General features: G+C 49.4%; 1 protein-coding gene and 1 non-coding gene across 2 annotated transcripts; one reads left to right on the forward strand and one right to left on the reverse strand.

The window, feature by feature from the left end:
- Positions 1-15,102: 15,102 nt before the first annotated feature.
- On the reverse strand, positions 15,103-49,838 carry FAIM2 (Fas apoptotic inhibitory molecule 2). The gene is made up of 12 exons (XM_027542802.1): positions 49,504-49,838; positions 45,981-46,176; positions 42,798-42,901; positions 42,319-42,383; positions 41,829-41,882; positions 35,804-35,854; positions 35,473-35,512; positions 34,946-34,983; positions 34,334-34,421; positions 33,972-34,067; positions 32,288-32,341; positions 15,103-18,733 (listed from the first exon to the last, which is right to left on the reverse strand). Exons 1-12 carry the CDS (start codon positions 49,516-49,518, stop codon positions 18,584-18,586), a joined length of 951 nt encoding a protein of 316 aa, XP_027398603.1. The 5' UTR covers positions 49,519-49,838; the 3' UTR covers positions 15,103-18,583.
- Positions 47,548-47,619, forward strand: TRNAC-GCA. Its single transcript has one exon. It is a non-coding gene; the product is annotated as a tRNA-Cys (tRNA).
- Positions 49,839-71,281: the final 21,443 nt, after the last annotated feature.

The following is a 71,281-nucleotide window of genomic DNA, read 5'->3' on the forward strand; positions in this document are numbered from 1 at the left end:
TTTTAAAAATCTGAAAAATACTACAAAGATCACAAAAATCCCCATAATAGTTGGATGAATCAAAATGCTAGTCATATTTGAATATTACTTTTTTTCTTACATTTTTGGGCTGTATATGCTTTGATTACTTCTTCATATGATAATTTGAAAAGGAAATGGTAATCCACTCCAGAATTCTTGCCTGGAAAATACCATGGAGAGAGGAATCTGGTGGTCTACAGTCCATGGGGTCACAAAGAGTTGGACATGACTGAGCGACCAACACTTTTATATGGTAATGATTTGATAACAGCATTTTACTAAGAGGAATAGAAAGATAATTTAGTCTTTTCTTAGCTTGGCAGAAAAAATTTGTCTTTATTGTTTGATCATTTAGAAAAATTTCTTTCAAGCTCATGATTCATGATTGGCAATGTCATGTAAATGTTTAGGTTTGTTATCAAATTGGGAAAAAAAACTTGATCAAGTTTCTTTCATCTAGGAGCTAGGAGCTATATGATTTCAGAGCTTTTCAAATTTTCTTGTGCAGGGATTAATTGTAGATACATTCTTCAAATTGACTACACTTACTGGCCAGTTCATCTTTGAAGACCTCGTTGCAAATGGTGTATTAGAGTTATTTTATTATCTGTATTGGTATTAGTAATTTGTGTCATCAAAAACTATAAAGATAGAAGTTTTGATAAATCATATTTTGAACAGTTCCTATGAAAGAGAGAAAAGAATCCATGGTACATTTGTAATACTGTGTGCTGTGTTATTGCATATACTGATGACAGAACAAAACTTGTTTTGACTGAAATCAATAAGGACAGAGTCTTCTGCTTGTATTTTTATATAGATGAGGAATAGAGTTTTCTACAGATCAGCTTCTGGCTTCTTCATACATTTTCTTTCTTTTTTTAATGTGTTTATTTTTCCAGTATATATTCTTTTAAATTAATTTTTATTGGAGTATAGTTGATTTATAATGTTGTGCTAGTTTCTGCTGAACAGCGAATTAAATCAGTTATACATATATCCTCTCTTTTTTAGATTCTTTTTCCATATAAGTCATTACAGAGTGTTGAATAGAGTTTCTTGTGCTATACAGTAGTTCTTATTAGTTATATATTTTATAGGTACTGGTGTGTATATGTCAACCCCAGTCTCCCAATTTATCCCTCCCCCCCTTTCCCTTGGTAACCACAGATTTGTTTTCTGTATCTGTGACTCACTGAGTCAGGAAGATCCCCTGGAGAAGGAAATGGCACCCCACTCCAGTACTCTTGCCTGGAAAATCCCATGGACGGAGGAGCCTGGTGGGCTACAAAGAGTAGCCCATGGGGTCGCAAAGAGTTGGACATGACTGAGCAACTTCACCTTCACCTTCTGTGACTCTATTTCTGTTTTCTAAATAGGTTCATTTGTACCATTTGTTTTAGATTCCAAATATAAGCAATATCAGAAAATATTTGTCTTTCTCTGTCTGACTTTGACATCATACGTTGTCAAAACTTGATTTTCTTCTACTCCCACACGCTTCTGGTACCAAGTGCAGTAGGTCATGTTTAGATCTTGATTTGACCTCTGGTCTTGCACCCTCAGGTCACAACTTCAGGTGAGTCAGAGTTGTGGATGGATAAGAGATTCCTGGAACTACTCCTTCATCTGGGCAGCAGGTAATAGCCATAATAGGTCAACTATAAATAGAAGTGACTGTAGATTATGTGAATAGATCCCAAATGGAGTGTATCCCTAGCTAAACTTCTCTTAGCTGGATTCCAGGAAAGCCTGTAGCCATTCCAATGTTGTCTAACACAAGAGGAAGTATGAAGGAGGGGAAGTCAAAGTGGAGATAGCTGTCTTAATCAATTGAAATTAATCAACTACAATAGTAACTGTTTCAAGTTTTATAAAATCAAATGATCTTGTGAATGTACAAGGGCCTTGGAAGGGTCCTGGGTCTGAGTGAGGACCCTGAAGGTTGAGTTTCATTAGTTCCATAGTAAATCCATCTTTGCCCTGCTCAGAATATGTATCCAAGCACATATTAACATCCAAGTTAAAACGAAGCAGTATATGTAGAACTGGAAATATCCAAGTTAGGAATCATTCGCATGTATAATGGCATCTACGGCCTCCCAAGGAAGCTTGTGCTCCTGACATCCTGGCCCATGGTCCAGCCCATCCTACCCAGCCATCCTATCCCTCTCTAATCATGCCCCAGAGCCTCTGCTCAGTCCCTGCTCTCCCACCTCATCACTCACTGCCTCAGAACTGAGGGTTAAGCGGGAATCTAGACATATTTTAAAATATTGAATCTGTTTTACCACAGAAACCATGTTCCAACAAGGGACTCATACTTGGACTTCTGGAACACAATCTATAAATGGAGAATTTGCTTTTATTATAGTTGAGAAATTCTGCAATTAATCCTTGTGGAGTTTTAAACCCCTTGGGAATAATGGCCATACAATTTATAAATGGAGTATTATAGCCAAAAGGCAACCGACAGAGTACTGAGTCTAAACCTCTCATTTCCAGGTGAGGAGATAAAGTCAATTTCTCTGAAGACAGAGATTAGTAAGGGTCAGTTAGGTGCTGTAACAAACAACCCCCAATCTTAGTGGCTTACCACAATAAAGACTTACTTCTCCCTCATGTCTCAATTCATGTGAGTCAAGAGTGGGATGGAGGGGGCCTCTGCTTCTCAGAGACTTCATGGACACATCTAGAAGCTCTAAAAAACATTTGGAAATGTTTCACTGAAGACAATAAACACATGAAAGAATGTTAAACATCGCTAGCCATTAAGGCAATGCAAACTAAGGCCACCAGCTATCCCTATACATCTATTAGAACAGAGAAAAATAAAAACATTGACACCAATCGCTTGAATTCTTGGATGCAGAGAAATTGGATCTGTCAAATATTTGTTGGTGAGAATGTGAAATGGCACATCCACTCTGGAAAAGAGTCAGGCACATTCTTAAAAACAACCAACCAACAACTGGAGTTAGGAAGAATGAAGACAGATATAGCTTTTCTTTCAGGGAGACAAAGTGTTCTAAAATTAGATTGTAGTGATGGTTTATTCACACCCTTTAAATATACAAAAAAGTGTTAAGTAGACAAATTGTGTGATAAGTGGATTATATCTCAATAAATCTCTTTAAAAAAAAAAATGAACATGTACTTACCATATGACCCCAGCAATCATACTCCTGGGCATTTATCCTAGAGAAATGAAAGCTTGTATCCATGCAAACCCTCTACATGAATGTTCATAGTGGCTTTATTTGTTGTAGCTAAAAATGGAAAACAACCAAACGCCCTTCAGTGAGTGAATGGTTAAACAATCTGTGGTACATCTACAGCGTGGACTATTACTCAGCAATAAAAAGGAACGAGCTGCTGATACGTGCAGCAATTTGGGTGGACGTTAAAGCTTTATGCTGGGTGGGAAAAAAATCTCAAAAAAGTAAAAACTGTACACTTCCATTTATATAACATTTTAAAAATGGAAAAAATATAGAAAATGCAAAACAGACCAGTAGGGGTTTGCTAGGGTTAGGGATGATAGCAGCGTGGATGTGAGTATCACATGGTAGCTTAATGGGGATGTTTATGATGGTGGAAGGGTTCTGTATCTTGATTATCGTGGTGGCCACACGAAGCTATGTGATAACACGCCACAGAAATATATACACACGATGCACCCATGTTGATTTCCCAGTTTGGGTAGCGTGTCACTATATAGGATGTTATCATGGGGGGAAACAATGAAGAGTAGGGGGGAACCTCACTGTCCCTTTTTGTGACTTTGGTACATCTATAAATGTTTCAAAATAAGTTTTTAAAATATGAGGAATTATTGCAGAATCAATATAATTTCCTGAAAGTCCTGTTGGGAGTATAATAGATAAAAATAGTTTCGCAATGATACATAACATGGTACATTTTCAAAACATTGAGGACAAAGAGGAAATCCTACATGTTTCCAGAAAGATTAAAAATAAAACAAAAGAAGCAGGCAAAGGGTCAAGGATCATAATAGCACTGGATTTCTCAACAGCCATTCTGGCAGCCTACAAGACAGTGAAACAATGCCTTAAATATTCTGAAGGAAAGGTTATTTCCAATCTTTCATTCTGTACTCAGTCTAGTGATTAATGAAGTGTGAAGACAGAATGAAGACATTTCCAGACTTGCAAGAAGCCAGAACTGTTACCTTCAATGAACTATTTCTCAGGACACTACTGGAAAATGTTTTCCACCAAAATGAGATAGGAAACCAAGTCATGGAATCTAGATTGCAAGTTTCTAACAGAGGAGAGTGATGACGGGAATCCCCAGATTGGGGATGAAGGAAGATTCCTGGATAATAGTTGTACAGCGGGTCTTTAGAGTAACCAATGCAAGTTAGAGGATTCAGGACATTACAGGAGAGAAGAGGGGCTCAATAAGGTGAAACTGATATTATATCTAGTGTATCTGAGCATACTGAGAGAATGTTTACCCACTTAGGGGAGAGTTAAGAAATAAGTTGTTAATGGGGACATAGAAACTTCCCTGGTAATCCAGTGGTTGTGAATCTGCCTTGCAATGTAGGGGAGCTGGGTTGGATCCCTGGTTGTGAAACTAAGATCCTACATGCTGTGGAGCAACTAATCACGTGAGATACAACAAAAGATCCTGCTTGGTGAAATGGAGATCCTGAATGCCACAACTGAGACATGTTGCAGCTAAAAAAAACTGTTAAAAAAACTAAGCAAATGAAGAACAACTAACAACAGTGATTAACCTCCAGAAAAACAAAATATGCAAGAAAGGAAAATAATCATTGTGTACTACATAGCTCAGTGGTCACCAGGGTTTTGAGTCTTAACGATGGAAACATTAAATATTGATCAATCCATAATTATCCAAATCAGAAGAACTTGGGGTGGGGTGGGGAGGAGGAAGACTGTGTCACAAGTACATGTACATAGGCACTTCATTTCCTTCTCTAATTCTTTCTGTTTCTTTCTCTGACTGCCCTTTTCTCTTTTCAAACTAATGTATTTCCCAAGCTTTCTATAATGAATATGTATTAATTTTGTAGTCATAAAAAATAAAGATTATTACAAAGAAAAAATTAGGAACTGTGTCTATAAGCAGCCTCAGATCTTCTTCTAATTCACCTGGACTTAGCATCTGTGATTTTTCTAAATGCTGTTTGAGCCTACTTACATTTTTAGTGTGTCCCACTGCTTGAATATAATGAGTTCCACAAGGGCACCCTGCTGTGAAAAGTGTTCTTTCATAAAATCTTGTATTTTCCTTTATCACCTTTCAAATCCAAGGGACTCCTTGCACTCAAGAATTTCCTAAGGTGTATTCAGAATAATGTGCCTGAGGCAAGATCTGTGAAGGGAAGCAGTGGGAGAAGATATTTGCCAATGATATATCCAGTAGGGGTTGATATCCAAAATATATAAAGAACTCATACAACTCAGCAACAAAAACCCAAATGACCTGATTAAAGAATGGACAGAGGAGCTAAATAGACATTTTTCCAAAGAAGACATACAGATGACCAATCGACACATAAAGAGATGTTCATTATCACTAACTATTAGGGACATGCAAATCAAAACCACAATGAGATATTACCTCATGCTTGTTAGAATCAATAGCAAGGGAAGACCTAAGTGTTGGCAAGGAGGAGAAAAGGAAGCCCTTGTGCAGTGTTGATGGGAATGTAAATTGGTGCAGCCAAATATACTGAACTCAGTGTGTTTTCAAAATATTAAAACTAGAAATGATCCAGAAATCCCAGTTCTGGGTATTTATCCAAAGAATATGGAAATGCTAACTTGAAAAGATATAAGCACTCTTATGTTCATCACAGCGTTATCTACAGTAGCCAAGATATTGAACCTAAGTGCCCATCAATGGATGGATGGATAAAGAAGATGACACAATGGAATAGTACTCAGCCATAAAAGGGATGAAGTCTTGCCGATTGTGACAACATGGATGAACCTGGAGTGTGTTACGCTGAGTGAAACAAATCAAATAAACAAAGAGAACTACCACATGATTTCATTCATATGTGTAATATAAAAACCAAATCAAGCAAAATAAATGAGCAAACCAAACAAAAACTTGTAGAGGAAAAAATAGTAGTTACTAGAGGGGAAGGGGTAGTTCAGTTCAGTTCGGTTCAGTCGCTCAGTCATGTCTGACTCTTTGCGACCCCGTGACTTCACATGACCTCTCAACTCTAGCCTTGACTAGATGGACCTTTGTTGGGGTAGTAGTGGGGGCCAATTCGGTAAAGAGGATCAACTGTATGGTGATGCATGGAAACTGAATTTTTGGTAGTGAGCATGCTGTGTGGTATACAGAAGCAAAAATGTGGGGATGTACATATGAAACTTATATGTACATGTGAAGCTTACAGTTTATAATGTTATAAACTGTTATCTCAAAAAATCTTTAAAAAAATAAAAGAGGGAAGTAATTTGTGTGGGGATCAGTTGAAACTATGTAAATATTCTGTCCTAATGAAACTTTCACCTAAAAGCATTTTCATTTGATGATTGTTTCCCGAATCAATTATTCAGTTCAGTTCAGTTTCTCAGTCATGTCTGACTCTTTGTGACCCCATGGACTGCAGCACACCAGGTTCCCCGTCCATCACCAACTCCCAGAGCTTGCTCAAACTCATGTCCGTTGAGTCGGTGATGCCCTCCAACCATCTCATCCTCTATTGTCCCCTTCTCCTCCCGCCTTCAATCTTTCCCAGCATCAGGGTCTTTCCAGTGAGTCAGTTCTTCACATCAGGTGGCCAAAGTGTTGGAACTTCAGCTTCAGCATCAGTCCTTCCAATGAATATTCAGGACGGATTTCCTTAAAGATTGACTGGTTTGATCTCCTTGCAGTCCAAGGGACTCTCAAGAGTCTTCTCCAACACCACAGTTCAAAAGCATCAGTTCTTTGGCACTCAGCTTTCTTTATGTCCTGCTCTCACATCCATACATGACTATGGGAAAAACTGTAGCTTTGACTAGATGGACATTTGTTGGCAAAGTAATGTCTCTGCTTTTTAATATGCTGTCTAGATTGGTCATAGCTTTTCTTCCAAGGAGCAAGCATCTTTTAATTTCATGACTGCAGTCACCATCTGCAGTGATTTTGGAGCCCAACTATGTCACTGAATCAATTACTACTTTATTACAAAATGTAAATTTTCTGATTATCTCATTCCATCTATATTTATTTGTGGGCAGTTTACCATAAGGAAAAGCCATAACATATATTTTAAAAAATAAAAATGGGGATTATTGCCGGGGTCCAGCCCTAGAAGGATCCAAGGGTACCCTCAGGATGGACGGCGTCGGTGAATGAATGACACGGGGAGGCCAAGTTTCGGTGAGCGAGGCCCGTAGCTTTATTTTCAAAAGGAGCTTTTATACCCTAACTTGTACGTAGAGGGAAATGAAAGATCAAGGTCATGCAGAGTCAGCCCAAACACTCCAGCAGTTTTGCCCTTATCGAAACCAGGATTTTTTTCTGTATGCCTTTCCATAAACAAGGGTCTTATGCTATGTACATTATCGTCTGGCCTGGAGGCCTGTTGACATTTTATGACCCTTTTTTGATAAAGGTTGATCAACCAGAAAACTTGTTTTCCCTTGAAGTGTTTTTTCTTTTTATTTCTAATCTGTGTCAGCCTCAGAAAGTACTAAACAGAGTTACATTCTCATGGAGCAAAGGTGCAGTGGATCACAACAAAGAAAGAACTTATTAGCTCAAAGGTCTGATGTGGTTAATACCGAGGCTACTACTTGTTTTTCTTACATTCAAACTACATTAACTAATGCACTCCCAGGTGCACAATGGATAAGGGATATGGGAACTTGGCAGCAAGCATTGGCCCAATCACGAAGCCCTTTACCAGTACTATTCTAATAATTTTTCACCCCTTAAGGGGCTCTATGCCCATTAGGACTTTTAGAATGTTTAGGCTTCCCGTGCCTTTCATGGTTGGGAAGTTGTGAACAATCATGTGGGTTAGTTGTAAGAGTAAGAAAAAACCTGTCAAGCAAGCTAGAATGCCAACAGAGGGGGTAGAATAGAAATATTCCTTTCATGCCCAGGAAACTTATCAACTTAGAGCCCTAAGTTGATTTTCTCCAGAGAAAGGTGGTTGGGGATAGCCCCCTGCTAATATCAGAAGAGTGGTTGAAAGGCATAATATAGTGAACAGTAGACAGACAGATTTTGGTTTCGGGGTAGGTGCTTGAGCAGGTCCAGGGAATCCCTCGAGTCCTGATATGCCTTTGCCTGTCAGGTCTTCTCCGCATGACCTTTGTCATGGGTGGGATCTCCTGTGGTGGCTCCTGGCAGATTATACTCAACATAATATTTTTCAATATTATTTTTCATTTAATTTTATGCAATATTGTGATTCTGTGTCAATATTTACCGATATTATCATTCTTAATGACTGCTTAGTAGTTCATAGAACAAGTGTGTCACAAATTGTTAGTCTCTTATTGTTTAATATTTATGTTTCCAAATTTTCACTCTTATGAACACTATCCCAATGGACATCATTTTATCCTTTTGGCATTTGTCCAGTTGTTTTCTTAGGATAAATATCTAAAAATATGATTCCTGGGACACAAGGCATACACTTCTAAAAGTCACTTGATAAAGATGGCTAAATTCTCTTCCAGACTTGTTTCCCAAACACAGATCTAATCTTGTCAGTTAATCTTGTCTAATCTTGTTAATTAATCTACTTAACTGTCTACAGTGTTCTCACTGTCTACAGAATCTAGGTTCATCTCCTGGGCAGAGTGTTGCTGGGTCCCTCATATCCCAATTCCTCTCCAAGTTTTAGCATCTTTTCTTTCTATGCTCTTCCAATCCCCTGTGTTCTAGTTATACCTGACAATTGCAATCCTCTACATATTGTAACATTCCATGCCACCAGGCGTTTGAGTCATTCCCTTAGTCTGAAATACCCTCTTATCTCTTGTCTTCTTGACCAAAGTGTGATCATTCTCTAAGTTCAAAGGTCTCTGAGAAGCCTTTTCTAGCTCCCTATATAACTATAACTATATAACTATATATATATATATAACTATATAACTATATATATATATATATATATATATATATAAAACTTTCAAATTGTGGTGCTGGAGAAGACCCTTGAGATTCCCTTGGACAGCAAGGAAATCAAACCAGTCAATCTTAAAGGAAATCAACTCTGAATATTCACTGGAAGGACTGATGCTGAAGCTGAAGCTCCAATACTTCGGCCACCTGATGCAAAGAGGCGACTCACTAGAAGAGACCCTGATGCTGGGAAAGATTGAAGGCAGGAAGAGAAGAGGGCGACAGAGGATGGCGTGGTTGGATAGCATCACCGACTCAATAGACATGAACTTGGGCAAGCTCTGGGAGATGGTGAGGGACAGGGAGGTCTGGCGTGCTATAGTCCATGGGGTTACAAAGACAGCAACTAAACAACAACAACAACATATAACTATAATAGAAGGGCACTTAATACATTAGTTACCTCCCTAACATTGCAACACCACTCTGCTGAGTCCCTTGAGGACAAGGTCTCTTTCCTCTGCTGGTGGATACTTGTTCTTTCTGCCTGCTAAGCATTCGACTTTCTCCTGGGAACCATACTCTGATTTTCCTTTGGGGAGCTATCCCTTACCTCCCTGATTCCCATCCATGAATGTGGCTCCAAGGATAAAGATATGACCTAGGTCCGTTCTGTCAGCATCCCACCCTAGTGCCGCAGTGATTGGTCCAGCAGAGAACTTCTGAACCGAGGACGACCAGTTAGAGTCAGGCAGGACTTCTGCTAGAATTCCTGGGCTAGAGAGCTCTGGGAACTCCCGCGGAAATAGTTTTATCAATTCTGTTGGCCAAAGAACTTGTGGTCTTTGTTTTAAACTGCTCCATTCTATCCTCAAGCCTCATGCATAATATACCCAACATTTCCCAAGACCCTGAAGTCTCATCCCATTACAGCATCAGGCTCAAGCCTGAGGTCCAGAATCACATCTAAACCAAGCCTATGTGCTCTTGAGGCTCTTAAGGTTTGGTCCCTGGGTAAGGCTGCTCTCAATCTGAAGAATTCAGAACAATAGAGACATCTCCCACCCCTCACTCCCCACTGACCTCCATAGCATACAATAGGGGAACAGGGATGGGACAACCACAATAGTTGCTCTGGTTCAAAAGCGAGGAAATGAGAGGTATACAGAAGACTCTGTTTATGAACTCCATCTGGGCACATACATGTTGCCCATTCCTTGACTAGGGCCCAATATATCCCTCTGGCAATGATTCTCTGTGGCTCTTCACTGCACCCTCAGTCTGGCTTCTTGGTTTTGCCTCTGAGTCACTTTATTTTCCATAGAAAGTAGTCCATATTGCCTCTGAATTGTTTTCTCAGCCTGCTTCCTGTCCACAGATGTTCGGGAGTTCAAAGTGTTCTCCATTTTGCACTGTTTCTGTCCCTTGGCAATTGAACTGGTGGTGCTACTACAAATACAGCTGTCTCAAAAACTGTGGTTTTTCTGACTTATTGAGGATCGGGCCAATAGGTGACAAGAATCACACTCATAAGTCTCTTTAAGACAAGGCTGTCTCTCTTTGTCTTGGGCCCCAGTGAGGCTGCTGAGGGATAATATTTCTAAGATCCTTCCGTGTTCAATCACTCTGTCATGTCCAACTTTTTGCAGTCCCATGGACTGCAACCAGCCAGGCTCTTCTGCCCACGGGATTTTCCAGGCAAGAATAGTGCAGTGGATTGCCACTTCCTTCTCCAGGGGATCCTCCCAACCCAGGGGTCTAATCGGCATCTCTTCATCTCTTTTGTCTCCTGCATTGACAGGAGGATTCTTTACCACTGTGCCACCTGGGAAGCCCATTTAAGATCCTTAGAGGCCCTGTTGTTTAGCAGAGTGGGTCCTTCCCCGACCCTGCTCCCTGGCTGCCAGGCAGCATGTGGGATCTTAGTTCCCTGACCAGGTATTGAAAAATATGCCCCGAGCATAAGAAGCATGAAATTTTAACTACTGGACCTCCAGGGAAGTCCCAACAGAGTGGGTTTGCAACAAATGCCTTTGAGATTCTTAGGAGAGCTTTTGTCTTTTGGAAAGATTCTATGAGGCACCAGCTTAGAATGTCCTAAGGTCTTAACAAACAGTTTTACACTCACACCTTTGGCTTCATCTTTGCTAGGAGATCATGTTTTCCTGACAGTACCCTGGATTTAATCTTTGAACTAAGGTCTTTAATAAAGTATTCTTTCCTGGCTGGATAGACTGTCCCAAGCTTTTTATATCTCCTCCAAATTTTGTTTAACAGAATAATTCCTTCTTTAGCTCTTCTCTCACTATCTGTTTCTTATGATACAAAGCCAAAACAAGCCAACTGACATTTCAGCATTTTGCCTGGAAATTGTCTTAGCAAGATCCATCAGTTCATCGGGTATTTTTTCTGGTTTTCACATTTAAAAGTTTTGACATAAAAAGGGTCTGTGTTCCTCTGGGTTTCAATTATATTTTCCTCAATTTTCCTTTGAACCTTTATATACAATCTCCTCGGAAAAGGCGATGGCACCCCACTCCAGTACTCTTGCCTGGAGAGTCCCATGGACGGAGGAGCCTGGTGAGCTGCAGTCCATGGGGTCGCTAAGAGTCAGACACGACTGAGCGACTTCATTTTCACTTTTCACTTTCGTGCATTGGAGAAGGAAATGGCGACCCACTCCAGTGTTCTTGCCTGGAGAATCCCAGGGACGGGGGAGCCTGGTGGGCTGCCATCTGTGGGGTCACACAGAGTCGGACACGACTAAAGCGACTTAGCAGCAGCAGCATGCAGTCTCCTAGTGGCCCTTCAAGTTTCCTTAACAGTCTCATTGAGACTTGTCAGGAATCTTCTACCACCTGGTCCCCAAACCAGTGCTGTACTTTTGAAGTTTTTTTTTACAGCAGTGTCTCACTTCCAAGGACCAGATTCTGTTCCAGTTACCTGTTGTTGTTCAGTCACTAAGTCAAGCCCAACTCTTTGCGACCCAAAGGACTGTGGCATGCCAGGCTTCCCAGTCCTTCGCTATCTCCTGGAGTTTGCTCAAACTCACCTCCATTGAGTCGATGAGCCATCCAACCATCTCATCCTTTGTCATCCCCTTTTCCTCCTGTCCTCAGTTTTTCCCTGGGGGCTCAGATGGTAAAGCGTCTGCCTACAATGTGGGAGACCTGGGTTCAATCCCTGGGTCGGGAAGAGAAATAGAAGGAGAAGGAAATGGCAACCCACTCCAGTACTCTTGCCTGGAAAATCCCATGGACGGAGGAGCCTGGTAGGCTACAGTCAGTCCGTGAGGTTGCAAAGAGTCGGACCCGACTGAGCGACTTCACTTTCACTTCAGTTTTTCCCAGCATCAGGGTCTTATCCGATGAGTCAGCTCTTTGCATCAGGTGGCCAAAGTATTGGAGCTTCAGCTTCAGCGTCAGTCCTTCCAATGAATATTCAGGGTTGATATACTTTAGGATTGACTGGTTTGATTTCCTTGCTGTCCAAGGGACTCTCAAAAGGCTTCTCCAGCACCACAATTCAAAAGCATCAATTCTTTGTCACTCAGCCTTCTTTATGGTCCAACTCTCATATCTGTACATGACTACTGGAAAAAAAACATAGCTTTGACTCAACAGACTTTGCAGTGGCCACAGGACTGGAAAAGGCCAATCCCAAGAAGGACAATGCCGACGAATGTTCAAACTACCGTACAATTGTGCTCATTTCATATGCTAGCAAGGGACTGCTCAAAATCCTTCAATCTAGGCTTCAACAGTGCGTGAACTGAGAACTTCCTAGATTTAAGGTGGGCCCTAAATCCAATGACAAGTATCCTTATAAGAGAAAAGAGAGAGAAATTCGAGACTCAAAGACACAGAGGAAAAGGCCAGGTGAAGACAGAGGCAAAGACTGGAGGGCAGCCACCAGCCAAGGAACACCAAGGATTGTCTGTAACCACCAGACACTGGGAGAGAGACATGGAGCGAATTCTCCCTCAGAGTGTCCACAAGGAACCAACCCTCCCGACACCTGGATTTCAGGCTTCAAGCCTCCGCAACTGTGGGAGAATAACTTAGTTCTGTTGTTTTAAGCTATCCAGTTTGCAGTAGTTTGTTATGGCAGCCCTAGCAACATGTATGGATATGAGAGTTGGACCATAAAGAAGGCTGAGCACTGAAGAATTGATGCTTTTGAACTGTGGTGTTGGAGAAGACTCTTGAGAATCCCTTGGACTGCAAGAAGATCAAACCAGTCAATCATAAAGGAAATTAGTCCTGAATATTCATTGGAAGGACTGATGCTGAAACTGAAACTCCAGTACTTTGGCCACCTGATGCGAAGAACTGACTCACTGGAGAAGACCCTGATGCTGGGAAAGATTGAAGGGAAGAAAAGGGGGCAACAGAGTATAAGATGGTTGGATGGCATCACCGACTTGATGGGATGAGTTTGAGCAAGCTCTGGGAGTTGGTGATGGACAGGGAAGCCTGGCATGCTGCAGTCCATGGGGTCACAAAGAGTCAGACATGACGGAGCGACTGAACAACATCAGCAACTAATGAAGATAGAATGGGTAAATAGAGACAGTGAGACTGAAGGGCTGGTTGGGGGCAGGAGGTGGTAAGGGAGCCCAGTGCTGCCAACTTGGGCTGCCATCCTTCTGGCTTTTGAAAATATTTATTATTTATTTGGCTCCCACGAGTCTTAGTTGCAGCACACAGGACCTTTGATCTTCCTTGAGGCATGCAAACTCTTAGTTGCAGCATATGGGATCTCGTTCCCCAACCAGGGATTGAACCCAGGCTCCCTGCATCGGGAGCACAGAGTCTTAGCCACTTGGACACTGGATGGCAGCCAGCCATCTATTTTTGCCAGTCCAGCCCTCTGAGCCTTCATTCACTTCCAGCCCCAATTCAGGCCTCCTTTTCCCACTGCTCCACATCTCCTCAGCGCTTGCTTTCCTGCCCGTGTTGCTTTAAGGCACACTTATTTGGAACTCTAAGCTAAATGGTCTGGAGCTGTTGGGTATGTTTTTCTCTCCTGCAGCACCAGTGGAGATTTCTCCTCCTACCTCCTGCCAGCTGTGGAAGTGCTTTGTATGCAGTAGGTGCTTAATAAAAGTTATTCTTCCTTCAGAGTCCTCCAAGTATTGCCCTGTTCCTTTCCCTGCTCCAGTTGAATCGATACCAAAACCTTGTCAGAGGTGAGATAAGGTCTCCCTTTGCTCCAGTGTGACGTGTCCCTCCCATATGCCACCCGTAGCCCCAAGTTCCACAAAGGAGTTTGGTAATGTCATCATCACCCCACGTGTCCTGTAAAACCACCCCCATCACTCACTTGTGTGTAAACTGGACAAGTCACTACAACCTCTGCTCTTCAGTTCCTTGTTAGGTACAATAGAAGCGTTGGAAGGGTTTCATTCATTCCTTTCTCCATTTATTTGAAAGCTATTTATTGACACCATTTGCCGTAAGACCTGTGAATTCAAGGGTGAACAAGACCTGGTTCACGCCTTCATGCATCTCAGATTTTATAGGAGGAGACAGAAGGAGTGGTTAAAATACACCTAGAGTGGTACAGGGTAGAGGGGCTCCGAGGAAGGAGCAGCCAGGGCACCTGGAGGGAGGAGGGAGAAAGGTGTCACAGGAGAGGTGACTCTTACTACATGGGCTTCTAGGGAAACAGATTTGGGGTCAAAATAAGGAAGATTCTTCTAACAGAATTGTGCACAAAAGAACAGGCTTTCATGGAAGGCCCCCTGTCGGGAGGAGCCTCTCACAGAGCTGTGACAGGTGCGAGGATCAAAGAGCCTCCACCGAGGGTCTATTATGTATCGACACAGGAGCCAATGTGGACCGTGGAGATTTCACTCTCACTTAGCTACGCTGGGGCCATCAGCTCTGGTGTGAATCCCTCCCACTGAAGCTGAGTTAAACCTTACACGCACATACACACACACACACCCCCCAAGCCAGAGCCATCTAAGGCGACAAGCAAAAGGTAAGAAAGGAGACGTTTCTGTATCATTATTACTTTTATTCTTATTTCCTGTCAGACACAGACCAAGAGGGTGAGGCCAGGGAAGGAAACAGCGCGGACCCCGGGAAACTTGAAGGAGCTGAGGCCTGAAAGACTTGTCTGGGAGTGTTCTCTGCCCTCAGACATTCGAGAGAGAGCTCTGGGGCTGGGGGGCACAGGGGCGGTTTCCAGCAGACAGGTAAACAGTGTCTGAGACGCGACAGTGATTGGACTAAAGGGGACAGCAGGAGGGTGGTCTGGGGTGATCTGAGAAGAGCCCGGCATGAAGGCCAAAGGCCAGCTCCTGCCTGCAAACCCCAGGCTCCGTCTGCTTCTCCTCCTCACAATCAGGCCCTGCTTTTCCTCAGGCAGCCACAGGGGGGCAGCAAAGTGCTTGTGTGCAATCCCAGGTGGGTCAGGCAGGGAGAGGTGGAGCCTTTTGTTTGGAATAAGAGTCTGGGTCATCCTGACTCCCCTGGGAGGAAAAGCTGAGGATGGGAGAGCCATGATTCCTGGGGCTTCCCCAGGTGATACAGGAGCCACACCTGAGCATGGGGATTGGTGCTGGAGGCCAGGGACTTGTGTATACCTCCCTAGCCTCCCCTCATCTACAATCCCCAAGAGAGGCTCCTTTGATTTGTCTTCCCCTTAGTGAGAGATCTCCCACCCACATCACAGATGGTCAGGTTCCTGGTTGCCTCCAGCTTTATCAAATCAACCTGTCGCTTCCCAGGCCCAGCCCCACCCTTGCCAAAAATGTGAGGGGCCAACAGGTTCCCCTTCTCTTCTGCAGCTTGTGGCACCTGCCCAGCTTGGGTTTCTCTGTTTCTCGTAATCCTGCATTCCTGTTCCCCGCCCTTCCTCCTTCCAAGATCCATTCAGGTGTCCCCAGGCTCCTCGTGCTTCAGTGTAAGTGGAACGGAGGGGCCTCAGCCCTGGCTCTGCTGCCAGCCCAGCAGGTCACCCTCTCAGGACCCAGAACAGGGGCCTCTGCAGCATACTCTGCTTTGAGGGGCCCTGACTGGCCCCCTCAACATCGTTTAAGGCTGAGTGGAGTGCTAGCCTCCCCCTCCCCATGCTTTCGGAACTTAGCCTCAGAAGAGCTTCTCAATCCCCAGTGTCTTCATGAACTGTCCTATGAAGAGGAGGGCTTGGATCGGTGGATTCTGAGAAGTATGACCAAGGCCCAGGCTGAAAATTACAGGGCAAGGGGTGGAGGAGATAACCCCTCCAGAACTCAAACTAGAAATCAAGAGGAATCAAGGGACCTCAGAGGAGAGGTGATTAAAAAAAAGTCTGTGCAAATATGTGTTCTGGTGCCTCCCTTTGTGGCACTCTGGCCACGGTCTTCCATTTTGCTCATAGAAAAACTGAATCATAGTTAGCAAGAATCATTTGCTTAATACCATGAGCCCCTTGGCAATGAGGCACCAGAATCCTTCTTCCCAGCTTGTGTCTAGAAGTTGGAAACTACAGAGTGCAAATCTGGTGGTGGTAGCGGGGGAGGGGGGAGATGGAAGGCCAGGGAGGGGTTACTCAGGACCACAAACTCCCCCGAGCTGTCAGGGCCTGACCACTCGGTCTCATTCCAGCCGCCATCCGGTCTGTTAGCTGTAGGATCTTGGATCAAGCCTCTCCATCACCTCAGCTCTCCTCTGTGCCATGGGCATGTGCAGAGTACTTCCTTTGCAGGATCGCTGTAACGGGTTAATTTAGACAGCACACAGGGAGCAACCCACCCGTGCTCTCAGTTATCTCCGTTTCACATACCAACACTACCACCATCCATTCTTGATTCCCTCTCTCCTCACATCCAAGATGGAAAAAAGCTTCACATGCTTCTGCAATATTTCTTACAAGTTGGAGATAGGAAGGATGGAGAGGGAGGCGTTGGGAATACGTAGATAACATACCTAGTTACCCTCCCCAGGGGCAAAGAGAGCCACTGGCATGTGGGAGGAGAGGCAACCCTGGAGGGAGCAGTCAAGGAAGGGTCCAGGTATCCACTCTGAACCTCCATGACTCCACCCAGTAACTTTCCACTGGCTGAGTTAGCCACTAGCCAAGGCAGCTTGCACACTTCCCCCAGGTGTGGCCTCCTGGTCCACTCTCCAGCAGACCTGCAGGGGGCTGGTGGCTGACGCACACAGTCTGCCTGAGATCTCAGCTGCCTGGAGGCTGATAAGGAGACCTGATCCCATCACATGAGACCAGCCAGAGGGACTTGCCCTGGTTGTTAGCATCAGCTGGACGGTTTCCAAATTGGAGAGATGAGGAGATAGGAGTGAAATGGCCTGGACCTCTGAACTGAGTGGTCAGAGAAGCTAGGAGTAGAGACACGGGCACTGCCAGTGGAGGCCTCAGGAGGCCTGGCTGGGGATAAGCCAGCAACTGGCAGTGGATGAGGGAGGTTTTGGAAGTAAGATGGGCAGAAAGGCCTTGGGGAAGGGCTGGAGGCAGGGCCCAATTTCCTCCTGGGTCAGGGGGTCGGGGTGGGTGCTGCTGGCTCAGCAGTCAGAATAAGTCTCCTTTTCCCAGAACACCCAGTCTTCCAGCGCTCAAGCCCTTACTCAGCCTCAGGCCTGTGAGAGCAGGCTGGGGATTTAAGAGAAGACAGTGAGAGGACGTCGGTCTCAGTCCTGCCACATCTCCCAGGAGGACGCAAGTCTGGGAGAGTCAGCAATGCTGCAGAGCCCAGTTGCTTGGCTGCTTGCTCCTTTGGAATCTCAGGACAGGTCTCCACTCAGGAGCAGGGCCCCCCTATACCCACCTCCTGCCCTGGTAGTGCTGTGTTGTGACCCAGAAGGGTAGACCAAGGCAAGCACAGATGGTACTGGTTTCCTGCCCCTCTCTTCTGCCCCAGGGCTCAAGTGCCTAAAACAAGCCCCTGGTCCCAGAGCTGAGGGAGGCTGGGCAGCCTGGGACAGCCATACTGTTTACCCAGTACCCTTGCCTCTCCGCAGAGCACACACATCTTGTCTCCCAGTTGTCCTCACCACCACTTCCTTACAGAACGTCAAAACCTAAACTGGAAGGAGGGCGAGGAGGCAGGGGTTGGGCACAGGACAGTGTGCCCCAGGGTCCCACACTGTGGGTGGCCCTAGGAGGAATCACAGTCAGGTTGCAGGCTTCAGCTGGGCTTCCTGGGGCCTTTTTCCCACATCTGAAATCCTGCTGGGCTTCTCCCACGCATCCCTTGGGTCCTCAAACCCAGAGGGGCCTCCAGCCTCGATGGTCCCAGTCTGGGAGAGGTAGCTGGGGGAAGGGTGGCACAGGGGACAGTAGGACCGGGTTCCGCAGGGCCCCTGGTGGCATGGGTACAAGCTGCAGAGGGTGGGGTTGAGGACAGTGAGTGGGTCGGCCGAAGGCTGGGCTGGCAGCTAGCTTTATATCTCGGCTTGCAGGAGCACAGGGAGGGTCAGAGGACCAGCAAGGGGGCATTCTCTGAAGGAAGGAAGGAAGGGGTGGGAAGGGCTCCTTATTCCCGGTTGGTGCCAAAAAGCTGCAGGAAGAAGGTGAAGATATAGATGATGTCTAGGTAAATGTTGAGGGCTCCAAAAATATACTCTTCGGGGCTCAGCGAGTGGCGTCGGCTACCCATCAGCAACTGGGTGTCAAAAGCCAGGAACTGAGGGAAAGAGGAAGAGAGAGAGAGAGGTCAGAAAGTCTGATCGCTGTGACACTGACCACTGACCCACCCAGGCCCACCCCCGATACTGTTATTACCTGCAGCCTGGCTGCCCAGTGATCCTCCTGAGAACTTTCCCAACACCTTCCATCCCTAATTCGACACCTATTTACTGAGCACCTACTATGTGCCAGGCACCGATGTGACAAAGAACAAGACAGACCAGATCCCCGACCTCACAGAGCCCAGAGTCTAGTGGGTAAGTAATTGTTAGTATGATGAGTAACCAAAGAGAAACCCAAAATGCCACCAGGGGCTGATGACAGGAACCTGACCTATGAGTGTGTCAGGTGTCAAGGAAGGCTTCCTGGAGGAGGGGACCTTCAAGCTGAAGCAGAGTCTTCTTGCCATTCCCCTCAGGGCCCTACTCTTAGAGGACAAATAAATCCTCTGTATAATAGTGAGCGGGGAACAAGCACTTGTTCTGTGCTTTACAGACATTCCCTACTTCATCCTAATAACATCAGTATCCAGTAAGGATTCTCCCTTTCCTAGAGGAAACCAAGGCCCAGAGATGTTCAGTACATAACCAAGGTTACACAGCTGGGAAGTGGCAAAGCCAGGATCCGAACCCAAGCAGGCTGACTCCAGAGCCCGCTCCTTGAACTGTTCTGCCCTGTGGTTTACGGGCAGTACCCAGGGTTACTGTGTCTTCTGCCAGGAATCAGGCTCCCCCGAGAGCCCCAGCAACCTGCTCAGAACTGCAGAGACCACGAGGAACACCATGCCATGCCTGCTTTCAGGGTCTCACCACTTAGTGGTGGGCACTTACGGATGATTACCGTATAACCTCGGAAATGCCATAATTAGGGCTGATTGGGCAGGAGGAAGGTGGCCCAGGAGAAGTGACTCTCTACCTGCGGCTTGCAGGATGAGTAGGGGTTTGCTAGATGAAGTGGGCCTGGGGAAGCCCTGGAGGTGAGGGTGGGGGTGTGAAGAATGAGGAATTCACCGTGGGGAGAAGTGGGGCAAAAGGACAGACTGAGAGAGGCCGGAGCCCAGGGGCCAAAGGCTCCAACAGGGAGCAGCTCCAGCCTGTGGGACATCAAAGCATGTCACCCTTGAGGGTGGGGAGGTGGGGGTGATTGCAAGTATGGGCTTGAAAGTCAGACCGGCTTGAATTCCAGTCTCAGTTTCGCCACTCACTCACTCTGGGACTCTGGGCTAGGCTATTCAGTCGCTCTGAGCCGTTGAGTCCAACTCGGCAGAAGGGAGATGAGTGTGCTCACCTCCCGAGGTGGTTGTGAGAGTGAGATAATGCTTGCGAGGTGCCTGGCCAGGTGCCCAACACCTGGTAAGCACTTAATGAATGGTGGCTATTAGTGTGGATTTACAGTTATTGTCTGCAGGAGAGGTGCCCTCTTGAGGACATGTGTACGCTGTGCTGAGACACAGGTGTCTCCTGCCACTCATCAAGGAGGCAGAACTGTCGCCAAGGGAAGCTGGGTGGCCTTCGCAGCAGGAAAACAGAACCACAGCCAGGGCTGAGGGGGCTGTGTTCAAGGCACAAGAACAGGACTGGAGTCGGAACACCTAGGTTTGGTCTTTAATACCTCGGAGCCATCCCCCACCTGACCTCAGTGTTCTCATCTGCAAAATGGGACGGTAATGATGACCACACCATGGTGTGATTTTGAGGGTTGATGTCTGACAGTGTATGTGGCATCAACTTCTTATTCTTTAGTGTCATTCCACTCCATTCTACTCTGCTTCTTCTCTTTTCGATTTGGATTCCCAGGTAAAGCTTTCTTGTGTAGGGAGAACAAGCAAGGAGAGGGGCTGACTCAAATGCTCCAGGCTGCTCAGTGGTCACGACTGCCAGCACAAGTTAATAAACTGCCGATCTGGCTTACCAATCATTGCTTGCTTGGTTGATTTCCCAGAGCCTGGTCACCCCTGGGTGAGCTAATGAAATCAAATCTCTCAACCTAGAAGGCTTGAACCTGACCCTGTTGGAGGGGTGATGGGGGGCTGCTCACCAAGGAGCCACCTAGAACAGCCAGCTGGCTTTTCTCTTGGAGAAAAGTATTAGTCACTCAGTCGTGCCCTACTCTTTGTGACCCCATAGACTGTAGGCCACCAGTCTCCTCTATCCCAGGGAGTAGGTTACCACTCCCTGCTCTGGGGATCTTCCTGACCCAGGGATCAAATATGGGTCTCCTGCATTGTGGGCAGATTCTTTACTGTCTGAGCCACCAGGCAAGCCCTTCTCTTAGAGAAAAGAGGGATGAAATGGATCCTGTCCCTGCCTTTTGCGCATGGCCACGGATGCTGATCTCCATGGGCTATGTGGGAGAGTTTGCTCCAAATTTCCACTCCACAGCCCAGTACCACCCACCACTGCAACTTCATGCCTATTGAGCCAGCTGAAGGGTTTCCATTCATTTATTCCCAACAATATTTAAAGTGAGCATCTACTATGCTACAGGGAATTGCCTTCAGAGCACTGACTGTCTAATGAGAGCAAAAAACATGATCAGAGATTACGCTATGAGCATGGACGCACATAGGGAAAAGTAACTTGATAATCTCCCTGGGTGATGAGCACTGTTAACTAATGTCTTGGCTGAGAGCAGGTATCTTGGTTATAGTTAGCACCTTAGCTGGCAGCCAAGATCTCAGTTGAGAGCTAACAACTCAGTTGCCCGCTAACACCTAAAATGACAGCAGGTGCTTGAGTTGCGAGCCAGCTGGATATGAGACCCTTCAGGAGGGACATGGCGGTCAGGGGTAGGAGCAGGATGGGGGTGCTATTAACTTACATCTGAGCAGTCTTCACACACTAGTGCTTTATCTCACTTGCCCAGTTCACCCTAGGAGGTAGATAGTATCATCACTATTTTACACAGGAGGAAGGGAGGCTCAGAGCAGGTGAGTGACTTGCTGATGGCCACTTATCCAGCTGGAACCAGATTACCTGTCTCCTACATCCCGAAAGAGACGGTGGGGGTGGGGTGGGCTTGCAGGGAGGGAGGAGGCACGTGCAGATGGCACAGAAGACAAAGGCAGACTTTCCTGGCTCACCCTACTGGTCAGGGCTGGACCTGGCCAGGCCCCCCGGGCCACGCAGTCGGCCTGATCCTGGGGCGCCCAGGCTTATGTCTGCCGCCCTCCCGGAGGTGAACTGGAGAGGCTCTGAGGGAGCCATGCCATGGAAAGGGCAGCTCAGAGCCACCAATGAACAGGCACTGGATACAAAAAGCTGGGGTTATAATGGGTTGAATCAGCATAAAAAATAATACGCGGACCGTGTCCATCCCACAGAAATGCCAGCAGCACACCCAAAGCTGTTCAAGGCAGCGTTGCTTCTAACAAAGAAACCCTGGAAACAACCCCAAACTCGATCAATTGTGCTGAGGCAGAAATATCTCTGATAACATCTATTATGAGAAATGAACAACGGACAGAAAAATCCATATCACATTAGCCCCTTTACCTAACAAAAAACCTATGACATAGAAGCTACCTAGCATATATCTATAAAATGCATATAGAAAGGTCTGGAAAGAGAGACAATTAACCACAGCAATTACCACTGGGAAGGCAGGGAAGGATATGGCATGACGACATTTGCTTTATGTTTATTATTTAAGGTTAAAAAATGAAATATATGAATAAACGTATTCAATTCCTGGGTTTGAAAAACCCCCTGGAGAAGGGCATGGCAACCCACTTAGTATTCTTGCCTGCAGAATCCCAGGGCCAGAGGAGCCTGGTGGGTTACGGTCCATGGGGTTGCAAGGAGTTGAACATGATTTAGTGACTAAGCATGCACGCACATACTATATATTAGAACATTTTAAAAGAAGGGTTAAAGTAACACAAAAGAAGAGTTCATGAACCCTTTCATTTAATTCTCACCACAAGCTCCTGGGGCAGATATTGCATAATCATCTCTACCATGGAACTGAGGAGACTGAGGCCCTGAGAATGTAAGTGCCTCACCCACTTCACACAGCTGAGAGGACAGTCAATTCCATTCTCTTTCCACCGTGTGACATCACTTTGGGGCATGGGGTGTGTGTGTGTGTGTGTGTGTGTGTGTGTGTGTGTGTGTGTGTGTATGTGTATGTGTGTTTGTGTATAAGGATGGAAGAAGTGGGGAGAAAAGTGTACCCAAAGTTCATGGCTAAGAGCCCAGCGGGCTACCTGAGGAGTGCAGGGAGCGCTGGGCCCACCTGCTCCTCACTTTCTGGGCTAAAGGGTGAGACTGGGCTCTGAGGATTCCAGAGAAAAGAGACTAACCGCCAGCTTTAAGCCCTTATGCCCTCGGTTGGGATGTAGGACAGGGAGAGGGCACCTGAGTGGAGACCTGCTTCAGTCCCATAGAAGATACTTCTCCTGTCTTCAGTGGCTTGGGTGTTAAAAGTTTAAACAGCACAGGGGACTTCCCTCATGGTGCAGTGGCTAAGACTCTGAGCTCCCAAGGCAGGGGCCCAGGTTCAATCCCTGGTCAGGAAACTAGATCCCACATGCTGCAACTAAGAGTTCATATGCCATACCTAAGACCCAGCGCAACCGAAGAAATGAATACATATTTAAATAAAAGAGCAGTTCTGGTTTTTTGTTTTTGTTTTTTTTTTTTAAGTTTAAACAGCACAGATGACCTCTGCATACTGCAGTCCTGGGGAGCACCTTCAGGTGGGCCACCACTACCAAAGGAACAGGGTCTGACAGGGTCTGGACAAGAGGGGAGCAATGTGAGAAGGCAAGTAAAAAAGGAAGGGTGTGAATGTAACAGAGCTCAAGAACATGGACTGGGGAGTCCCATAGACTTGGGTTCAAAGCTTGCCTCTGACCTTGGGCAACTGACAACTGCTGCTGCTGCTAAGTTGCTTCAGTCGTGTCCGACTCTTCGCGACCCCACGGACTGCAGCCTACCAGGTTCCTCCGCCCATGGGATTTTCCAGGCGAGAGTACTGGAGTGGGGTGCCATTGCCTTCTCCAACTGACAGCTACTAACAGGTAATATTATTGTTCACTGATGACATGCCAGGCACTTTCTCAGTGCTTTGTATATATACTGATTCACTTACAAGTCACAAGCTATGAGGTGGGAACTATTATCTGAATTTTATGGATAAGGAAACAGAAGTACAGAGAGTGACATAACTCAATCAATCCACCCAGCTTAAATGTTGCAGAGAACGGATCTGAACCCAGATACTCTGCTCCAAGGGTTTCCCAAGGAGCGATAGTGGTAGAGAGCCCGCCTGCCAACGTAGGAGACTTAAGAGACAAAGGTTCAATCCCTGAGTTGGAAAGATCCCCTGGAGGAGGGCATGGCAACCCACTCCAATATTCTAGCCTGGGAAATCCCAAGGACAGAGGATCCATGCGGTCGCAGAGTTGGACACGATGGAAGCAATTTAGTATGCACACACAGTGCTCCAAAATCTGGGCTCTGAACTACAGGGTTAACATGTACGACAAGAGCGAAAGCTCCCAGGGCAGCTGAGAAACTACCGCATTCCAGGTGCTCAGCTGTCTTCTTTTTTCCATTTATATATTATCTTATTAAGCATTACCACAGCCTTGTGAAGCAGTTAATATCAGCCCCATTTTAAAAACCAGGCACAGAGAGATCAAGTAACTTGCCCAAAGGTCACAGTGGCAAGAGGATGAGTGAGGCCTTGACTGTGGTTTGGGTGGGGTGCCCATGGTCACCTGGGGAGCTCCCCGGAAGGCCTCCTGCGAGCACCTCCCCCACTCAGGCCCATGTAGATGCGTCCTGTCCTGAGCCCTACTGGGACTCTTAATCACCCCTCCTTCAGTCCACAAGCCCTGGGGCAGGGGGTTTCCTTCACCTTCTCCGAGTTAGGGTGTTGGTTTGAAGGGCTTGGTTTGAGCAGGGCGTTGGTTTCTGAGGATTAGTGTCTGAGGAAGTGAGACTGAGGTGAGGCGCAGGAGCGGGGCACGAGCGTACTTTCCTCCTGAAGGAGCAATTACTGGTCAATCCACCCTCCCTCCTCCTGCCCTCTGAGGAATTCATTTGGACTCCAGGGTTCAGATGAGGCATCAGGTGGGGTATCAGGGCTGCTGTGGTGGCAGAGGGAGGGCTGCCGAACAGAGAAGGTTCTCTCACGGGATCCCTTAAGCTCATGGAAACCAGTGAGGCAAAGGAGTCGCCAAATTCTGAATGAAATAAAGTCTGAAAGAAAATCATATCCCTCCCTCAGGTCTGTGTAGCCATTTTTACTTTTCAAAGTGTTTCTCTAACTGTGAAGAAGGCAGGGCATCTACCATAGCCCCCACGAGAAAAGCAGGGCAAGTGGTGGGGTGGGGCAGACTGGGTCTCTTCCCTGAGCCCCTCAAAGACTGGGGAAGATTCCTAGGACACGCGGATTCCCGGGTGGACCTGGATGAAGAGACTGCCTGAAGCCCAGTCTCTGGATGACAAGGCTGAGAAGGCCTCTCTGGACCCTCCTGATGTGAGGGGACAGACCTCTCCAGGCCTCCATCTTTCCATCTGTGAAATGGAAAGGGAGACAGAATAGAAAGAGTGCTGAGCTGAGAATCAGAAAAAGGGGCGTTTCATCCAGTCTGGCAGCCAACACTGCATGCGTGTGGTGTGTCTGTGTGTCTGTGGTGTGTGTGTTATATGTCGTGTAAGTGATGTGTGGTGTGTATGTGTGACGTGTATATGGTATGCATGTGTATGTGGTGTGTGTATGTGATTGTGTGGTATGTGTATGTGTGTGGACTATATGTGGGGTGTGTGTGTGGTGTACATGTGGTATGTGTGGTGTGTGTATATGTGTGACGTGTGTAAAGTGTGCATGTGTGTGTGGTGTGTATGTGTGTGGTGTGTATGTGTGATGTGTGCAAGTGTGTATGTAGTACATGTGGTATAGGTATGTGGCGTATATATGGTGTGTATGTGTGTGTGGTTGTATATATGTGTGGTATGTATGTGTGATGTGTGCAGGTGTGTATATGTGTGACATGTATATAGTGTGATTGGTGTGGTGTGTGAAGTATGTAGGTGTGTATGTGGTATGTGTGGTGCATGTACGTGATGTGTGTATGGTGTGCATGTGTGTGGGTGTGTGCATGTGTGTATGTGTGTGGTGTATATATGTATGGTCTCTGTGATGTATGTAGGTATGCATGTGGTATGGGTGCTGTATGTGTGTGGTGTGTGTGTGCTGTGCATGTGTGTGTGGTGTGTATGTGTGTGGTGTGTGTGGTATATGTGGTGTATATATGTGATGTGTGTATGGTATGCATGTGTATATTTGTGAGTGTGTGGTGTGTGTATATGTGACTGGGGTGTGTAGGTCTGTATATGGCATATGTGGTGTGTATGTGACATGTGTATGGTGTGCATGTGTGTGTGTGTGAGTGTGGTGTGTGCATGTGTGTGTGTGATGTGTGTAGGTGTGTATGTGGTATATTTGGTGTATGTGTGTGACGTGTATGGTGTGAATGTGTGTTTGAGTGTGTGGTGTGTCTATATGTGAATGGTATGTGTGTGTGATGTGTGTAGGTGTGTATGTAGTATATGTGGTGTATGTGTGTGACGTGTATGGTGTGCGTGTGTGTGTGTGTGAGTGTGTGGTGTGTCTATATGTGAGTGGTGTGTGTGTGTGATGTGTGTAGGTGTGTATGTGGTATATGTGGTGTAGGTGTGTGACGTGCATATGGTATGGGTGTGTGTGTTTGTGAGTGTGTGGTGTGTATATATGTGAGTGGTGTGTGTGTGTGATGTGTGTAGGTGTGTATATGGTATATGTGGTGTAGGTGTGTGACGTGCATATGGTATGGGTGTGTGTGTTTGTGAGTGTGTGGTATGTATATATGTGAGTGGTGTGTGTGTGTGATGTGTGTAGGTGTGTATATGGTATATGTGGTGTAGGTGTGTGACTGCATATGGTATGGGTGTGTGTGTTTGTGAGTGTGTGGTATGTATATATGTGAGTGGTGTGTGTGTGTGTGATGTGTGTAGGTGTGTATATGGTATATGTGGTGTAGGTGTGTGACGTGCATATGGTATGGGTGTGTGTGTTTGTGAGTGTGTGGTGTGTGTATGTATGTGAGTGGTGTGTGTGTGATGTGTGTAGGTGTGTACGTGGTATATGTGGTGTAGGTGTGTGACGTGCATATGGTATGGGTGTGTGTGTTTGTGAGTGTGTGGTGTGTATATATGTGAGTGGTGTGTGTGTGTGTGATGTGTGTAGGTGTGTATATGGTATATGTGGTGTAGGTGTGTGACTGCATATGGTATGGGTGTGTGTGTTTGTGAGTGTGTGGTGTGTATATATGTGAGTGGTGTGTGTGTGTGTGATGTGTGTAGGTGTGTATATGGTATATGTGGTGTAGGTGTGTGACGTGCATATGGTGTGCCTGTGTGTGGTATGTAGGCACGTGGCGTGTGAGTCTGTTTGCGCTCTCTCTGGGCCTCAGCACAGGAAAGTCCCTGCCAGCTCTGAGCGCTCACGGTCCTTCCCGGGGACTGAGGACAGATGGCTATGAGTGCCCCCTCAATGGCCAGGAGTCAATACCCAGAACTGGAGGCCCAGCCCCTCTACAGAAGGAGCATCTTCCCATCCAAGCTTCACTCACCCAGACACCATCAGACCCTGACACATCCTGTACTGACCACGCAAGTGCTCTGGGCCGCCCTGTCCTTGACTCTGGGACACTGCAGCGGCCTCCTAACTAATCTCCCAGCCTCTGTCCTACTCATGAATCTGGCTTCTCACTCATCTTCCTTAAAGCACAGGAACGAATGTTGCCAGAGGTCCTGAAACTGGCCAGGTGGGACAGGCAGAAGAGAGTTCTCTTCCCACTGGGCCTGTCACCTAAAGTCCTATTCCTGGTTTCTCCCCAGGTACCAGGGCTTGGCTTCATGATTTCAGGGACTGGGAGATTTCACTTCCCCAGAGCAGGACCAGCTCTGAGGCAGAGCACCTGCCCACAGTCATGTAGGTACCGAGGTGCTGCCGCAGCAGAAAGGCAACTGTCCAGGCCCCGCGTGCTCGCTCCCTCCTCTCTCTTCCTGCCTCAACTCTCCTGCTCTGTCCCAGCCCCTGCGCCTTGCCTCACCACCCCAGCCCACCCATCATGCTCCCCTGCCTCGCTTTCCATCAGCTTCTACAAAAATGCACTCAAGGAGGGGACATAGAAGGGAGAGGAGAATGGGGCCACCCTGAGCCCAGAAACTTCCAACTGACTCACCACTTCCACTGGCATTTGAGTCTGGTGCCCAGAGGGGGGTTACAGGGTAGGGCGATAGAGAAAAACCCAAGCCTCTCAAGAATGTGCCAAGGCTAGTCAGGGTGAGGCCCAGGAGGGGCCCATCCCTGCCAGCAGGACCACGGCCCTAAAAGACCTTGGCTCCCCATCTCCCCAATCTCAGCCTAGTCCAGCTGGGAGGCCCTGTTATCCAAGACAACAGTATTTCGGGGAGGGGCTGAGGTCTGTAGGAGAAAGCCCTTTGCTTTTCATAGCCCTTCCAAGGCCCAGGCTGGTGGGGCTGGGGTGGTTCTCACTGGGGGCTGGGCCCTCCTCTAACACTTCTCTTCCCCCTTTTCTCACACATCCTCCCCGAGGCAGCAAGAGGGGCAGGGATCGCTGAGTGACATCCTTGCCTAGCTACAGTGCTTGGAGCACCCTTCACGGTGATGAGAATTCGCCAAAGGCTAGGGTAGGAGAAGGCAGGATGGACAGATCGAGAGACCAGGGGTGCTGGACACCAGTTCTGGGGATAGGTTGGACCACAGATTCCAAAGGACAGAAGTGATGCTGGAAGCAGGATCAGATTGAGGTCAAGGACCTTCTGAGTTGAGGTTAGTGGAAAGGCACGGGAACCTTAGTTCTTATGGGGCTGGGCCTCTGTGGGCCTCCATCCACGTGAAACTAAGAGGGAGGGAGGGGAATGAGTCCAGTGGCCCCTCCTTAAGCCTCCCCACGCCGTGGGATGGGCTGCAGGTCTTCCTTCCTTTGACCCAGGTGACAGAGGGCAGGGGATGGGGCTGGGGGACTGACGCCACTGCTCCTGACCACTGTTTACATGACTCGAAGGATGAGCCTGATAGAGGAGAGTCAGCGTGTTGCTCTCCTAACGAAACATTAATGGGTAATTAAGTGCAATGGTTCCTCCTCCCCTGTGACTCACAGGAGATGGATGCCTAAGTCAGCTGTGCAGTCATGCTTTCTGTGCCTCACTCTGGCAGTGCCTCAGCTGGACCTGACCTCTCCGGAGTCCGTTCATTCTGAAAACATCTAGGGGTGCCAGCTGTGAACCCCTAGGCTGTGGATAGAACAGCCAGCCACTGTTCTAGACACTGTGGATGCAGTGACAAGCCAGCCAGACCCAAATCCCTGCCTTCAAGGAACTTGAATTCTGCTGGATGGAAGACAATAAATAAACCAGAAAAATATACAGTATGTCAGAGGATGAGATGTGCGATGGAGAGAAATAAAGGGAGCAACCTGTGGGCATGCCTACATGTGTGTGTGTGTATAAACACACTCAGCACACAAGACTGTAAACAAAGCAAACACTTGAAGGAGGGGAGATGGGGAGCGGTGAGAAGATCAGAAGGAATCGACAGAGGCAACTACGGGAGCAGGGACCTGGGGCTGGGAGTGAGCCTGCCATCCTAGGGAGCAGAAAGGATGCTTGTGGCTGCAGCAGAGTGGGCAACCAGGAGCGGGAGGCATGAGGTCAGGAGGGCCTGCGGGCAGTGGGCAGCGATTGCTGGAGGCCAGGTGCAGAAATGCTGCTGCTGCTGCTAAGTCGCTTCAGTCGTGTCCGACTCTGTGCGACCCCATAGACGCCAGCCCACCAGGCTCCTCTGCCCCTGGGATTCTCCAGGCAAGAACACTGGAGTGGGCTGCCATTTCCTTCTCCAAAGTGCAGAAATGATCTGACCTCCTTTAACAGTGAACAGGAGCCCTCCCACTGCTGTGGTACTGACACAGACTGCAGGGGGCAGCACCCAGGGGAGGCATTTCGAGAATCCAGGTGGGCCATGGTGGCGACGTGGACCAGGGAGTAGCCATGAAGGTAGAGGCAAATGCTGGTGCCTGGACACCAAGTGAAAAAGAGGCTTCTGGGGGGAGGGCGTAAACAACTGTACCAAATGCTGCCAAGAGTCGAGCAAGACAAGGACTAAGAAATGACCACTGGGTTCAGTCACAGGGAGCCCACTGGGGACCCTGATGAGAACATTTAAAGAGGATTCAGTCTTCCCTGGTAGCTCAGCTGGTAAAGAATCCGCCTGCAACACAGGAGACCCCGGTTCAATTCCTGGGTCAGGAAGATCCCCTGGAGAAGGGATAGGCTACCCACTCCAGTATTCATGGGCTTTACTGGTGTCTCAGACGGTAAAGAATCCATCTGCAATGTGGGAGACTGGGGTTTGATCCCTGGGTTGGGAAGATCTCCTGGAGGAGGGCATGGCAACCCACTACAATATTCTTGCCTGGAGAATCCCCATGGACAAAGGAGACTAGCAGGCTACCATCGATGAGGTCGCAAAGAGTCAGATGCGACTGAGCGACCAAGCACACACAAGAATGATGGAGTGGAGAGAAGGGAGGAAGTGGGAAGAATTGGAGACAGCATAGATTCCCTTATAAGAAGCTTTGCTCTAAATGGGGGGACTAGAGGCAAATGTGAGTTAAGGGTTTTTTGTATTGCTATTTTTTCAGTTGGGAGAAATTACAGCCTGTTTTTATGCTGATGGAAAAAATCCAGTAGAAAGGGCAATACAGATGGTGCAAGAGAAAGAGGGGGAACATTGCCAGAGAGATCGCCCCAGCCTCTCCCCACTTCAAGCCAACAGAAGTTGTCCTCTTTGAGGGGGATGATGGGGGTTCTGGAAATGGCAGCAGGCTGGGCCCAGACAATTGGGTCCTGCCCTAAATCTGCCCTTTACTGGCAGTGGGACTCTGTGCCAGCCCCTTAACACCCGTGACCTCAGGTATATCTAGAAAGCAGGTCTTCTAACAGCAGCATTGCCTCCCTCCCTGGGATGTGATGGAGATCCCATGAGGTAATACGTGTGAAAGTGCTTTGTAAAATGGAAAGGGTGGAACCGATGGTTGGGATTGTTTTTATTATTTCTAATAACAAACGATTATTAAACAAATTTAAGGGATTACTGTTCACCCAACCCTACTTGTCTGCACAGTCTCCCCGCACAGCTGACGCATATGCAGCAGCGAGAAGCCAAGCACACTTCTGACCCTCCCTCGGTGATTGCCCTCCTCCCACTCTGCCCTGCCTGGACCCCTCTTCTTCCATTTGTCCCTGCAAACACCGTTCTCTGAAGCTTCCCCAGTCTCACTCCCCTCAGTCTGGCCCTCCTGCTTCTTTTCCTCCTAGGCTGACTCCCCTGACCCATCCTTTTCATTGAGATTTGTCTTCAGCAGGTACTATCTGCAGGAAAGGCTTCCCTGATGGCTCAGCAGGTAAAAAATCTGCCTGCAATGCAGGAGATATATGAGATGTGGGTTTGATCCCTGGGTCAGAAAGATCGCCTGGAGAAGGACATGGCAACCCAGTCCAGTATTCTTGCCTGGAGAATCCCCATAGACAGAGGAGCCTGGCAAGCTACAGTCCATGGGGTTGCAAAGAGTCGGACATCTCTGAGCGACTAAACACACACACACATCTGTAGGAAAGACTGCTGGTCCAGGAACCAAGAGCAATTAGTGTCACAGGATAATCAACCATCCTGGTTTGTCCAACCTTGCAGTTCCTAGGGGCTTTCCCCCCCAAGAAGGGGGACTTTCAGTGCTGAAACCAGTAAAGTTCTGGGTCAACCAGGACGAGTTGGTACCCCTAGTCTTGACCAAGGCTACGCTAGTTGATTTACCATTCATTGTCTTATGTCTCCTGCATTGGCAGGCGGGTTCTTTCCCACTAGTGCCACCTGGGGAGGGATTTAAAGCCTCTGAGCTCAAGTCCCTCATCTTAATTTGAGAACAACAGAACCTATTTTATAGAGCCACGGTGAGGAGTTAGTGTATGTGAAGCGCTTGCTGTGGGAGAAGTAAGTGCTCAATAAAATATTAACTACCACTGTTATCATTATCACCATCATTAACACTCTCAGCTTGGTGAGGGCAGCCAAGGACAAGTTCAATCTACATGCATCTGTCACAGAGTACCTGGAATCTCCTTTGCTCCAAGAAGTCTTCCCAGATTACCTCCAGGAGACAGCCAGGGCTAACTTAGTCCATGTGGTGGGGACACCCTCACTTTCCTGCTCCCACAAGCGACACTGAACCTCTCCCCAGGAACCAGGGGTACCTCTTCCCAGCTCTGTTTAAAGTGTCAATTCTGCTGTTACAACCTTCCATGCCCGTGCACAGGTCAGCTGATCTGTCTTGGAGACCTGAGCAGCACTGAGTCCCGCCCCTGCCCACTGATGCTCCATGGGGGTTCAGAGAAGTGAACCATGAGGAAGATAGGGACGGAAGAGGGGCCTGAGGAGGTGGTGGGGGGCTGAAAAGGCGGGGCCCCGGGGGTACACTCACCAATGTAAACACGCCTGCTCCCAGCACGGCATACACTGCGTGGAGCCAGGGCACCTGCAAGGCAGACAAAAATATGGACTCAGGGAGGGTGAGGGTGGGCGGTGGGGGCGAGGGGCAGCGGGGAAGGGAGAAGGGGTCAGTCCTGAGAATGGTGGATGAAGGACAAACCTCCCCAGTGGGGGCCCCCTCTCTCACCGCCCCCCTAACCCAGCCCTAGACCGAGAGGTCCTTAACCCTCTGGGCTAGGGGAGCCCCAGAATAACAGTGATTGTGAGGGGCTGGCAGGGGAGCTCCCGACTGGCCAGCACTTCTTCGCTCCACACAAAGCCCCAGGCTGAGGCTGGCCCAGGGTGACTCATCCTATGGGGCCCTGTCATTCTCCCAGCCTGAGTCTGGCCGGAGGCTGCGCCCTCCTCCCATTGTGCACTCATTCCTGGGCTCTCGGTCCCCCTGTCAGGACCCCCTGGCTCTGCCTGTGGGGGTGAGGGTCTCAGGGAGAAGCAGATAGACTTTAGGCTGGGGAGGAGGGGCACCTGGAGTCCTTGTTGCTGAACTTGATGGGATTGTCTGCCCCCGCTTCCCAACCTCCGCTCCCCCCGGGGGCCTCAGTGGCACCTAGCCGTGTGTGGAAACCTTGCAAGAGGTGCCAAACCAGCCATGCCCTCTGTAGGGCCTTCCCCTAGAAGATTCCTGGAAACACAGGCATCCTATGAACCTGACCCGGGTCAATAAAGGGTTCTTTGAAGCTCTGGGCCCCTTCCTGTACCCCTCCCCCATCCTAGATACACAGAGGGCCCCCAGGCCAGCTCCGGCTCCTCCCTTTGTCCACAGGATCCTGGGAAGAGCCAAGGAAATGCCAGAACCAATCCTGATGTCCTGGACTGGGAGCCAATACCTGGGGGCTGGGCAGGATGGGGTAGGGGAGGGGCAGTGAGGAAGGCTGCTCCTGGCCTGGAAGACAAGGGGTGGTGGGGACCAAGAGGAGCCTGGGGGCACGCACAGCACTGGGTTCAGCTGGGGTCCAGTAGCTGCTCTCTTGGGTTCCCAGGATTCAAACCCCCTCCTGTGATGCCCTCGGTCTGCCCCTTCTCCACCTGCAGCAGCCCAAGTGCCTGGAATAGGTCACTGAGCCCCGAGCAGTCCTAGCTGGGTTTCACCGCAAGCCAGACACTTAAAGAGCTGAGATTCGACTGTTCCCATGGACCCCGTCATGAGGTGAGGGTGTGTTTAGAGCCCTGCCGTCTCACTTTCCACCTGCCTGGCCAGCCAGATCCCGCCTCTCTGGACTTGACTGATCCCCCCAGAGTCCCAGGAGGCCTGTCCTCAGGGCTCCTCTGGGCTTCGTAGCCCCATGGAACTCCAGAGCCCCTCCCCTGCCTAGGGTTTACAAAAGCTCCTAGCCCTCCGCCTCAGCCTCGCCTCCACCCTAGCGGGGAGGATAGGAAAGGTGAAGCCGGATGTGGCTTGTGGAGCGGGCAGGTGCCCAGACCTGCCAAGAAAAGCCTGTGTTTGCTTACACTGCCAACAAGCCCATGGAAGGTGCCAGGAGGGGCAGGACTGGATGGCAGGCTGTGAGGCCTTGGCTCCGGGCCTTCCCTGGAGGGCGCAGGAGGAAGCGGCAGCCTCGGGCCTGCGATCCCACCCCCTTTATCCCCAGGGGCGGCAGGCAGAGCCAGAGACTCACATATTGGAAGGGCAGGAGGATGGCCAGGATGAGCCCACTGAAGAAGAGGGTCATGAGCAGCACGAAGAGCACACCTTGGCAGGATGTGAAGTCGAACTGCAGGGATGGGCTGAGCGTCAGCTGCAGGGCCCCTCAGGCCTGGACAGGGCAGCCCGGCGTTCCTGGGGGCCCTGGCCAGAAGGCTGAGGCCTCGGTGGCAGGCTGCCTTCCAGTGCTCACCCCAGAACCTGGCGTTCCGCCCCATCCACTCCAGGTGCCCTCCCCACAAGCTTCTCATCCTTGTGACCTCTCCCCAGCCAGGGATCCAAGCTCGGAGCCTGCATCCCACCTGCCTTCCCAGGCCCACGGGCCCCAGAGCTGACCTTGGTCTGGAAGCTGAAGACGGTGACCGAGAGGCAGACGAGGGCCGTGATGCTCAGGCACAGCAGCACAGACGTGGTGTTGTAGTAACTGCAGGATCCGCAGGCAGGGGCTCAGCTTCAGGGCAGGGCTTCTGGTCTCCCCCGGTCCTCCTCCCAGGCCCACCCGCTTCTGCAAGGACCTGATCCCACCTCCGTGGGGCCCACCTTCCCTCCTTTCCCATGATCCTCCCTCTCCTGCCTCCCCATCCTTTCTACTGGAACCCAACCTCCCAACATGCTTAGGACTCGAAATCCTGTTAGAAGGATCCTGAAGAGGTGGTGGTGGTGGGGTTTGTGTTGGTGTATGGAGGTGGCTTTCAGGGAACTGCATGAGCATGAACCTGGGGTCCTTTCAGCTGCAGCTTGAGAGGTGTCACCTTGCTGTCCTCCGTCTCCCACCCCAACCCCGGCAGCCTGGCCAGGTCTTGGAGGCACTGTCCAGTAGAGTGCAGGAGGAGTGGGCTTGAAGCCAGCATTTCCTACCTGTCTGCCCCTCCCCAACACCTGCCTAGCCAGCGCTCCCAGGAGGGATAGTGTTTGGGGCAACTCCCCCATTCTGCCCATCTGCTTTACCTGGACAACATTCCAGTGAGGTAGGCCATGGACAGGGTCTGAAAGGAGAACAGTGTGAGGGAATGGTGGGGCCCAGACACCTTCAAGGGCCAGCCTGGGTCTCCCCGCCTTGTGTGCACCCCTCAACTCTGAGTCTGCTTTGTGCATATGTGCTTACCTCCAGAACTTCATCTGGGGAAGGAGGTCTCAACGGGCCTTGAGCCAGCTGTCCCTTTGTTCTTTTGCAGCCCTGCTCTTCCCCTTTCCTACGACCATCCCCCTTGTTACCCACAGCTCTAGGATTTCCCACACAAACCTCTTAAAAACAAATCATAGTGGAAAGAGAGAGTGGATGGAGTGGAGAGAGGAAGCTCATTTGGAAAGAGAGGGTGAATTGTCTTTGAAGAAAAAGTGGGGTGAAAATACTCCTGCCTCCTTCAGTGACCTCATCTTGGCTGTCCCCAACTCCTGGCCCTCAAAACTCACTCTGCATCCCTGCTCCCTCCATCACTACAGCATCTGTCCCCAGACACCCCCACGTCACTTACAAAGATGGTCAGGAGGATCAGGTTCCAGGGGAAATGCCTCCTGTAAGGCAAGCCGCCAAGTTCAGAGGAGAGTGGGGTGCGGGCAGCACAGACCAGGGCTCCGCAAGCTCACCCCCACTCCTGGGGCACATCCCCATGGGCCCCCATCTGTCCACTCACCCTTCCCCAACCTTTGAGGTGCCAAGGAAACAGGGGAAGGCAGGCCTGCTTAACAGAGTCCAGAAAATGGGGCTCTCTTAGGGTGCACAGCACTGGTGGCAGGCAGGACTGGGGCCAGAACTTCCAAGATCCTGCTCATGTTCCCACAAGTTCCCCCCTCCACCATCTTTACCTGGGTCCAGAACAGCAGGCCAGGGTCAGGTAGGTCGCAAAGAACACAGCACTGCGAGAGACAGACAGACCGGGGAGTCAGCTGGTTTTTCCTGAAGCCTTTCCACTCAGTCGCCTGCTCAACCCACTCTCTGCCCACAGGACACCAAGCAAGGTGCTGCGGGTCAGGGGCAGGGATTGGTTAAGCCCACAACCATCCTAGAACCTTGCAACAGACAGGGTGATAGTCTAGTTCCAAAAGAGAGGAAGGGGAATAAGATGAGCCTACTTCTAGAAATCATGAATCCTGGGTGCCATAGGATAGCTAACCACCCAATCCAAAGTGGTTTTCCTCCAGATAGTATCTTATAACTTGTGTGTGTGTGTATATACACAAACATATATATATGGGCTTCCCAGGTGGCCTGGTGGTGAAGAATCCACCTGTCAATGCAGGAGACACAAGAGATGCAAGTTTGATCCCTGGGTCGGGAAGATCCCCTGGAATAGGGAATGGCAACTCACTCCAGTATTCTTGCCTGGAAGATTCCATGGACAGAGGAGCCTGGCAGGCTGCAGTCCACAGAGTTGCAGAGAAAGAAACGTGACTGAACACGCACACATGCATGCGTATATATAGGTGTATATGTATAGTTTCATATATGGAGTTCATATAGTGTTCTCTATGTGCCAGCCAGAGAACTACATGCTTTATGAATATTGACTAATATAATCCTCACATCGTCTCTGTGAGGCTCATTGAGGCCAGCCGACTTGTCCAAGGTCACACAACTACCACAACAGCAGAGGCAGGGTTAGAACCCAGGCATCCTGGCCCCAGAGTCCTCACTTATAACCACTTACCCCACACTGCCTCCTTCAGGCCTTTCCCTGGACCTGTTGCTACTTGTAACGATCTTGTTTTTCCTGCCAGCACCTGGCACAGTGAGAAGTACCTATGGCATGAATTTCTGGATCAGGTGGCCATGTCCACCAGGAGACTGGCAGGAAGCTCAAGTGAAACCCAGAGACAAGGATTGAGGGTTGAGGATTTTTCTGGAGAGCAGTGGAGGTGGAGGCCAGTCCAGGAGTGGGGAGATGAGGGCTGAGGACCCAAGGGTGGGGCATGATCATGCCTACCTAGATTGGTGCCAACGCCAATGCATGGTCTCCAGTGCCCAATGTGCCCTCAGACATGGCACCTGTCATCCCTCCCCATCTCTGTCCTCAGTTCTCTCGCCCATCCCCTATGGCAGCAACGCCAACCATCCTCCGCCAGCTTCAAACCTCCCAGGCTGCCTCACTCTCCTGCCTGGTCTGCCCTGATGTGTCCCAGAAAGATCTAGGATGAGGTGGGGCGCCCCGGCTCCCTGTCTGCCACCTGGAAACATCACGTCACGGATCTCTGTGTGCTTCCTCCCGTCCCTCCTCTCATCGCAGACTAATCCCCCAAGCCTCTGGGTCCCACACCCTCCCCTGTCCTGCCATTGACCCTCACACACCTCCTCAGTTGTTCTCCTGAATCTTTAAACAACACCTTTAATGGTTCTAGCTACTGCTACATTATCCACCCTTATAGCCAAGCTTCTTGAAAAAGTTGTCTCTGTTGAAGGCATTTTCTCCATCTCATAATTACTCCTCAACAAACCAGCCTGAGCCCCAGCTTAATGAGAGCTGCCTTTGCAACATCACTATGACCTTGTTGAGTCCAGTTGACACTTGTCCATACTTATCTTTCCTGGCATCTCAATATCTGATCTCTCACTTGTTGCCCTGGTTCCACAATGACAAAGCCTTGGGTTCCTGCCTAACTCCCTTGGTCACTCCTTCTCTACCTGCTTCAGCACCGGGTCTCTTCTGTCAAGCTGTCTCCTTTCACACTCCCCTTGGGTAGGTTCACTCATTCCTAGGACTCCCTTTATCAGACAGATGCTCATGACTTGCACACCCATATTTCTGATCTAGAATTTCCTTCTCAACCTCAGACCTGAATAACCAACTGCCGACTGGGCAGACACATTCAGAAACATACCCAATGCAGAAGGTTAGAATCGAACTTGTCCTCTTCCTTGCTCCTTCTTGGGCACCCCCCACTGCAGCCTTGGAGTCACCCACCCAGCAGCTCAGTCAGCTGTAACTCCCAGCCTGCTACACCCAACTAATCACTTGGACCTGTAAGTCCTCTACCTAGGCAGCTCTCAAATCTATTCCCTTTTCTCCATTCCTGCAATCACCCTTTTAGGTTGAGCCACCTCTGTCTATCTAGTCCTTCTGCCTCCAACCCTGCCTGCCACTCTCCAAGCTACAGGCAGATCCCATCATGTGACTCTTCTGTTTAAAATTCCAAAGACCTGGCAATGTCTTGTGTGATCCACTCCCTGCCTACCTCCCCAGCCCATCCCGCACCATGCTTCACCCCACCATCTACCCTCTCATCGCCCTCCGCATCCTCACAGGGTGACCACCTCCCTCTGCCCCGGCTGGAAAGGACCAACCAGTGATGATGCCTGTGGCCGGGACTGGAGGGGCTTGCTCTGTGCACCGTGGACAGAACTCAGCCAAAGCCTGCACCTCATACCCCACAGGCCTGCTCATCGGATCCGCACCCAGGTGTAGCATCTGGAACGACCTATTGTCTAATCCTCAGCCTGGCACGGGTTAGGCGATCTTTAAACATTCCTGGATGAAAAACTCGGGGAATGCAGGGGTTGAGACAAGGCCACTGGATTTGGTGAACAGGAGCCCTCTGTCTTCACCCTTCCCTGCTCTTCGGTGGTTTGCAAATGCTGCGTCACTGTTGTCACAGTGATGGAGGGGTTCTCAGTGCCATGACCAGGGCTGCTGCAAGACATCCTGCTCTGTGAGGGACCGTGGCATCATCCTGCCCCTGGAGTTGTTAAGAAACACTCCAGCACTTGCTCTCTTTGGGTCTCCCTTGAGTCACCGGTCAGTCACTTCAACAATAATGATAATAATAATACCTTAGTCTCTGTGTATCCTGGGTGTGGGGCCTATATCCCTGGCCAGACTAGAAGCTTCCTGAGGGCAGAGCTCAACCTCCTTTTCTCTCCGGTCCAGAGCTCCTCAACCCTCCAGATGAGTGGTTGGGAGGAAGGGCAGAGGGACGGGCGGCCTGGGGGCAGCTTGGGAGCCTGACCCTCATGTTTCCCCTCCCAGCTCTGGCACCACTGTCATGTGACCTCGCACAAGCTACTGAATTGCAGAGCCCCAGCGTCCTGCTTTGTCAAATAGGAATACTGGTACCAGTTCACTGTAGCGAGAGTTGGACGGCAGCACCCAGTCCAGCCTTGAGCACCAAGGCCTGGTGAAGGGGAGGGGAGGTTGAGCGCTGTTATTATTATGACTAGACCCTGGCTGACTGACAGCTTCCTGGAGAGGCTGGGACCCATCTCCCCCCGCCCCAGTTCTGGGCTCACATTTGTCCTCCTCTGCCTGGCTCCCCCCACCTCCATACCATGGTCCTTACTCCCCCCACCACAGGGAGGCATGCAGTTCCTGCTGCTGCGGCTCAGAGAAAGCAATCAGACAGTAAGGCAAGAGCCCACTGAGGGAGGTAACTGGGGCCTGGAGAAAGCGAGGGCTGGGGGTGGGGGTGCTGGGAGGCGGCCATCCAGGGAGTGGAGAATGAGTCACAGGAGTTAGAAAGAGACAGACTCGTCAGATCCAGGGCCCCAGGGCCTGAGCTGGAGCCATGGTCTATTTACAGAATGTCAACACAGAGGCACGAGGCTCAGGTGGAGGCCAGCGTCCAAACCCAGCGTCCTCTCCCAACTTACGCTGCTCCGGGACCAGTTCCTGGCTGTGGCGGAGGCTGCCGGGCACGGAGGGGACATGCAACAGCTTTGCAGTCGGAAAGACAGGCTTCAATCCTGGCTCTGCTGCTTAGGAAGCAACATCTTCACTCTGACCCTCATTTTTTTCAATGTATAAAATGCTAATAATAACAGTATCTGTCTGGGAGGGTTGTTGTTAGGGATCGAATGAAGAATATCTGCAAATCCCATGGCACAGTGCCTCATACAGAGAAAAAGACCTGTTTCATTCTTATTGCTGTTAAGGGCTTGGTACTTGGGGAGGGGTGAGACCCACTAGATGTCAGGCCTGGTAGGTGTCCGACCCAGAGGCAGACTCAGGACCAAGGTGAGGTGGGGAGGGGGCAGGAAGGACAGAGCCACAGGCTGGCTTTTTGTAGGACAGCACAGCATCTCGGTGGTGAATTCATCAGCACCATTACGGCTTTGCCATGCTCCATGGAAAGCACAGGGCCCAGGCCCAATTCCGGCTTCTCTCCACCCCCATCCATCCCTGAGCCCAGCACAGCATCTCTGTTTTCTGCCTGGAGATGCTGAGGAGGAAGGAGGATGCTAAGTCTCGGCATTCGGAGGTCAGAGTCTCACACCCGCCCTCAGTGGGTCGACTCTGCCTCCACTTCCTGAGCTGCTTATTCTTGGATTGTTCCCCTGCTCCATCTGCTCAGGGCACAGAGTCCTGAAGACTCCCCCACAGAAAGCCTGACGAGGGGCCTGGAAACTCTCTCGAGGTCTCGGGGCTCAGAGGCTGCCAGGAGGTGCTGACGTGCTGGGAGTCATGCCAACCCGCCACGTGGGCTGATGGGGGCAGCAGTCCCTGGGGCCTCATTAGCTTTACCCTCATTAGTGTGCCCAGTTCCCCTAGACACTCGCCTCCCTGCCTGGTCTGCAGACAGGCCCTCTGTCCTGCACCCTAAGAAAGGCTTTGGGTGTGAATGTCTCCTCCCCTGGGACCCCCAGCTTAGGGCTCTTAAAGAGCCCCAGAGGCCAAGATGTCTCCTTCCTGTCAGTCTCTGGGCTGGCTTATGTTATCTCAAGGCCCACTGTGGGACTGTTCTGGGCTCGGGTGATCCAAGAAGCTCTGGGCTGAGCCTGCATTTTCCACCAGATTCCTTTTCAATAACAGGCCTGGGACAGCTGTAGTGCACAAGCTCCTTGGGTGGACATTGGAAGCCTCCATCCCAGAACGCCCACTGCTCTGTTGGGTGTCCCAGATTCCCCTCCACGGACCCCTGCAGTGCTCCGCCAGCCTGGTCCCTAACTCAACAAACGTACCCCCATGCACTCCCACTCCAGCTCCCACACACGCTTTTGCTTAAGCCACTCCAGTCCCCAGTCCTCTTGGCCCCTCCTGACAGGGACCAAGAGCTGCCCCTCCTCTTTCACGGGCTGCCTGGCCCTGCAGGGGCTGCCTTCCCAGCAGCCCCAGTTCCGGCCTGGGCTCACAATGGGTGCTGAAGGAGACTTTGCTGACAGTAGCTCTGCTTTGAGCCTATGGTGGTCCGGCCTGGTGTTATCCAGAACAATTTCTTAACTGCCCACCTGGGAGGGTCAGAAGAGCCTTCTCTCAAGTTACTTGCCATGTTCCTTGCAGAGTTTAGGATAGGCGGGAGCTGACTGCTCGAGGGGAAGGGAGTCTGCCAAGCAGAGGGATTAAGAGTGCAAGCCTCAACCTGAATCCTGGGTTTGAACCCCAGCTCCACCACTGTCTACTTGTGTGATCTTGGGCAAACTCAACCTCTCCAAGCCTGAGTTTTCCAAGGTAATTATACCCAGTAGACCTGAGCGAATGCAATACTGTATATCAAGCACAGCGAACAATGCCCAGCCCTTATTAGGCACTTTATAAGTGGCAGCTATTATGATTAATAATTCGTAAGCACTAATAACACTATGTTAATAAGAGCAGCAACATTATTATTAGTGTAGGCCAAGGCGTCCCAGCCCCTTTCTGCTCAGGGCCAAGGTCTGGGTCTCTCCAGCCATGACCCCAGCTCCACCCTTCCCTCCTTATGCAGGCTCCAGAACCAACACGCCTCTTCTCCCCTCCCTCTCAGACCTAAACACCTCAGAAGGGCCCTTCTGGCCATGCTCCTGTGAGGACAGTCCCCATGGGGTGGGGAGAGGCCATGGGCTGGGACTTGTCAGCAGAGACCTTCCACCCTGGGCCGCCATGGGTGCTTCCGGTGAGGGGGGTGGGTGGTGCGGAATACTCACTAGGATGCCCAGTACCAGCCTGGGTTGGCCTGGACATAGTCCTTCACGGGGTCACTGCAGAGAAAGGAGGAAGAGAGAATCCGAATTGACCCTCTGTCTCCATTTCTGGCTCTACATCTGCACCTGCCCCCCGCTCCCAGTTCACAGGACTGGAGAGGAAGAAAGGAGTGACTGCAACCCTGGTGGGGCAGGGGACCCCAGCCACAGTCTTGGGCTGAGACGCGGACATGCCTGGACGTAGGGCTGCGGTGTCTGAGAGGAACGGCTGCTTCACAGACACTCGCTGGCCCGGAAAGCATGGGGCCACCCCCACTGGAGGGAGGACCCCTCCATGTGTCCAGGCTAAGGTTCTTCCCAGCACGAGGGGTACCGCTGCCCTGAACAAATATCCCCAGGCAAACATTCCCAGACCTGTCTGATGCTGGATCCCCCCAACCCCACGCCTGGCCCCACCACTCCTGGAGTGTGCTGGTTCACATGGTCAACTCACCAGAAGGTAAAGAGAGCCACGACACCCAAGGTCACCAGCAGCTGAATCAGCAGAATGGTATAGACCTGGGGACAGGAAGGGGTTCCTCTCAGCTTAGGGGGCCCTGTTGGAGGCCGGGAGGCTCAGGCCCCCAGCCAAGATCAGGCAGGCCCTTCTTCCTGGTGACTTGATCTACCCTCCAGACCCGCATCCCAGGCCCTCCACCCTCCATCTTCAGAGTCACTGGAAGGAATCCAGGCCAAGGAGAAAAGAGAGCAATGACGCTCCACGGCCTGCACCCATGGGGTCTGGAGAGAAGAGAGCAGGTGTTCAGGCATAGCAGGGGGTGGTGGATGCCCCACTTACCAGCAGGTACTATCAGCTGGGGTCACAGCAATGGGGAGAAGGGTGGCCTCTGGGCAGAGGGTTGGGCCAGGGGTTTCTCAAGGGGATTTTCCTGCCCACCCTCCCAGTTTGGAGGAGTTGGGGGAGGCAGTTACCTTTCTGATGAAGACTCGGCGAACCTTCTGGTCGTCCCAACTGAAGGTGGTGAAGAACTCATGGTCTCCAGTGGGGAAGCCACTCTCATAGCTGGAGCTGCTGTCTGCGTGGCAGGGGGAGGGCCATGAGTGCCCCCCACACACATGTGAACACCGCCCCCGACAGCCACCCGCTCAGAGTATTTGTCAGACTGGCTCCCGGGACCAGGCGAAGCCTCTTTCTCCAGCCCCATTCTCAAACCTCCAGCCCCACCGCATCTCTTCCCACAGAGGTCCCAGACCTCTCCCAGGGTGCCTCTCAACTGTCTCGTTCTGAGTCCTGAGAAAGAACTGTCTCCTCCCCTTCTTCCTGCCCCCACCCCCAGCTGGGGCTCCCTGGGGGCCATGTTCTTTCATAGAAATGTGGCCTTTCCCTCTTGTGCCCCCCATACCCCTCCCTGGACACTCTAGCTCCCTCTTGGCTGAGAATCAGAGAGGGGACAGCCATGCTCCCCGGGCCACCTCGCACATCCCCAGGGTCATTGGTCCAACCCCAGGTTGCTCTGAGGCCCTTGGGGTGGGAAGTGGAGACTCCTGGGAAGATCAGACCTGCTGGTGCTCTAGCTGGGAATCAGGGAAGGGCAGTGACTGGAGGGGAAATAAAGTCAGGTGAAGTTTGGGAGCCTGGTCCTAGAACTTACACTTTCAGAAAAGCATGGGCTCCATAGGAAAACATGTGGATCGGTCCTCAAGACTGCCTAGCTGTGGGACCTTAAGGGAGTCACCAGCCTTCTCTGAGTCTCTTCTATGATAGAGGTCAGTGATACCCACCCACCAGGGATGAAACAAGATAAAAGTGAAAACTTTGTGCCTGATGCTGACCACACCAACCTCTTAATTCTGCATCTGAATCATTCCTAAAGCCTCAAATATGTCCACTCTATTCTCCCCCACTATCCCTACCAGATCTCCCCGACCTTCCCCTCCACCGCAATAGCCTCTACCTTGGTCTTTCAAAGCTGATGTTGGCACTGCCCTTGCTTCAGGTTCTTTGATGGCTCCCCACTGCCTTTTGGGATTCCCCAGTGGCTCAGATGGTAAAGAATATGCCTGAAGTCCATGCAACTGGGGTTCCAACCCTGGGTTGGAAAGATCCCTTGTAAAAGGGAATGGCTACCCACTCCAGTATTCTTGCCTGAAGAATTCCACGGACAGAGGAGCCTGATGGACTATAGTCCACGGGATCACAAAGACTCAGACAGGACTTAGTGACTAACACACTGCCTTTTATTCAAGTTTGAGTTCCCCAACAAAGCCTCCTCAGCCTCCCATGAGCCCTCCGGCTCCACTGCACACTGCTCCCTGCTACTCTTCTCCAGCGTGACTATATTTTTTTCAGTGATATGTTCTCATGCCTCTGAGCCTCTGCATATTCTTTCTTTCAACCTCAGACCCTCATTTTCCCACCTCTTCACCAAGCTAACACATGCCATCCTTCAGGACTCCATGTGGATACCCCTTCCTCCAGGAAGTCCTCCCTGACTGTCGGCAGGTGAATGGCTGAGGCCTCCATCACCGCACCTGTTTCCCTGTGTGGTGGTTGTCCATTTACTTGTCTACACAGTCATTTCTGTGAATGTAGGTCTTGCAAATCGGTGCATCCCTAGAAACCAGCTCAGTGCCAGACACAGTGCCTGGTGCAGGCTTAGGAAATGTTTGTCATCTGCTGACTGAAGTGAGCTGCTTTCCTCTGCCCTGACAGTTCTGTGAAAACATTCCTTACAGCAGCCATTCCTGGCAACCAGGACACAGGAAATGAGGAAGTGGGGAGGGAGGTAGACCAGTTGCCAGCCTGGGGCTTGAAGACCCTAAACCTCTTATCCTTCACTACTCTGTGTACTGTCTACGTTTCCTGCCAAAGCCCAAGTGGCCAGGCCACAGAGGGGGAGGAAAGGAGAGAAAAAGCAGTCCTGTGGGTGTCGGGGGCAGTAGGAAGGGCTCCCATGAACACCAAACCTTCATAGGCCCTCCAGTAGGTCACGGTGGGGTGGGACTTCTTGGCCCGAGGAGTTTTGTGGTGGGAGGTGCGAACCATGGTGGCCACTCCTTGTGAGTAAAGACTCTGTCTGAGGCATTGTTCTTGGGGTTGCTTCTAGAATTCTGTTAGGGGTGGGGGTGGGGACTCAATAAGGTGGGGGAGGGGATAAGGGGCTGTTGAGGGAGGTTGAAGGGGCTGAGGAAGACTTCATTACACCTCGTGGGGGGTTGTATGTTCCCAGGCCTGAGGCAAGGTTTCCCCAGGCTGCTCAGCCTAACAGAGGGGTCCCTACCAGCCATGATTCTTAGTCTGCAAGGAGCTAGCATCAGCCTGCATGGGTCTGCTTAGGAACTGTACCTGACTGTGAGAGATGCTAAGGCTGGTGTGGGTTAGTTGCTCAGTCGTGTCTGACTCTTTGCAACCCCATGGACCGTAGCCCACCAGGCTCCTCTGTCCATGGGATTCTCCAGGCAAGAATACTGGAGTGGGTTGCTATGCCCTCCTCCAAGGGGATCTTCCGGACCCAGGGATCGAACCCTGGTCTCCTGCGTTGCAGGTGGGTTCTCTACCATCTGACCCACCAGGTAATCCCACTACAGCTGATATTTGCTTCCAGTTAAGGCCTGGGGGAGGGAAAGAGTCAAGGAGAGTGATGGATGAAGGGGATCCTCAGGTTGGGGCCCCCAACAACCCTGGGGCCTCCATGCACACAGGTTTCAGATCAGCCAGCATGTAAGCAGACTGCATCCCATTCACAGGGAGCCAGTCCCAGTTGAGGCCACGGTCAACTGTGGTCTCGTACTGTTCCTTCCTGTGTCCGCTCTAACCTTGCTCACTCCTACTCTGCATCCCTTTCTTCTAGACCAACTTCTGGTTTTTCTCCCCTGTCTGTTCCCTCTTTTTGTCCTAGCTCGATAACTTGGAAAAAACCTCTCTTACCTACCGAAGAGAACTTTGACTGCAGAAACTGTATCTTTCTTTTCTCATGGAGTTCTCCTTGACCTATCTTTAGAACAGCCCTCCAAACTCCAAACCTTTGACATCACAGCCTCATCTGACAACCACACAGTGCATCTATTTCTGGGCAACTTCCTCCTACACAGGTTTTTTCATACAGGCCCACCACTTCCCCTCAGGCTCCTGCCTCCAGGAACTGAGAGACTTACTAGGGTCCACGTAGGCCCAGCTCGGGTGGAGAGGCACAGCCGAGGGGGCGGGGGGGAAGGCTCCTGCCTTGAGCCCCTCCCCAGAGGTGGCCTCCTCATAGGAGGGCGGGGCCGAGGGCACTGCCGGAGTCTCCTTCTTCTCGCCATTCGCCTGCTGCTGCCCCTCTGTCCCGGGGGCCTTGTTAGCCACGGAGAGCTGTGGAGGAGAGGCAGAGAAAGACAGTCACCGGGGACAGGGCGCCACCCAAGTCCTCCGCACCAGCCCCTCCACTTCTGGGATTGCCCCAGGTACTTTGTCCCCTTACTAGAATGACAGGGGTGCAGACAAGAGTTTCCCTATTTTATGTGGGGTATATATACAATGGAATATTACTCAGCCTTAAAAAAGAAGGAATTCCTGTCATTTGCAGCAGCATGAATGAATCAGGAGGACATTATGCTAAGTGAAATAAGCCAGACCCAGAAAGAAAAAACTGGAGGATCTCACTTATACATGGAATCTGAAATAGTCAAACTCACAGGAGCACAGAGTAGAATGGTGGCTGCCAGGGTCAGCGGGTGGTGGGGGGAGTGGGGAGATACTGGTCAAAGGGTACAAAGGTTCAGTTATGCACGATGAATAAGTTGTGGAGATCTAATGCACAGCATGGTGGCTAGAGTTAACAATACCGTATTGTGTCCTTGAAATCTGCTGAAAGGGTAGATCATAAGTGTTCTTGCCACCAAAAAACAAAGAGAAAGTAACTATGTGAAGTGATGGACGTGTTAACTAGCTTGATTGGGGTGATCATTTTGCAAGTTACATGTACATCAAAATATCATACACCTTAGATATATACAATTTGTTTTTTTGTTTTTGGCTGTGCCATGCAGCATGTGGGATCTTAGTTCTCCTACCAGGGATCAAACCTACACTTCCTGCAGTGGGAGAGTGGAGTCTTAATCACTGGACCACCAGGGAAGTCCCTATATACAATTTCTATTTGTCAATTCTACCCCCAATAAAGCTGGAGAAAAGAATCTTATTTTATGGATGAGAGAACTGAGCTCTAGGAGGCTTGGAGCTGGCCAGAGGCATACACACTGGAATAGGGGTAAGAACTGAGCAAGCTGGAAATTCTTAGGAGAGCCCACCATTGGGGGTCACTGTCCCTGGAGCAGTGCCCGGCTCTAAACGATTTCACCTTTTTCCTGGGGTCCAGAGAAGGGCCTTGCACAGAGTAGGCGCTTAAAAAATACTACTCAATGAAAAGTTCTCTCACTCAATCTCCCTGTTACCTTGCTAACTATATTTTTGACCCCTGTTTTCAAATGAGGGAACTGAGGCTCAGAGAGGAAGAATGACTCAAAGCCGGCCATGGCCCACTGGGCTGCAGAGTCCAGACACCATCCACTGGGACTGGCCTTCTCCTGGGCTGGAGAGGACCAAGGAGGGCAGGGATTTGGAAAGCAGGGAAACAGAAGGGGGAGAGGAGAGGGGGAAAGGAGGAAGAGGAATAGGGGCTGCAGCGGAGTGGAGGGGCAAGAAGCCCTTGGCTAAGAATCCGTTTTGGAAATCTCGAGGCCTTCCCTAGTGGCTCAGTTGGTAAAGAATCTGCCTGCAATGCAGAAGACCCAGGTTCAATCCCTGGGTCGGGAAGGTCCGCTGGAGGAGGGAATGGCAACCCACTCCAGTATTTGTGCCTGGAGAATTCCAAGGACAGAGGAGCTGGCAGGCTACAGTCCATGGGGTTGCAAAGAGTCGGACACGACTGAGGGACTAACTCTTTCTTTCTTATTGGAAATCTCAGCCTCTCTCCCTTAAACCAGAACAGAATCAGACTGTTACTAATGGAAGGGAAAGCGCCTTGTTCAGCCCCTTCCATCATCTTACAGACAAGGAAACTGAGGCCCAGTGGGAAATGTCCCATGGCAGGATGACAGGCCCCGACAATGTACAAGTTCAGCTTCGGTGAGAGGATATGGGCTTTGAGGGCCCGAATGAGGCCGCCAGGGAAGAGATGACTTGGGAGGCAAGGGTGGTATGAAAAAGGAAACCACACCAGGATATTCTGCTTCCGTCCAGCCCTGAGGACCACTGAACTGGAGGGGCCTTTTCCATCATCAGAAAGCCTGGGAGCAAGCTGGGGGGGTGGGGGGTGGAAGAGGCAGGGGCAATACATTCACCCCAGGACAGGAAGCAGCATCAGCAAAGTGACTGATGGAGGCAGGGGTGGGAAGTGGAGGGAGAAAATCCGCAGAGGTGGGAGCGCTTCATTTTCCCCATGGTGAACCCCCACCCCTCCATCCTCAGGGAAGGGCCTCAGAACCCAGGCCTGTGGGAATGGAGCCCTGGCTCATGTGCTTCCCTCCTACTCGCCAATCCCCTTCATCATCCAGATCGGAAGGGTCATGCCCAGGAAAATCCACTTCAGCCCACCAGAACCAAGGTCCTCTGAGCCCAGACCCAGGGCTCGTGCCTGGGAAAGGACTATCACCTCTGACCTCAGCCCTGTCCACACTGGTCCTCCTCACCAGGAACCACCCTGCTAACCAGACCCCCAGAGCCTCCTTGGCCCTGCCCTCCCCACATCCAGCACTCCCAAGTGAAGCCTGCCCAAATGGCAGGAGATGGTATCACCCAATGACATCATTTTTTGGCCTGATGAGCTTGCAAACAAGGAAAAGAGGGTCTAAGAGCCCAGGAAAGATGCCATTGGCTCTGAGGCTCATCTCTGAGGAAAAAAAAGTGGGAGCAGAAGGGAGGCCCTTCTTCTGTTTTCTCTACCCAATCCTTAGCACCACCCCAGAGGACCCTCTTCCTTTGCCTGAGGCCCTGGTGGTTGTATAATTCCACAGGCTGTCAATGTTACATAACCCTACTAGGCCAGCCAAGTCTCTGCCCCAGTCCCCCTCCTCTACATTTCAGGCCTAAAACAGGAACAAAAAGAGAAGACGTTTTATCCGGTCCCATTCAGTCCCATGTCTGGCCAAAACCAAAACAAAAATTAGAACATCCTGAAGCAGGGTTGCCATAGTAACTCCTCAGCCACAGGGGCTGTATCCAGAAATGGAAAGATGACAGGGAGTTGGAGGGGGGGTTTCTGTGGAGGGTGTAAAAGATGAGTATAACATGGTTGAGGTTGGGATTGGACAAAAGAGGGGGGTGCCACATAGAGACTGCCTCTCAGGGTTCATCCTGGGGATACACACACACACACACACACACACACACACACACACACACACGACTCCTAAGCTGACTCCTTAAGAAGACCTGGGCATCTGTGAAGGGTCCTGTGATGCCAAAGCATGGGTGGAATGTAGATGGAGGAGAGGAGAGCCTGGTGGGCAGGAAGAGGCCACAGCCCATTCCTTGAAATGGGCCTTTGGGTCCTCTGACTTCAGCAAGGACCACCCAGGACCTTCGCACAAGAGCCAAGCACAAGGTGCTTACAATGGTTCAGAGGGCTTGCTAAGGATGACAGGGAGATGGGGGAAACCTGAGGATGGAGGATGGTGCGGGCGGGGGAGATGCCGGTACCTTTCCCTGTGTCATGGTGCCGTCTCTCGGGGAAGGGGTGCCTGAGGCAGAGGCGGCCGCTCGGGTCACCGCAGCCTGCCTGCGTCTCTTCCTTTCTCCGCGTGGGTTCTAGCAACATCCACTGCAGCCGGGCCAGGCGGACCGGAGCGTACCATCCAGGCACGGGGGGTGGGGGGAAGAGGGGGCGGGCCAGGAGGCTGCTGCGGAGGCCTCTGCGGAGCTGCAGGCGGCGGCGGAGGAGGAGGAGCACCGCCCCCTCCTCCCACCCCCTTCACCCTGGTACCCTCACCCCCGGGGACCAGGGAGCTCAGCGCTGCGGCACTGCCCAAGTGGATGTGTCCACGCGGGCGGGAGGAGGCGCGGGGACTCCGTGACACCCGACCAGCTGATGCTGCCTGCCTGTAACTGGAGCTGGGTGACAGGGCCTTATCTCTGCACCATCTCTGCCGCTGTCAGGCTCCACCATACCTATGACTCCCCCCACCCCCACCCCCGCCCTTTGGATGCCGCCCTGGTTTCTATCTCCGTCTCCACCCCCACTCTCATCATCTCTGTTTCGTCATTCAAGCTGGAGTGGGAAAAGTCTCCGATGTCTTCTCTCCCCTACTGTCCCCCTGGGCCCTAAGTTCCTGTGGGCCTCTAGGCAAACCCTGTGTGGGCCTCTCTCCTTGCCTCCCTTTTCTCACCTGTGAAATGGGAGCAAGAGGCCCCTCCCGACCTTGTCACAGAGACCTTGTCACAGAGACATGGGCAGTGGGAGGATGCAGCTTCTATTTTTCTCAACCCTGCTGGGACATTTTACCAGATCTTTCTGGAGAGGCCTCTAGTTCTGTCTCAAAACCTTTCCACCCCGCTACATTGCTCCCTTTTTACCTTCAATCTCAGCCTCCACCGCCCCTGTTATCCATCTCCTCTCCCTTCCAGAGCTGGTCCCACCCCATTCCCCAGTCTTGTCCTTGGGACTCAGCCATCACTGGGCCCTGTTTTCTGCGGTTGCTGCAGTGTTGGTGTGGGATTTGCAACCTCAAGAGCTGGGCTCGAGTCCCAGTGCAGTCACCCACTGGCCGTGTGACTTTGACAAAGCTTTAACCTCTCTGAGTTGCAGCATCTCCTGTGGGAAGGAGGCTAACAGTGGAGCTCTGTCCATCCTGGATGTACTGTGAGACACAGGGGTTATGGTGGTGGAAGCAGACTGAAGACCACAAAGGGCTGTGAATTTTTGAGTCATTATTATTTGAAGAATCTCCTTTGAGAGTGTCTTAAACTGCCCCAGGGTGAGGGCTCAGAGATCCGCCTAAAGAAGGATATGAACCTTGAAGGATGGGAGGAGAAACCAAGATTTGGTGCAGGTGGGGGTGGCCCCCTGCCTCCTGCTTCCTTGTCGTCTCTGAGCTTGACCCACCTAGTGACCAGAGAGAAAGCAGGGCCCTGGGTTGGCAGGTAAATTGTTGATGTTTTTTTGCCACCTCCACTCATCTGCTATCTCCCACTCCATAACTACCAACTTCCCACACACTTGCTTAAACCTAGGCCTCCCTGTCCAGAGGCTTTGTCAGCAGCCCCCACGCCCACCACCGACACACGGAGTCTCCTCCCCATGCCCCTCCCTGTCCTGTCATCTCCTCCCCAGCCCTTCTCCCTGACCCCTTCTTCCCACAAGCTGCCCCCGGCCCTGGCACTGCGGAAGCTCTGGCCAGCATTCCAGGTTCTGGCCTTCCCCTCCCTCCCTCTCTGATCCTGTGTTTGTTCCGGAATATTTTCCTTCTCCTGTTTGGCAGTTCAAGTGCCATCTCCTCCAGGAAGCCCCCGTGGTCCCTAGTCTGGGTTGGATGTACTCTTCTGTACTTTCAGAGTGCCCTGACATAGCACCTGTCATGTGGTGCTTGGAGTTTGTCAATTTCCCCATTAGATTCTAAGAGATCCTGTCTGTAGCAGTTTTTGTGTTAGCAGGGCTGAAGACTGTGCCAGGCATGTGGAATGAATGAATCTTGTTACTGTTATCCAGACGTACAATGTTATGCAGAGCCATAATTTACTTAGGCCTTGGTATCCTCCTGTGTTTGTGACTCTTGCCTACTCCTTGTACCCCCATTCCTCTGCTGTAGCTACACATGCTTCTTGGCTGTTCTAGACTGGGTCAAGCATAGCTCAGGGCCTTTGCACTTACTCTGTCCTCTGCCTGGGACCTCTACACACCCCCACTTTCTTCACTGCCCTGCTCAGACATCATCTTATTGGGGGGCAGGATCTTCCTGATGTTATACAAGTAGCAACGCCACCAGTGTGCCTCCACTCAGTTCACTGGGCAGTCCCTCTTTCCTGACTCAGCTGTCACCTCTGATATTTATTTTTGTTTAGTTTTTTTTTATCACTCTTTCTCCTCCCATCTCCTCCCTCTCAACCATATGAGAGGAGGCATTTCGCCCTACATCCCTGGGTTAAAATAGTGCCTGGCATGGATGTAGGAGGTGCTTGATAAACATTTGGCTAAGGAAAGTGCAACATTATATACAATCCTTATGTTCTTCAGACATTTTGACATCGTCAGTGCTATGATGTTTCTCAGATGTTGGACTCTGTGACCTTGACGTAGGGTTGGACTTGTTGACTCTTGACCTTGCTTATATATATCTCATTATGTAGTCTTCATTCATCATTCAGAAGTTGAATGATGTACTAGCTTGTCTAGTACTCCATTGGCCTCTGGAGGCAGTGAAGTCCAGTGATCAAGTTCACAGGCTTGAGAGTCAGGCGGCCTTGGTTCAGATCCCAGCTTCTCTACTTGAAGGCTGTCTGACTCCAGACAATTACTTCCCCTCTCAGAGCCTCAGTTTCCTCATTTGTACAATGGGGGACAGTGATAGTACTGACTTCACAAGACTGTAGAGAGGCTGAAATGATAATATCTGTAAGGGGCTTCCCATAGTGCTCAGCACATAACAAGTTTTCTGTAAGTAACCTATTGGGCTTCCCAGGTGGCTCAGTGATAAAGAATCCACCTGCCAAGGAGGAGACACTGGTTCAATCGCTAGTCCAAGAAGATCCTCTGGAGAAGGAAATGGCAACCCACTCCAGTATTCTTGCCCAAGGAAATTTCATGGACAGAGGAGCCTGGCAGTCGCAAAGGCTCTGTGGGATCTCAAAGAGTTGGACATGACTTAGCCACTAAACAGCAGCTGCAAGTAAGCTATCAACCTTAAGAGCTACACAAATGTTGTTGAATGAAATAATTAACTCCCACCCTCATAAAGCACTCGGTTCCACTGTTATTCATTCTTCATGTGTGTAATGCTTACCTCTGTGTGACACCCTGTTGGGGACAGTGATTCAAAGAGGAATCAGACCTGCAGTCTTTCCTCAAGGAGGAGTGATCCATCCCGAGCACGTTCAGAGCTCACCCCTGTGCAGCATGAGGGCCGGAGAAAGTGCGGTCAGGGAGCTTAGAGGGTGAGGTGCCTGAAGGATCCAGAGGGTGCGGAGCTCCCCAGGGGAGTTGGGAGCTTGTTGGGGTAACATCCTTGAATCCCCAGCCCAGGGAATGAGCTTTACTCCATGCTCATGCAGTAGGGAAATTGGGGCCAGGGGAGAAGGGGCAGGTTTCAAGGTTTTTTTGAGCAGGGCATGCTCCAGGGCTTCCCCTGTCTGCCAATGCAGGAGATGTAAGAGATGTGGGTTCAGTCTCTGGGTCAGGAAGATCCCCAGGAGGAAGGCATTGGCAACAAACTCCAGTATTCTTGCCTGGAGAATCCCATGGACAGAGGAGCCTGGTAGGCTACAGTCTATAAGGTTGCAAAGAGTTAGACATGACTGAAGCGACTTAGCGAAGCACAGCACGTGCTCCAGAAAGACCACACTGCTGGAGTCATTTCTTTCATTAAAGCATTTTCTTAAACAAGAAGGGCGGGATGGAGGCAGTGGTCTAGTGGTTAAGAATCCGCCTTACGGTATAGGGGACGCCAGTTTGATCCCTGGTCTGGGAAGATCCCACTTGCCGCGGGGCAACTAAGCCAGTGCACCACCACTACTGAAGCCCACGCGCCCTAGGACCCGTGCTCTGCAACAAAAGAGGGACCCCCACTCGCTGCAACGAGAGATAGCCCATAAAGCAGTGAAGACCCAGAGCAGCCAAAAATAAATACTTTTTTTAAAAGAAGGGCAGAAGGGTATGTCTGTGAGCAACACGTGGGAAGGACTGAATGAGGGAGAGGCTGGAGGTGCAGAGACAGCATGGAGACTTCAGGAGAGTTCTGATGATGGGCATTCAGAGCCCAGGCTGACTGAGCCGGGCTGCTCAAGTGTGGGCCCTACATGAGATGCTTCACTTCTCCATGCCTCAGGTGCTCTTCTATGCAATGAAACTTGAGAGTTAGCATTGGTAAAGCACTCAGAACAGGGCCGGCCATATAGCAAGTGCTCCATATGTGTCTGGTGACTTTAAAGTGAGACAAATGATGGAGAGAGGCAAAGATGGAGACAAAGATGTCTCCATTTGTCCAGGGTCAAAGATGGAGAGAGGCAGATGGCTTGGGGCAGAATTGACCACACTTGGGTAGAGGCTGGATGTAGATAAGGGGTGAAGGGGCATCAGAAGAGATGGGGGCTTGGAGGCCAAGTCCCTGGGTGAATGGTGCTATTATGAGAAGGGAGGAGATGTTGATGTGCTCAGGTGGGGTCGGGTCGAGTTTGCAGTGCCCGTGGGACACCCAGGTGGCGATGTCCCATGGGCGGTCAGCTGGACGTCTTGGGCAGGACTTACATGGCTCAGGGGACACTAGGCACCGGATTCTAGGGGAACACCTCTGCCCTGCCTGCCCTGGAGCACAGCCCTGGGGCCTCATGGAGTCTAGCAGTGGGGTCGCCAGGGACTGGGTGGCCACTGGTCATTAGCATGTGGACAGTGGCTGGATCACCGGGGACATGAGGAGAGCGAGGCCAAGGAAGGAAGAGGAAGGCAAGCAGACCTGGAGCATCACCTGAGGTATGCAGGCGATGGAAGGAAATTATTTTCCTCCCTCCAGAATCCCCCTCACCATCTTCAACCTCCAGGCTGAGGCGGAAATAGAGAGATTCGAAGGCCACACGTCAGTGTCTTCGGGGCTACTCCTTGGGCAAGGGAGCTCACGCGCCCCCATTGTTTCTGTTTCAGGCCCCCTCCCCGTCAAGTTCACACCAGGGCAGCCCCTCCGGATTCTTGTTCTGCTGTGGTTCCCAGTCAGTTCTGTTTTGGGGCAGCTGCTAGGGGAGGGGGCTGAAGGTGTGGACAGAGGCACCGCTTCTCATTTTACAGCCATAGAAGCAAAAGGCCAAAGAGGGCTAGTGACTAACCCAATGTTACATGACAGGTTGGGGGCTGTGCCAAGGTAAGAAGCGTGAATGTGACCCCGGCTCGGGGACCATCAGCCCAGGAGTGATTCAAAACGACAACACTTAGAATGGGTGTGGAGGACGAGTTGGAGGGGTCCCAGGCTTCCTAGGTAGGCACAATCAGAGCCATTCAGTGTCCTCTCCCCAGATCCACACCCATACCCCCAGTACACCCAGCCAGTGGCAGCACCTGCCCCTGAGGGTGAAGAGAGAACTGCAGAGGCAGGGGCTGGAGCTTGGGTGGCTCAGAGCAGGCAGATCTCAGGCTGGGCTGCAAGAGGCAGTGGCCCAGGCCTGCTCTGGGTACCAGCGCACCTCCCTGTGTATACGAGGACCCCAGGTGTGGCAGCCTCCCACAGATACTGAAGCCTGCCGTTGCCCTGCAGGTCCCTGGCCCCCCACCCCTCTCACTGCTATCCTTATAGGCCCTTTCAAATTCCTCCCCTTCTCCCCCCTCTGCCCCCAACAGCCCTACAGCAAAGAAACCAACATCCTGTCCAGGCCAGTCATAGCCTGGTTGTACAACTCCTCTATGCTGGGGTGTCCATTCCTGCCTCCCCCTCCTTCACCCCAGGGCACACTGCCTCCTCAGACATGGTCTGCGACGCACGGGAACACATTGTCTCTGGTAGGCACCAACACCCTGAATCACCTTCCAGCTGTAGGAATTGCTAACAGTGTGAAATTGCATTCCTGCTGCTCTCGGCAGTACTGGGGGCCCCTGAGAAGTCATTTCCTTCGCCCTGGGTCTTGGTGTGGGCACCCACCCTCCCTGATTCCTGGGATGGCCACAGGTTGTTACGGTCATTTGTTATGTCCTGTGTGCTGCTGCTGCTGCTGCTGCTGAGTCGCTTCAGTCGTGTCCAACTCTCTGCGACCCCATAGACGGCAGCCCACCAGGCTCCCCCGTCCCTGGGATTCTCCAGGCAAGAACACTGGAGTGGGTTGCCATTTCTTTCTCCAATGCAGAAAAGTGAAAGTGAAGTCGCTCAGACTCTACGACCCCATGGACTGCAGCCCACCAGGCTTCTCCGTCCAAGGGATTTTCCAGGCAAGAGTACTGGAGTGGGATGCCATTGCGTGTGCATTTCTGCTTCTCCACCAGATGCTCCTTAAAGGTAGACTGTGTCCCTTGATCCTTATAGCAGTCCCCCCACCCCACCCCAGTCTCTTCCACCTGCTAGAGTTCAGTAGTGAAGTATACGGGGTTTTGGATCTAGGTGCGTTTGGGTGCGAATTCTGACCTTGCTACTTATTATATGAGTGACTTTAGGCAAGTCACTAAACTTCTCTGAGCTTAGTAATGGATATCCATTGATTCATTCATTCATTCAACCAATATTTACTGAGGTCTTACTACATCTCAGGCACTAATGTATATACAACAGCCAACACAAAAGATGCAATTCTCTGCCTTTGGGGATTTGCTTTTTAGTGGGGAATATTAACATTTGTCTCATGGGGCGATTGTGAAGACTTGATGAACCATCATATGGGAAAAGCTGAAACAGCGCCTGACATGGTAGGCTTGACACACTGGAGCTGTTGCCATGCACATCCATCCAGGACCATTTGCTGAGAACTTACTATGTGTCAGCTCCCTGCTGGGTGTCAGGGAGACAGAGATGCAGAACGCCCATCCGTGCCCGCAAGGAACTCGCAGTCAAACATACCAACTATGTAACAATGGGCTCATCTGTCTGAGTCATTGTTCAGAAGCTTGTAACCAGGGTCAGCTTGTATTGCATCCTACAAAGAACCATAAGTTTCTAGAATGTTAGGTAGAGCAGGGACAGCTGTTTGTCCCTCAGTATCCCTCAGATAAAGCCATATATGATTGATGGTTATCAACACTATGGTTTGGGGAGGTTCAGAAAAAGGTGTGGTTATATTTGGTTGGGAGATTAGAAGGGACTGGAGGAGGTGACTTTTGAACTGCATCTGGAAGAGTGAAATTTAACACAAACAATAGTGACAGAAAGAGGAAGAGACCTCCGTCCCCTTTCCCAGCCCTCTATCCTTGGCCAAGATGACACCAGGCTCAAGATTCCACCATTAGAAATTCATTTCTTTGGATGAGCCTCCAGGAGGTTGCTGATGGGGGCAAATCATTCCCGCAGGAATAACATGGAAGGATGCATCTGAGCCATGAGAAGAATGGTGGGGAAAAGAGACCTAGAAACAGTGGCGAGCAGGGTAATATGACTGGGGGAGTAATAATAATAGCTAAAATTTATCGAGCACTTGAGTGTTGGGCACTGAGGTAAGTGTGCTGCATGGATTGTTTCATTTAGCCCTTGACAGCAGAGGTAAGTCCTCTTATCTCCATTTTACAGATAAAGAAACTGAGAGTTTGAGAGGTGAAGTGACTTGCCCAAAGTCTCCCACACCTGGTAGTCATCAGCCAGAGCCCAGCTCTTAACCACATGGTCCCACCTCAGTTACTGTTTTCTAACCAGTTAGATGGAGTTAATGGCAGCTCCTCTACTGAGGTGCAAGGTTTTGGTGATGGACATAAAACTCCCTGAATGGTGTGACATGCTGTAAGTCTTCACATGGGCCATGTCCCTTCTCTTTCTCCAGAGTGGAAAGCTCTATTTCATGAGCCTGATAAATATTTCAGTGGTATCTGTGTGGTCGAGGCTATGCAGCCGGTTCTCTGCAGCACTTGTGATCAGACTGGGTGATGTCCTGGGCCTGTTTAAAGTGTTCAGTCAGTCTCATTCAAAAAGAAAAAAAGACCTTTTGCTTGAACAGTTGACAGTCGTCACTGGCATAAGACAGATCTGCAGGCTTTTCTGGAGAGAGGTCAGAGCATGAGCTCACCGAGGGTCCCATTTCCCAAGCAAGGACACAGCCAAGCCCAACAGCTATCGATGGGCTCCTCCTTCCAACCCGGATGCCGTGCCAAGGGCTCCGTCACGCTTGGGGTCCTGAAAGGGTTGCATGGAGCCCAGAAAAGGAAACAAGGAACACAAGCCATGCCCCGAAGGCAGGGGCATAGAATTGAGAGCAAGGTGACCTGCGTTGATGCTTCTTGAGCACTTTTTTTAAAATGCTTGGTTGCAGTAAGAATATTTAATATGTGATCTACCTTCTTAACAAGTTTTTAAGGGCACAATCCAGTATTGTTCACTATAGGCATGATATTATATAGCAGATGTGTAGAACTTATTCATCTTGCATAACTGAAACTTGACACTCATTAAATAGAAACTCTCCACTTCCACCTTCCGCCAGCTCCTGGCAGCCACCGTTGGACTCTCTGCTTCTGTGAGTTTGACTTAGATACCTCACAAAGGTGATCACGTGGCATCTCTCCTTCTGCAACTGGCTTATCATTTAACATAATGTCCTCAAGCTTCATCCATGTTGTCATATATGGAAGAATTTCCCCCCTTTTTAAGGTTGACTAGCACTTTACTATATATGTACAATATATATATTTAGAAATATAGAGGAAAGGTACTATATATAGACAGAGATAGAGGAAAGGTGATATATACCACCTTCTATTCATTCATGCATTCAAGCATCACTGGATATTTAGATTATTTCCACATCTTGGCTATTGTGAATAATGCTGTAATGAATGTGGGAGTCTAAATAGCTCTTTGAGATCCTAGTTTCAATTCTTTTGGATAAACACCCAAAAGTGGGATCGCTGGACCATATGGTAGTTCTAGTTTTAATTTTTTGAGACACTGCTATACTGCTTTCCATAGAGGCTGCACCATTTTACACTCCTCTCAACTGTGTAAAAGGGTTCCAGAGTCTCAACATCCTCCCCAACGTTTGTTATTGTTTTTTTCTTTGCTAACAGCCCTCCTAACAGGTGTGAGGTATCTCATTGTGTTTTTGGTTTACTTTTCCCTGATGATTAGTGACTTTATATTTTCATATACTTGTTGGCCGTTTGTCTTTTTTGGAGAAAAGTCTATTCAAGTCCTTTGCCTATTAAAAATAATGATAGAAGTATAGTTGACTTACAGTGTTGTGTTATTTTCTGCTGTATAGCAAAGTGAATGTTATACATGTACATATACACCTGCATGTGAGGTTACCTTGATCGTATCTGACTCTTTACAACCCTATGGGCTGTAGCCCACCAGGCTCCTCTGTTCATGGGATTTTCCAGGCAAGAATACTGGAGTAGATTGCCATACCCTCCTCCAGGGGATCTTCCTGAATCAGGGATCTAACCAGGGTCTCTTAAGCCTCCTACATTGGTAGACAGGTTCTTTACCACTAATGACACCTGGGAAGCCCCACGTATACATCTATATCCACTCTTTTTCAGATCTTTTTCTATATAGGTCATTACAGAGTATTGAGTCGAGTTCCCTGTGCTACACAGTAAGCTCTTACTAGTTAATCTGTTTTATATATAGTCATGTGTATATGTCAATCTCAATCTCCCAATTTATCCCTCCTCCCCCCACACCTTTGCCAATTTTTTAAATCAATATTATCTGGGGCTTTTTTTTGCTGTTGAGACAGGATGAAAAGCGAATGTAAAATGTCTTATTCATAAGCTTTTATGTTGACTACATATTGAAGTGATAATATTTGGGGTATATTGGGTTAAATAAAATATTAAAGCTAATTCTACTTGTTCTTTTTGCTTTTTTCATAAGAGTATGAAACAGTTTAAATTACAAATGTGCTTGCATTTTTGTCTCACATATTTCTTTCTATTGAACCTTGCTGATCTAGACTGATCCCTTCCCCACTGCCCACTCTTCTGAGGGCAGCCCCATGGGAAGATGTCATGGGGGAAACTCAGATGGAGAGGGCTTGTAACATGTTGATATAAGATCTATCCAGACTAGACTGGAAATGCAGAAAGATGGGCGAGGGGACAGCTGTGCTATCCCGGAAGTGGGGGTTGGAACAGGTACTTTTCTCTTTCACACTCCGTATTTCTCTGCTCATAGCCTGCCTAGGAGACTATGAGCTCCAGGATAAATAAGACCTTGTTTTATTCATCTTCATATCCTCAGTGCCAAGCACAGTGCCTGCCATAGAATGAGTTATTGAAAACATGCCTGCTGGGCCTTCTCTGGTGGGCCAGTGGTTAAGAATCCACCTTCCAATGCGGGAGACGTGGGTTGTATCCCTGGTTGGGAAACTAAGATCACACATGCCTGGAGGGCCACAAAACCCACGAGCTACACTAGAGATGCCTGCATGCCACAAGGAAGACCCAGCACAGCCAGAAAAAGAGAAAGAAAAAAGAAGAGCTGTGCTACTACAAGGAGTGACGCAAGGGACAGGATGGGGAGAGAATCCAGATAGCAGAGGATGGTGCCGAGATGGTGCCAGGCCCACCTGGGTGACCATAGCACTTGGAGATTTTAATCTTTAAATCTTTGAAATCTCATCTACACTCCCTAGGAGCTGAAGACAGCTGAGAACAGGCAGTGACCCTGAGGTCATTGCATCCAGCCTCCTGCCTCTTTGCTCCCTTCAAAGGATCAGATTCCTCTTCCTCCTGCAGTCAGCTCTGGCACAGTGCTTCCCCAGGTGTGCTTCCCCAGGTGTGCACACACATCTGGGAGAGAGATCACGGGGTCTGTCCACACTTGGGCCAGGGTGGGAAAGGCTGCTAGTGCAGCCCACGGAAGGCGGAAGCATTCAGCTACTTCTGCCTGGCACAGCTCTGCCTCTGTTTCAGGTTCAGGCCCCACCCTTGCCCAATTCATGGATCAGCGATTCTCAGGAGCACACTTCTCACACACCTTAAGTCTCGAGGTGGGGTCCAGTTGGCAGGTTCCCACAGTTCCCACCCTTGACAAGCCTCTTTGCCCTGCCAGAGGCAAGGTAAAGAGGCAGCAGGATCGGGGAGGGATTGAGCATGCAGGAAGGACCCCAGAGGAGCTCAGAGGGACAGATGGTAGTACTGCGTGTTGAGCAGCCTACTGTGGAACATAGGCACCAGGATTCTGGAGCTGGAATGCCTGGGTTTGAATCTCAGCTTCTCCACTTGCTGTATGTGACCTTGGGCAACCTCTTCAGACCTTAGGTTCCTCACCTCAGAAATGAGCACAATACAGGTCCCCAGCTCAGAGGGTAGTTCAGAGATTCCATGACTGAAAATAAATCAAGCACTTAAAACTGTGCCTGGCACATGGCAAACACTGTGTTAGAGGTAGTCTAGCTCCCTCACGTCACACGTGGGGAAGCAAGGCTCAAAGAGGAGTAATAACTAAGGCATAGTTATCCAGACAAAATGCTTTTATATCATTCAGTTTTTTCTTTTAGTTTTTATTATGGAAATTTTTAACTTAAAAAGGAATAATATGATGAACTCATTATGAAGAAGGGTACTCATTCAGATCAGATCAGATCAGTCGCTCAGTCGTGTCCGACTCTTTGCGACCCCATGAATCACAGCACGCCAGGCCTCCCTGTCCATCACCAACTCCGGGAGTTCACTCAGACTCATGTCCATTGAGTCAGTGATGCCATCCAGCCATCTCATCCTCTGTCATCCCCTTCTCCTCTTGCCCCCAATCCCTCCCAGCATCAGAGTCTTTTCCAATGAGTCAACTCTTCACATGAGGTGGCCAAAGTACTGGAGTTTCAGCTTTAGCATCATTCCTTCCAAAGAAATCCCAGGGCTGATCTCCTTCAGAATGGACTGGTTGGATCTCCTTGCAGTCCAAGGCACTCTCAAGAGTCTTCTCCAACACCACAGTTCAAAAGCATCAATTCTTCGGCGCTCAGCCTTCTTCACAGTCCAACTCTCACATCCATACATGACCACAGGAAAAACCATAGCCTTGACTAGACGAACCTTTGTTGGCAAAGTAATGTCTCTGCTTTTCAATATGCTATCTAGGTTGGTCATAACTTTGCTTCCAAGGAGTAAGCGTCTTTTAATTTCATGGCTGCAGTCACCATCTGCAGTGATTTTGGAGCCCAGAAAAATAAAGTCTGACACTGTTTCCACTCTTTCCCCATCTATTTCCTATGAAGTGATGGGACCAGATGCCATGATCTTCGTTTTCTGAATGTTGAGCTTTAAGCCAACTTTTTCATTCTCCACTTTCACCTTCATGAAGAGGCTTTTGAGTTCCTCTTCACTTTCTGCCATAAGGGTGGTGTCATCTGCATATCTGAGGTTATTGATATTTCTCCCGGCAATCTTGATTCCAGCTTGTGTTTCTTCCAGTCCAGCGTTTCTCATGATGTACTCTGCATATAAGTTAAATAAACAGGGCGACAATATACAGCCTTGACAAACTCCTTTTCCTATTTGGAACCAGTCTGTTGTTCCGTGTCCAGTTCTAGCTGTTGCTTCCTGACATGCGTATACAAATTTCTCAAGAGGCAGATCAGGTGGTCTGGTATTCCCATCTCTTTCAGAATTTTCCACAGTTTATTGTGATCCACACAGTCAAAGGCTTTAGCATAGTCAATAGGCAGAAATAGATGTTTTTCTGGAACTCTCTTGCTTTTTCCATGATCCAGCGGATGTTAGCAATTTGATCTCTGGTTCCTCTGCCTTTTCTAAAACCAGCTTGAACATCAGGAAGTTCATGGTTCACATATTGCTGAAGCCTGGCTTGGAGAATTTTGAGCATTACTTTACTAGCGTGTGAGATGAGTGCAGTTGTGTGGTAATTTGAGCATTGTTTGGCATTGCCTTTCTTTGGGATTGGAATGAAAACTGACCTTTTCCAGTCCTGTGGCCACTGCTGAGTTTTCCAAATGTGCTGGCATATTGAGTGCAGCACTTTCACAGCATCATCTTTCAGGATTTGAAATAGCTCAACTGGAATTCCATCACCTCCACTAGCTTTGTTCGTAGTGATGCTTTCTAAGGCCCACTTGACTTCACATTCCAGGATGTCTGGCTCTAGGTCAGTGATTACACCATCATGATTATCTGGGTCGTGAAGATCTTTTTTGTACAGTTCTTCTGTGTATTCTTGCCATCTCTTCTTAATATCTTCTGCCTCTGTTAGGTCCATACCATTTCTGTCCTTTATCGAGCCCATCTTTGCATGAAATGTTCCTTTGGTATCTCTAATTTTCTTGAAGAGATCTCTAGTCTTTCCCATTCTGTTGTTTTCCTCTATTTCTTTGCATTGATCGCTGAAGAAGGCTTTCTTATCTCTTCTTGCTATTCTTTGGAACTCTGCATTCAGATGGGTATATCTTTCCTTTTCTCCTTTGCTTTTCACTTCTCTTCTTTTCACAGCTATTTGTAAGGCCTCCCCAGACAGCCATTTTGCTTTTTTGCATTACCCTATTTTAATGATTGTCAGGCCCATCTACACTTCTGCCACACCTCTGGTGGTTTCTTGGCCATGCTCCACATGGCATGTGGAATCTTCATTCTCCAACCAGGGATCGAACCTGCGCCTCCTATACAGGAAGTGTGGAATCTTAACCACTGAACCACCAAGGAAGTTCAGCCTTGAATTCTTCTGAAGCAAATCTCAGCTGTTACATCAGCTCATTTGTAAATATTCCAGTATGTATCTCTAAAAATAGCCGTGCATGTGTGCCAAGTTGCTTCAGTTGTGTCCAACTCTTGTGACCCCACGGACTGTAGCCCTCCAGGCTCCTCTGTCCGTGGGGATTCTCCAGGCAAGAATACTGGCATGGGTTGCCAGTACCTCCTCCAGGGTACTTTCCTGACCCAGGGAGCAAACCCGTGTCTCATGTCTCCTGCATTGGCAGGCGGGTTATTTACCACTCGCACCAACTGGGAAGCCCCTAAAAATAGCCGCATTTCTATTATTACTAAAATATTCACGATAATGTGTTAATATCATCAAATATTCATTCATTGTTCAAATTCTCTCTCGTTTCTAAAACAGTTTGTTTAAATTGGAGTCCAAATAAGTCCACTCCACATCAAGAGGCCAAAGTATTGAAGCTTCAGCTTCAGCATCAGTTCTTCCAATGAATATTCAGGACTGATTTCCTTTAGGATTGACTGGTTTGATCTCCTTGCTGTCCAAAGGACTTTCAGGAGTCTTCTCCAGCACCACAGTTCAAAAGCATCAATTCTTCAGTGCTCAGCCTTCTTTAGGGTCCAACTGTCACATCATACATGACTACTGAAAAAACTATAGCTTTGACTAGATGGAACTTTGTCAGCAAAGTAATGTCTCTGCTTTTTAATATGCTGTTTAGGTTGGTCATAGCTTTCCTTCCAAGGAACAAACATCTTTTAATTTCATGGCTGCAGTCACCATCCACAGTGATTTTGGAATACAAGAAAATAAAATCTGTCACTGCTTCCACTTTTTCCCATTCTATTTGCTCTGATCTTAAGTTTTTTGAATATTGAGTTTCAAGCCAGTTTTTTTACTCTCCTCTTTCACCCTCATCAAAAGGTTGCTTCTTAGCATCCCCAAAAGTGATCAGTTTTTTTAAATCATGAACTTGTGAATTCAAATGTATTTGAAGTGTTTTAAATTATTGCCACTATAGTTAGGATATATTTAAAAACATTTTTTCTGGCTTAAATTTATTGAATGAAGGTAATAAAAAATAAAGATAACCATTGGAAAACCTAGAGAACTCTGACTCTGGAATCAAATAACCCAGGGGTAGAATCCTGGCTGTACCACTTATGAGCTTGGTGACCTTGGTCGAGTTACTTAATTTCTCTTTTTTTTTTCTATCTCCTCATGCCCCACAGAGGAAAATGGTTAACAATAACTAACATTTATTGAGTGTTTACCATCTTTGAAGCATCGTGCTAAGTGCTGTAAAGACATCATCATGTCTGACTCTTTGTGACCCATTGGACTATAGCCCACCAGGCTCCCCTGTCCCTGAGATTTTTCAGTCAAGAATACTGTTGTGATAAAAAGAGAAAATCTTTACAACTTTGATGCAGGCAGATATTTTGAGTTACAGAAATCACTAATCCTAAAGGAAAAAAGCTGATAAATTTGAAATTCCCTCAATTTTTCTCCTCTTAAATCAATAGTTTGTAATGTTGGCAGCACATTTGAATCATTCAGAGAGTGTAAAAATAAAATGACACGAAAACAAAACAAAAAAAAAATGTTGTGTTGTTTCCATTTCACCTCCAGGGGATCTTCCCTACCCAGGAATCGAACTCATGTCTCCTGTGTCTCCTGCACTGCAGGCAGATTCTTTACTGCTGAGCAGTTGGGGAAGCCTGATAATCCTCCTATCAGCTCCATGAGGTAGGAGCTATTATCATCCTTATTTTAGGGATAAGGAGGAGACTAAAACATAAGCTGGTTGAGCAATTTGTCAAGGTTGCATACCCAGAAAGAGGTGGAACTTGACTTGAAAGAGGTGAACTTGAACCCGGAACAGTCTGGCTTCAAAGCACACCATACTCTAATGGTTATTGTGAAGATTTGAGATGGCAATAATCATTCATGGGATGCCTACTGTATGCCAAGCACTTGGCCTGACTCCAAAGCCCACACGTTTAGCAAATAGGTACCCTATTTTCATGGTATTGGCTTGTGGTAGGTGCGTAATTAGTGAGAATTATTGGTGGTTGGGCTTCCCTGGTGGCTCAGAGGTTAAAGCGTCTGCCTGGAATGCAGGAGACCAGGGTTTGATCCCTGGGTTGGAAAGATCCCCTGGAGAAGGCAATGGCAACCCACTCCCGTACTCTTGCCTGGAAAATCCCATGGAGGGAGGAGCCTGGTAGGCTACAGTCCATGGGGTCGCAAAGAGTCAGACATGACTGAGTGACTTCACTTTCACTATTGGTGTTTGTAGAAGAAAAGGCCGCAGGAATGAAGGATGGGACGAGGAACTAACCAGAAAAATGGCAGGCCCTGGCAGACAAGAAAATCACTGCAACAGGGCTATTGTTGGCCCTGGCACTTCGCCTCCGAAATGGAGCAGGGTCAGGTCTGGCACCTGGTGGAGGGGGCAAGACTCCTGCTGCAGCTGGGCTCTCTCCCTCCCCAGGATCCCCCTCACCTGCTGAGACGCAGGCCTCTTGACTAAGAATGCAGCTGTCCTTGGCGGGTTCTACATCCACTGCCATTATGGTTCTCATCCTACTTGCTTCATTAATCAGTTAGGACAGGAAAGTTCCCTCTGCTTCCCCAGGGAGGCCAGGGTGGCCCTGGGAGAACAGAGAGCCTGGGTGCAGCTGGGAGTGGGGAGGTATCAATAAGAACACAAGAGCAGCTTTTCCTGGGCACCGGGTGAGGGTCAGACCCTCACAGTGCCCAGAGAAGGTGGGTGTTCTTATCATCTCCGTTTTGCTAAGAGTTAAGAGAGGTTAAGCAACTTTACCCAAGACAGGTGGCAGATCCAGGGATCTCATCCATCTCATCTCACCTCATACCCAACTCCACATCAGGTACAGAGGAACCAGGAGGCAGGGTGCTGTGGAGGCAGGCGATGCTGGAGCTCTCTGGGTAGTGAAGGGAGGAGAGCATTCCCGGCAGGAGGAACAGTTTGTACAAAGGTGTGGAGGCGTGAAAGGGTATGACCTGTTCAGGGCGGCGATTACCTCTGTGGCCAGACTGAAGGGTGTGTGAGGAGGAGCGGCAGCAAATGGAGTGAGAGGGGCTGCTAGGGCCAAGGTAGAAACCTCAGGTTCTAGGTCAGGGAGCTGCAGTTTGTTCTTGGGAGGCGGAGACGTAGGGCCATGGGAGGCATTAAGCAAGAGGACTGACGACAGTGATAGCTGGGTTTGCAGGGTGATCTGGGTTTACGAGGAGCTTCTCAAGGTACGTTATCAGGTGGAAATAACCAATACAATATTGTAGAGTAAAATAAATCAATTAATTAATTTTTAAAAAATAAAAATAAAAAAAATCCTAAGAACTGCACATTTTGCAGTTTAGAAAACAGACTCAGAAGAGTTCTGAGACATGCTTTACTGAGAATATGACAGCAAGTAATAGGAACAAGAGATTCCCAGGTGGTGCTAGAGGTAAAGAACCCACCTGCCAATGCAGGATATGTAAGAGATGCAGGTTCAATCCCTGGGTCAGGAAGACCCCCTGGAGGAGGACATGGCAACCCGATCCAGTATTCTTGTCTGGAGAATCCCTGTGTCACAGGCCTCACAGAGGAGTCTGCAACCTCCATAAGGTCTCAAAGAGTCGGACATGACTGAAGCAACTTAGCACAGCACAGCAAATCAGGAGCAAACATTCACTGAGCTCCAACCATGCACTCGGTATGGGATACATCAGAGAACAAAACACAAGATAAATCAGTAAAATGTCTAGTAGTTAGAGGTGCTCTGGAGAAAACCAGGTGGAACAAAAGAAGCAGATGTTCTTTCTGATAACTAACACTCTGAACTAAGGGTTACCCGTGCTGGACTAGGAGGTGCCCCAGGTCTGCCTCAAGAGCTAGTAAGGGCCCCAGTGGGGGAGAGTTTGGGGATGCCGGCTTAGACCCTGATTTCTCTGTGACCTTGAACAAGGCAGGCCCTCAGTAAACCTGTTGCTAAGTAAGTGGACTGCACTAGACAAGGGGTTTTTCATGTCAGAAGCCTCAAGAAACATCTCAAGCTGACCCAAGAGGTCCAGGGAAAGGACACTAGTTGGAGTATTTTATTTATTTATTTTATGTTTGTTTGTTTTGTGTTTTTTTGTTTGTTTGGCCTTTTTTTTTTTTTTGCTGTGCCACACAGCTTGTGGGTTCTTAGTTCCCTAACCAGGAACTGAACCTGTACTCTCTGCATTGGAAGCACAATCTTAACCACTGGACCACCAGGGACTTCCCTGGTTAGGGTATTTCAACAAGCCCCATGGGAAACTCTGAAAGTACATCTGATTAGAAACAACTAGATTATCACGGTCCCTTCCAAATCCAGTTCAATAAATTAAATACGACACTTGTTTATTGAGGATCCCCTATGCCAGGCACTGCCCTGCAGGTTTGAGATAAACCAGTGAGCAAAATACAAGATAAATGAGTAAAAGTTTCTAGTAGTTACAGCAGCGCTGGCCAAGTGTGATGAGGAGAGCTGGTTCAGGGAGAAGTCGCAGGGTTTGGTAGTACGAGCAAGGTGACTTGAAGGAGACGAGGGAGTAGCTGAGTGTATATCTGGGGGAAGGATGTTCGGAGCAGTCAGCAGCTAGAGCAAGGGGCCTGGAACAGCAGTGTACTTGTCAGGTCCAGTGGGTGAGAGTGAGAGGCGGAGTAAGGGGACAGGGATGGCCATGGAATGCTGCTGAGCATGCTAAGACATCTTCAGCACTGCCCTGAATATCTTGACTCTGATCTTGACCCTGAGTCTGTCCCTGCCATGACCTCTCCCCTACCAAACTTTCATTTTAGGGACCACCCATCATAGTAAAGTGCTTTCCAGGTGGTGCTAGTGGTAAAGAACCTGCCTGCCAATTCAGGAGACCCAAGAGCTTCGGGTTCAATCCCTGGGTCAGGAAGATCCCCTGGAGCAGGCATGGCAACCCACTCCAGAATTCATGCCTGGAGAATCCCGTAGACAGAGGAGCCAGGTAGGCTACAGTCTGTAGGGTCACTAGAGTTGGACACAACCGAAGCGACTTAGCATGCACACATGCATCATAGTAAATGCCAGTACTGCTAATGCCCAGTTACTTGTATGGGTGAGCACTTTCCATTTTTCCTCCTTAAACCTAAGTGTCTTCAGCCTCACCTAGTCGTCTGTCCCATCCAAATCTTCTGTCCTTCCCTTCCTAACTCCTTCCTGGGGCCCCAGGTATGCACAGCCTGGAGGAAGGGGAACAAGGCAGGTGGCGAGCATGTGGCCAGTGTCATTCTTATTGTCCCAGCGAGGCAGCAGCTTAAGGTACAGCATCCCGGAAAGAGAGAACCCCCATAAATAACTGTCCCTGAAATTAATTACTCTGAGTTTCTGGCCTGGAATCCCAAGGTAAGTAAGACCAAGCCTTCCTGGAGATCCCCGTCTAAGGCAGTGGGCTGGAAGGAGTGGAACTGGGTAGGAAAGGAGACAAACACAGACACTGAAAATTCAAATGTGTATACAGTGTGTTGTTTCAGGTTCTCAGAGGAGAGGTAAGTGACCCCCAGGGACACAGTGTTCAACTGATCATTATCTACCCACTGGGGGACCTTGTGTGAATCAGCTAACCTTTCCTCTTGGGCCTTGAAAGTATCAGGCTCAATACATATATTTAAATAAATGTGTTTCTGTTTCTTTGCATGTTGTATGTGCATGCATACTAAGTCACTTCAGTGTGTTCGACTCTTTGCTACCCTGTGGATTGTGGCCCGCCAGACTCTGTCCATAGGATTCTCCAGGCAAGAATGCTGGAGTGGATTGCCTTCCTCGCATGTTAAATGGGAGTAATAATAATACTACTGATTGATGGCTCCCCAGAGCCAGCTCACTCTCTGGTCCTGCTTGTGACCCCCACCCCCAGTCCCCTTCCTGTCCCCCCACTGAAGTGTCAAGTGTGCCACCAGGCCGTATCTGTTGAAAGGAAGGTCATACCAGTTCATGGATGTGAACTTGACTGCAGAAGCCAGCACACAACTGATGTAATAGTCATCAATGTGTTTTACTGGCTGCCTACTTTAGTAAATAAAAATCCAGGAAACCCAGTTACATTTGAATTTCAGATAAACAACGAAAGATTTGTTATTGTTATAAGTATGTCCCACACAATATTTTGGACTGTAAAGGAGGAAAAAATTTACCCCTATCCTCTTAGGGATTTTGGCTGGACCTGAGAATTAAACTGCCATAAGACAGATTAACAGGAGAAAAGCATACACATTTCTTTACATTTTATTGCTAAAAGACCCAAAGAAATGGTGAAAACGACATGTCTTTATATTGGATTGAACAAAGACCAACAATTGTGGAGAAGTATGAGGCTAAAGGAAGATAAGAGTTTCCTTTTTTTCCTGGTACAGGGAAGGCATCTTACACATGGAAGCTGTTATCTCCTGTTTTCAGGAAGAAAAGAGGAGATTAGGATGCCCTTCTTAAATCTGCTGTCTTTCAAGTGCCTTTAGCTCAAAGTAAACTTTTATTTATGTCAAAGGGGTCTATTTGGGGATGACATATTTATAATACAAAAATATTACTCATTGTGTACCTGAAATTCAAATTCATCTGTGCATCCTAAATTTTATCTGGAAAACCTACTGATGACAGTTTATGGGCTGGCTGGAATGACAGGGATGTGGGGCCAGAAAATGGCTCTGCAGTGGTCGAACTGAACTTGAGGATAAGGGTTAAGACGCCCACCGGGGCCATAGGGTTGTTGTTTTGTCACGTCTTAGGCTGTATTTGCTAGTAAATCCTGCAAATAGACCCTGGAATCAGGGGCTTTCCAGGTGGTGCTAGTGGTAAAGAACCAGCCTGCCAAGGCAGGAGACATAAGAGACGTGGGTCTGATCCCCAGGCTGGGAAGATCCCCTGGAAGAGGGCACAGCAACCCACTCCAGTATTCGTGTCTAGAGAATCTAATGTACAGACGAGCCTGGAGGGCTAAAGTCTGTAGGGTCGCACAGAGTCGGACACAACTGAAGCAATTTAGCCCTCACATATGCACCCTCAGGCTCAGCCTTCTTGGGGCTCCCAGTCAATCTCTCTTTCCTCCAATCTGGGCACCTTGTCCTCTCAGGATATGCCTGGATGCTGCCCTCAGTAAGCTCAGAGAAGTACTGAGTGATAATATTAGTACCACTTACTGTGTGCCCCCGGGGGTCCAGAGCCATGAGATGTAAGCTCACGAAGCTGGGTGCTGGCCTGACTCCAAAGCCCAGATCTCCTTCTGTTGTGCTGTGCTGTGGCCTGTTCAAAGACTCCAGCATCCAGGAAGGTGAGGGAAGGAACAGGAGTTGACATGGCATATCCTGGTCTTCCACCACGTCCCAGGTGCTGTGTTAGAACTCACTGAGCTGTCACAAAAGTCTAATAAAGTTGATTCTCTAGGAGATTCTAGAAGTAGTAAGCATTTGAGGTCACACAGATGAAGCAGTGGAGCAGGGATTCGAACCCACATCTGTCTCATCTCAAGGCGAACTTTTGCCCTCCTTTGTGCGTATACATTGTTGACATGTGTGCAGGCATGTGTGTGTGTGTGTTTGTGTGTGCGTGCTTGCATGCGTGTGCACATTGTGGACACTCATAGTCACTTCCACCCTTCAGAGTAGGGTTTTCCAGTCCTTTCCTGGCTTTCCTCTCTTGGGAAAGTCTAGGACCTTGGAGTGGGCACCCCAGTGGTGCTCACCCAGGGTGGCTTTCTCAGGGACCTGTGCCATCTGTCCACCAACCCTCAGTCAGCAGCTTCTCTGAGGTCTTGCCTTTCTGTACCAGAGCCAGTGTCTCTCAGGGTGGCAGGCAGTTGGTTCCCACACCCTCGGGCCTTGGGCAGAGGAGAGGGGAGTGTGGACAGTGAGGGGACAGGGCTGGTTTGAGACTGACAAACAGCACGATGCCTCCATCTCCTGTGTTGGCTCACTTGCT

Source organism: Bos indicus x Bos taurus, chromosome 5 (assembly GCF_003369695.1).
Source record: "Bos indicus x Bos taurus breed Angus x Brahman F1 hybrid chromosome 5, Bos_hybrid_MaternalHap_v2.0, whole genome shotgun sequence".
In the NCBI taxonomy this organism is placed as follows: Eukaryota; Metazoa; Chordata; class Mammalia; order Artiodactyla; family Bovidae; genus Bos; species Bos indicus x Bos taurus.

Bases quoted from the DNA above. Each gene is read 5' to 3' on its own strand.
- FAIM2 (XM_027542802.1), bottom strand. The intron at 41,883-42,318 runs GTGAGTTGACCA...CTTTCTCTGCAG, and splicing joins GTGGCTCTCTTTACCTTCTG to TGACCCCGTGAAGGACTATG. The intron at 35,855-41,828 runs GTGAGTATTCCG...TGTCTCTCGCAG, and splicing joins GGCTGGTACTGGGCATCCTA to TGCTGTGTTCTTTGCGACCT.